The sequence below is a fragment of the Spinacia oleracea genome, chromosome 6 (assembly GCF_020520425.1).
Source record: "Spinacia oleracea cultivar Varoflay chromosome 6, BTI_SOV_V1, whole genome shotgun sequence".
NCBI lineage: Eukaryota > Viridiplantae > Streptophyta > Magnoliopsida > Caryophyllales > Amaranthaceae > Spinacia > Spinacia oleracea.
In genome coordinates, this window is record NC_079492.1 from 21,193,340 (window position 1) to 21,265,428 (window position 72,089).

Genomic DNA, 72,089 nt, shown 5'->3' on the forward strand with positions numbered 1-72,089 from the left:
GCATATTCTTGGTTGAAGCCAAATAGTCACAAGCAAACACGATCTTCTGAACATACGTGCGAGGAGTCTCATTATCCATCTTCTCTAAGTATCCTAGACTGGTGAACTTAGAAGGTAGCATCCTTAATTCCTGAAAATTCACAACTCAAGAGTCTTACTAACGCGTTTCCATAGAAATTCCAACCCCAAAAGGATACAATAAATAGTTCGTGGAGCCATACAATTTCGATGCACAATTACATGCTCAACATGAAATATGATGCAATTAATCACATAAAGCAAGATAAAACATGGTTAGAACATATACATGGCACTTAATAAATCACATTGTCACATAATATGCATTCTTAGACTAATATGCCCTTTCTTAATCTACCCATTTCTCACTTGAAAATAATATTAATTTTCGAAATTAATTAAGAAATAACTCCTAACTTTGTTGAAATTATTTAAATTAAAATCGAAAACTAATAAGAATTATTGATTGATTAAATAAAAAAATAAAAAAAATTCGGATAAATTAAAAAAAGAAATCCAAAAAAATTTTAAACATAAATTCGAAATAATATTCGAATAAAAATAAATAAATAAATAATTAAAATAATTCGGATAATTAAATAAAATAATTTCCGAAATTATTAAAAAAAAATCGAATTTAATTCGAAAATTTCGAATAAAATAAAAAAATTCGAAAAATTTAATTAATATTAAATAATAATCCGACTTTTCAACTAATTTCAAACGACCTAAAATAATTGATATTTGACCTTTAAAATATTGAGTACTCAAAATAATACGTTTTGACTTTAGGAAAATAATTTTCGAAAATCCTAAAGTTCCGCAATCGTAGTTTAAGGATTTACCACTTTGCACTATTAGTTAATGCAAAGCAGCTTTCAAACTAGAGCTCTGCAAATACCACTTTGTAACACCCTAACAATTCCTTTCTTTTATAAAACCATTTTCCAACTTAAAATAAAGGAATTACTAAAGTATTAACGCCACCGTGATAACGGTTAAGGCTAGTACCAGAATTACGCAGCGGAATTAAATGTCAACTAACTTTTAAAAACCATAATTAATGAAATATTGAGGCCTCCTACAATTTGGAACCATAATGGCCCAAGACCCAAAGTATAAATAATTCGTGTGGCTTGCATTTTGAATTTGGGCGATAAGTAGTGCAATATGCCTTACTATCTCTCTTTTAGACTTGTACCGTGGGATGGTTGAATTTATGGTGCGACGTAGGCTTGTGTGGCCTAACAACGTGTCTTAGAACATTCCTCCAGGTGTTGGGATATCATTATTATTTTTTGCATTGGAGTACCTCATCACGCCTCGTTCAGGTGCTCGAACAAGTGTAGCACCTTCTGCGTGGGTGTGCACGGCTTATTACTTCGTTCGATGCGAGGATTTATAGATGTTTTTTTTTTTAATCCTTGATTTTTCTTTCGCTTTTGCTTTGGAACGGGCGCTTGTAGGGCGAGCGTTATGTGCAGTAGTTTGATCGGAGTTTTGGTGACTCGCGATTTTCAGTTACCCTTGTTAGTGGGGTGACTTTATATATTCTAAGTAGCGCTTAGAACTTGGGAGGGGTTGTAGCCATTCTAAGGTACGTTTTACACGATCAAACCTTAGGATTGTGCCCCTATGACGTGTGTATAGCATTAGCGTCGAGAATTTGCGATAAAATCGTCATTTCGAGCATTTTTAGAGTGTTTTTCTCAAGCCCCCAATTGTAGCTACGGGATTGGCCTGGTGCTATAATGCTTGGCATACTTTTTTATGCATTCATGGTGACATGGATCATGAATAGTTTGAACCAGACTCGTTTAGTGCGAGGTACGTTCGAGTAGTGATTTGCTACTTCTCTTGTAAATGTCGTATTGTGCGACATTGCCAAGGTCAAGGTAGTCACATGTTGAAGTGTGCCTTGACCAAAAGCTAGGTGCCTTTCTTTACCCATAATCATATTTAGAAATCTTTTTAACTCACTTGCAACATCTAGATAAACGCATACTTAGCTTAAACCAACGACACTTTATTATGTTCGAAGAAGTCTTTGAAAATTATTTGAAATCCGAGTCCTACTGTGTACTGTAACACCCTAATAATTCCTTGCTGTTATAAAACCATTTTCCAACTTAAAATAAAGGAATTACTAAAGTATTACCGCCACCGTGATAACGGTTAAGGCTAGTACCAGAATTACGCAGCGGAATTAAATGTTAACTAACTTTTAAAAACTATAATTAATGAAATATTGAGGCCTCCTATAATTTGGAACCATAATGGGCCAAGACCCAAAGTATAAATAATTCAAACGTTTCAAACATAATTAAAGTAAAGTTAAATAGTTCAAAATACGAAAACATGCAACTCTCTCGATCATCCCAAGCCACATGATTCCGATCTACCAACCTGCTATTTTATTCTACTCCCCATCAATGCAAGTGCAAATGATAGATCATCATAGGGTCATTAGGGCAAAGGCCATGACCAAAACACACAAAGAACGTAATCAGCAAAAGCGGAGTACTTACACGCATAGGGTGAATGAAACTAAAACATGCATCACTCACTAAGTGTTAATCAACATGCGAAAGCCATATAATAATTAACAATCAATCATGAATACAAGACTCGACTCTTGACTCGACTCTTGACTCACAATTTAATTAGAATAAGCTTCGAACGGGCCAAAGAAATATTCCATAAAGGAAAGGTGATGGGAGCCAACCATACACCAAATATAATAATAATAAAATCGGGCCATACCGAGTGTCGGGCCATACCGACGAAATTCCTGCGCATAATATAAATGAAACAACGTCTTGTATCATTAGTAGTAGTACGAGCTTTCCGGCAAGACTCCCCCCATTGTTCATACTCAAGGTATATACGTTCCAAGAGTTCGGGTTGCACTTTACGTTTAATAATATTTTATTAAAGGCGAACTCAAGGCTCGACAATGTACACACATACAATTAATAAACAACAACCAAAACAATCTTATTTTAATCCTTTAAGACTTGTGATCAACCAAGCAAGACACTTGTGATATTATTACCATGTTCCTCCTCACCAAAGTGAGACTCCACATCATGCATATTAACATGAGGGTTGTGCCCTTGCACGACAAATCCTAATTCATTTCAAACATAACATTCCAACTGAACCCTACATGTGCGGTGGCTTATGTGAGCTAACCCTCCACATGTGGTAAAATAAATAGTACAACGAGGTACGAATAATTGGCTCAAAGTATGCTAGACATCCTGTACAATAGCATACAAATAAATAATCCATCCCTTGCATGTGAAATAAACCATACATGCATAAATATTGAACAACATGATTGACAATGAAATCCATACTCATAATAATTTCAACATGCTTGTTCAACAATTAATCCAATAAATCCAACATCACAAATCACATGCCCGTTCACCAAAATAAACATGATTCCACATAATGTAATTCACATCATCAACAATCATGTAATGTCATTGACAAAAGGTACGCTCGCCCTAGACTTGTACGTACCTTGAATACCTAAGCATAGGGGCCACTTTGCAATAACGAGCACTCAACTAGAAATCACCTCCTATCATCAAAATAATGAAACTTAAATTATTTCCATGTTCATTAAATTTCCAGCAACTTTATAAAATTTAAAACCTCCTTTAAACTTTAGAATTCAATCGTTTTTCAATAATAAAATCGTCTCAATTTGCAAAATCAATCCCTAGTACGAAAACATACTTTTTCCGCCTTTAAAATCAATAAAAATCGACACTTTAAACCTTTATTCAAATCTGAAAATATAATTGATCATCATAATTAAAATCATCACCTAATTATGCTAATCAATTGACTCATTAGGTCTAGGTTAAAACCCTAACTTGAAAATCCCAATAACACTAGTTTATTATCATAAAAATCAATGCTTTATTCAATAAACAAATCTGAAAATTCATCCTTTAATAATTAAAACAAGCCTAATGAATCACAACACGCAAATCCTCAAACCACGGTATTCATAACCGGTTCCCAGCATTTTAATTACTCAAAACAATACTAATATAATAATTTAAAATTCGGAATTTAAATAGAATAGGTAAGGAAGAAGAGAATTATACCAATCCGGCCTATAGCACGGAACAACCACGAATTAATGTGATTGGGCGAAAAGAGATTGGAAAAACGAACACGAACAACACACACACACACACACGTCCGTGTGTGTGCGCGCAGCAAGGGGCGACGAGCAGCGACAGGCGCGAGCGAGAGAGGGGCGCGCGCGTGCTGGGCGCAAAGGAGAGAGAGAGGGCGAGCGAGGGTGTGGGTGTGCGATGCACACGAAGCAACAACACAGCAGCACAGCACCAGCAGCTATGCGCGCTGGCTAGGCGGGCTGCGAGAGAATAAGGGGCGAGAGTGTGTGTGGGCGAGAGGCGGGCACGAGGCCGTGCGGGCGTGCGGGTGCAGCACGAGGGCACGAGCCTTGAGGGCGTGCGGGTGCCGAGCAAAGAGAGAGAAGGGGAGAGATGGAGTGAGGGGCAAGAAAAACAAAAGAGGCCGGGTTTATGAATTTTAGGGGCTCATTTAATGATGGGGGAGTCCTATTTATAGGCTCCCTAATCCCTTGATGGGCTAGGCTTAGGATATTTGAGTTGGGCTTAGGAATTAAATGAATTCGGCTAGCTTAGGATTTAAATTAAATACTATTGATTGGGCTCGTTTAGTAAAACGAATTGGACTTTTATTTAAAACCCGAAGCTTTAAAAATCATTTGCAACTCATTTAATTTCCGGACTCAAGAATTAAATTCGTTTCGGAATTAATTAAAATAATAAATATTCTAATTAATTAAAATACATTAAATAAACTGCATTTAAATATTATTTAAATGTTAATAAATCGTAAAATGCTTTATAAATATAATAAAATATACTTATAAATATTATAAAAATACGAGGTATTACATGTACAATCTGAGGTTTCCTGAGTAAGTTGACTTATAGAAGGGTTTGTACAGGATTACATGAGTGAATCAAAATACTGTTACGATTTTTGGAATGCTGTCTAAGGATTTGCTGGAAGCCAGGGTGCAGGCGTCAAGATATTACTTGTGCCCGTGTGGCACATGCTTTAGGCTTTTAGGGCCATATTTTCCAGAATTGCGGGAATATAAACCGCTTTCAAATTGACTTAGATTTACTTGGCGTATGTCTGCACAAAAGGTCAAGGTATACTTAGTTCTTTCCCTAGCTCTTTCATTTCAATTTTTAGCCCCCAGTTGCTATTATGTCTTCTCATTAATGATGCTTTCAGATTTCGATTTTAGATGCCCGTGTGATATGTCTGAGTAGGGTGAGCCTTGGTTAAGTGCCAAGTCCTATTGACAATGTCTTATTTTTTCAAAAGGGATTCACAAGCATTTTAATTACCATGAACGGTGCCCTGAGTTCGAAGGAACGATGGGGTGATGCCGTAGAACAATCCTCTTTATTGCAAGCTTACTGCCTTTACTACTTGTCGCGCAATTATGACTGTGTCTAGTGGTGAAAGAAGATCTTTAAGTGAGTTACTTTTCTTTAGGGAGGGTCAAGTCGAGTACTTTAGAGGTCATGGACGCTCGCGCTAGCCCCCATTCAATTGAGGCAAAGCGATCCTTTGAGTATTGGCTAAGTGCCTAGGAGTGTGAGTGCTCCTTCTGGCAAGGGTACGTGCCCTTATTATTTTTCGATGTGTGCTTATTTTGGCATCTTGATGACTTGGATTCTTCCTTTGACTTAATTTTTTCTTTCGACTTGGATTGCAAGTATTTAAATTTCAATAAGGGACTCTATTTTTTATTCTTGTTATTCTATAGGCTTTAACATTTTTGCAAATTGGTTGGACCGAATCATGGATTGCCTACGTATCCGCCTTAAATAGATTTAATTTGGAATCAGGTCTTGCGTAGTTCTTAGCCAGAAAATGGTTTCTTAGAATGCCGATTTTATACAAGTACGTTCGAGTGGAATCGTAATGTTTGAAATAGGGTGAAATAAGTGTACGAAAATTTTGGAGCGCGCGTATTTTGCGTATTTTATATGATCTTCTACCCCCAAGTGTTCGTTATTCTTCCGCATGTATATAGGAAAACATACGAACACTTTTAGGAATTGGGAGTCGAGAAGTGATAAGCAAGAACGGCGCCCAGGGCTGGGCGTTATTATTTTTGGCGCCCAGGTCTGAGAGCTGAAAATGTGTTCTGGGCTGCCTTTTTGTGCTGCTCCTTTTCGTTTTGTGCCAAATATTTGCGAATCTTTTTTGTGGGCTAAATGATTCTTTTTCTTTTTAGACGAACTTTAAAGGCGCTTTGCAAAGTTTCTTTTTTATTATTATATTTTTTTTACGTTAAGCGTAGAATGTACTTTTCATTTGTCTTTTTTTTTTATTCGTGACTCAAAACGGCTTGAAAGATGGTTTGAATGAGATAGGATAATTTGTATAGGTATTAGTCAAGCATGAGGATTGGAAAGGGTAGAAGATCGTAGAACTTTATGTAATTTTTGTGGTATGATTTGGATTGGTTGACTCTGTTCTTTTCCTTCGTTTACTTGGGTAAATTTCGCACTTTGGGAGGTACGGGCCAAGTATTTCATGGCTCGCTCTTTTCGCTCTCCCTTTTCTCTTTCTCTTTTTTCTTTTTTGCTTGGGATTTCTCCCCCTTTTTATTTGGGCTAACTGTAGATGGTTGTGGTCTTTGAGTCATGAGGCGTGACTGAGTGAGCCTCGTTTGGTAGGCCTATAGTGGACCTTTAATTTTAGTAGGTCTAGGGTGGACCTTTAAATTGTCTTACTTTGCAAGCGTATTTAGTCGTTTCTTACAATGTGCAAATAGCGTAGATTCAAAATGTTATTTTTACTTTATTGAAATTTAACGAAAGAATTACATCGAAAATAATTTTTTTGCTTCTTTTCAGATTCTAGTTTCCAGGATTTAATTGGAAGTTGTGATTTAGGCTCGAACTTTCATTAATTTTTCTGATTATAACCCGTGTATGAATACAAGGAGGTGGCCTAGACTCAAAATAATGACATGGCGTAAGCCTATAATACTTGACCAAGCGACTCTCAGACTTAGGCTAATAGGACCATAACTTTCGTTGGTTGACACTTTAGATTTTAACCCTTGGGTGTTCATTTGTCATGCGCCATTTTGCTTAATGTTGGCAAGGTCGTTAGTTGGGGAGATCGAATTTTCATTTTTGCAAGACTAGAATCATTAGTGCGGCTTCTCTCTTAGTGTGTATTGCTTTACCCCAATGGTAGCCTTATGGCATGCCGATTTGGGTATTTTTATGGTTCGTCATGTTGCATTCATGGAAAAATTTTTGGCCCGTACTTAGGAGTACTTCAAGGAGCGAGTGGCTCGAGAGGACTATGATAGTCGTGACCCAATGTGATCACAAGCCTTGAGGCCATTAATTTTTTTTTTGCCAATGGTATTGACACCTTAGGTTCACTTTGGGGGTTGTGCGACTATGGAGGAATGATTTTCCGAATGTGACTGTTTCCATTTTGCAAATACTTGAATTACATAATATATTCTTTTTATTGGTGAGAGAGAGTATTGAGGCCGTAGATTCTTAGCAAGGGATGACAATTACATATGGGTGCTTATTGATTTCTTTTAAATGTTAGGAAGGGAGACTCAATATGGTTTAACCTTTTAACTTGCAGAACGACACCAAGCATTAGGACCGATTCTATGTATAAGACAACTAAGACTTAGGATTTAGTTTGTACTTTGGCATAGCCTAGTCTAGACCCGGATTTATTTATTTTTTATTCAAACATTATTTTTCCTTGAAAAATTTATTTGAACATCATTTTTTTTGAATACTTTGCCCATGTGACATTCAAGGTCATTTAATCAGCGTGCTCGGTTTTGGTGCTGAACATTGTCGTCATAGGAGGCCTAATGACAACACAAGGAGTTGTTTATTTTATAAGTCGTTCTTAGAATCGAGTGCCTTTTTTCATACGTGCTTCCAATAGAATTTGTTACGAATTTTTTATTGCTACGTATACTTTATGCGCGGGTACCGAGGCTGCTGTGCCTGACCAAAAGGCCAGGCAGCAACTTCAGTGCCCAGCAGGGGCGTTGAAAATGATTGGCGCCCAGCCAGGGGCGCTGAAAATGCGTCCCTGACTGGTACTCGTATTCTGTTCGCGTATCCTTTTTTTTTTGTATATACGACTTAATTTTGCGTGCTTGCCTAATAACGTCCTTTACGCGTTGTGCAGCGTTGTGGAATCCGTTACAGGTTGTCCTGGGCGTCGCTTATTTTTGTGGCGATCGCCCGGGGCTGCGGAACACGTATTTTGGTATAACTCTTTGGCCAACTGGTGTTTATGAATGTTTGGGCAATTTTTAGGGTCGTTGGTTTTCTAGTATTATTTGTCACACACAATCACATAATTCGCTACACGTAACTAACATTACAACATGAAGCAAAATAATATGTCACGTAGTTTATGATAGGCTTCTATGGGTAATATTTGCGCCGGCTTGGTACCTCTTCTATCGTCGATCCAACACATGCCCCGGTCGAGGTAGTGCATTCACGAGCGAATTTCGTCCCAAGAGGCCAATTACGATGTAAGCCAAGGGGGCATGCACCAATGAGAGGGACCTAGTGGGCGAGCGATTGGGTTTGGGATAGGTGTACTTGAAGGAAATAATGCCCTTGGTCCAAGTATGCATTCTATGTTAAGTCTAATAAATGCGGTTCAGTATTAATTAACAAGTTAATAATTCAGTGAGATCAAGTGAGCTGAATGCCTAGCTAGAGGCCGCTTTAGTTCAAGTGGAATTAATGATATTAATCCACAGCTTACTCTTGACTGAACCCGTAGGGTCACACAAATAGTACGTAAACGGATCAAGTATTTAATAGCATTAAATACTCCATCTATGAATATTCGGAACCGACGGATCTTGGTTTCAGTGGGAGCTAAGATCGTCACAGGCAAGGAATGAATACTCCGGAAACGATGATATTGCCGGAAACGGAAATATGGATCGTATCGGAAATATTATCCAAGTCGTAGATGTTGCCGGAAACGGAAACATGGTACGTGTCGGAAAATATTATCGGAAATGGAAATATTGCCAGAATCGGAAATATTGCCGGAAACGGAAATATTGTCAGAATCGGAAATATTACCGGAATCGGAAAATAATTCCGGAAACGGAAATATTAAATATTTGTTCGAAACGGAAATATTAAATATTGTTCGTATCGGAAATGAATTCCGGAATCGGAAAATTTAATCGGAAGCGCATCGTACGAATAAGCATCGGACGAGGCCTGCCGGACGAGGCCCAGCACGAAGCCAGGCCATCGCCCAGCAAGCCAAGCGCGCCGCACAAACAGCCACGCCAGGCCCAGCGCATGTAAAAGGCATTCTAAAATTTTGTGTCAATTCCGCATGTAAAAGGCATTCTAAAATTTTGACAAAAATAGTAATTTTCTGCCGAACCCAGAATTCTCAAATTCGAGGCCTAACTATGACTTTTCGAAGGTTTTAGTTTTTCGAATGCAAAATTTCGTAAATTTAAGATGTTAAATTAAATATTTGCGATTCTTGTTGATAAATCTTGAATTTTTGATTGACCTACTGCATATGTTTAACAAGTTTGAATGCCTAGTCTTGTTAATTATGCAATCTAATTATTAATTATGATTAATTTGTTGAAAATTAGAATAATTTAGAATTAATTTGATTTTCATAATTAATTGTAATTTAATTAGAAACCTATGATTAAAAAACCACCATAAAAATTGTAAATTTACGATAAATTTTAAATTTTTATGACCTAGACTTGAATCCATAACAATCGGAAATCAATTGGATAATAAATTTTCGATTTTTCGCCCTAAAATTATGAAATTAATATTATTTATTAATTTGTCATTAATTTTAAATATAAATTTTAAATTTTTATGCGTTTCGTTCATATAACTTGCACGCACGAAGCAATGGACGCTTCGTGTTACCCTTAAGGGGTGTTGTATAATGCGGGCATGCGACGACGAGCAAGGGAGCTCGTCGCCCGTGCGGCACGAATGCAATGAGCAAGGGCGTAGTGCACGAGCACAAGGCAGCAGCCCTGCCTTGTGTCGTGTGCCACGACCAATGGACGAATGGGCATGGGCGTAGGGCGAGCCAAGGCAGTCGCGTGTGGGCAGCAAGCGAGCTGCGCCACAACGCGCGCTGCCTCGCACAAGAGCGCGCAGCCTCGCGCGCAGCGAGCGCAAGCTCGCGTGCCACGAGCGCTGCGCCTAGCATTGCTCGCGCGCACAGCGAGCGATGTCGCCCGCCCAGCGAGCGATGTCGCGCGCCCAGCGAGCGATGGCTCGCGCGCCCAGCGAGCGATGTCGCGCGCCCAGCGAGCGATGGCTCGCGCGCCCAGCGAGCGATGTCGCGCGCCCAGCGAGCGATGTCGCACGCCCAGCGAGCGATGTCGCGCGCGCACTGCGAGCGATAGCCCGCGTGCGATGAGCGCTGGCGCGCGCAGCGAGCACCAATGCGTGCGGAGGCTTGCGATAGGGATGCAGCAGCTATGCGACGAGCGCATGGGCTGCGCGCGCATGGCCAGCGATGGCTGTGTGCGTGCGGCCCATGGGCGTGCTACGCGTAGGGTGTTTGCGTTACGATTAGATCGTTTTGAATGTTTAATTTGAAAATTTCAGTTCACGTAATTTTAATTTTAAAATTAATAATTTAAATTATTTTCTTGGATTTTAATTTTGAATATTATAATTATAATAAATGTTATTTATTCTAATTATTTTACTAAAATTAAAATCATGAATTAATTTAAATGCGACTGAAATTAAATTAAACTTTTTGGATTCAATTATAAATTTATATGAGCTTTAAATTTTAATTAAATTTGTATGTTTCCGGTTAGACTAGAAATACATTTTTATGTTTAAAATTGGTAAAGCATATGAATTTATTGGTTTAAGTGGGAGCGCTTTTTAGTCATAAACTCTTGATTAGGTCTACAAATCCTTAAGGTTAAAACAACTTGATTAGAATTAATAAGGACTGAATAATTGGTAGATTATTGGTGCCCTTGATTAATTGCTGCAAATGTTTACGTGATGCATAATGTGTTTTACTAACCAGCTATGTGGGCCATTCATGATAATGAATGGGTGAATGGTATATATTGTATATGTACTGTTTTGCAGGTTATAAAGTGACTACTATGGCCAAATAGGATAGAAAATATGGTCTGCGTACCATTAATTTGAATGTAATTGGTCTAAAGTACCAAAGTTATTTTTCAATTCAAATATGGTCTGCGAACCATCAAATAGTTGTAATTAGTTATAGCTTATCCTATTTGAAGAAAATGGTGCCTCCCACGGAGATTTTCAAGACGGACTTTGAAGTCAAAGCTTCAAGATGAAGTCGGGCCATACTAGATCACAAATATCTTATGCATGTTTTAAGTTATTTATTGTTTTAAATATGTCTTAAAATGCATGAGATCAAAAGCTTGATTATGTTGCATGATTAAGGATTTTAGTTCACTTAAAATCTAACCAACATAGTAAGAGCCTTAAGTTCCAAACTTAAAAATTGAGTTAAAAGGTGCCATGCCAAAATATACACTTGCTTGGATATCCTTTACATCAATCTAGTAATAGTTTTCGCTCAGCGAGGTGTTACTTATTGGTCCTAAAGGGGCAAGGTACACAAATAATTGTGAGTACATGTTAGTTTTGGTGAAACTCAACGATATAAGTAAGGAGTCCTTTTATGTCGTGGCAAATTCGATAGGTTTACCTAATAAGTTCTTAGACGTACCTATCAACCAAGAATAGTTTCTAGACTATTAGCAAAAGGCTTTTGCTTACCTAAGATGTTCTAGGATTAAGTCGACAAACTGTGCTTAGTTCTTCAATGATTTTAGGATCTTGGAATCATTTTATTCACACCTGCCGGAACACATAATTTGAATAAAATGCTTAATAAAATTTGAATTATGCATGTATGCTAGAATTTAAAGTTTATTAAGAGAAAATGTGAATGGTTATTTATTTGTTTATTCTTTTCAATTGTAGTTTTTAATATGGCAAACAACAATTCATTCAACATTCGATCAATTCTCGAAAAGGAGAAGTTGAACGGAAAAAACTTCCTTGACTGGCAAAGGAACTTGCAAATAGTTCTTATGCAGGAAGAAAAGGAGTATGTCCTAGATGAGGCGATGCCCGAAGCTGCAGGCGACGGGGTCACTCAGGCAGCCCTCAATCGTTGGATTGATGCCAACAAGGATGTGAAATGTCTAATGCTCGCCACCATGAGTGCGGATCTGCAGAAAACGTTCATCAACTCAGATGCTTTCACAATCATTAGTGAGTTGAAGAACATGTTCCAAGATCTGGCTCGAGTCGAAAGATTCGAGACTCATAGGCAAATTCTTGAGACCAAGCTTAAGAAAGGCGAGCCCGTAAGTCCACATGTTCTCAAAATGATTGGACTCATTGAGAATATGAGTCGGCTGGATCAGCAATTTTCTCAGGAAATGGCTATAGACACCATCCTCCATTCTCTTCATAGCGGGTATGATCAGTTCAAACTGAACTACAGTATGAATAGTCTGGACAAAACGCTCACTGAGCTTCACGGTATGCTGAAGACCGCTGAAAAGACGCTCAAAAGTGATAAGCAGGATGTGCTTATGGTGCGTGGGGGCAAGTTCAAGAAATCTGGAAAGAAGAGGAATGCTAAGAAAGGTGGCAACAAAGCCAGCCCAACTAAGCAAACTGGCGCCAAATCTGCAAAGAGAAAGGTCAGTCAACCCACTTCTGAATCCGAATGCTTCTACTGCAAGAAGAAGGGGCATTGGAAGAGAGATTGCTTGAAGCTAAAGGAAGATCAGAAGAACGGAACAGTCGTTCCATCTTCAGGTATTTTCGTTATAGACTGTATACTTGCTAATTCAACTTCTTGGGTATTAGATACAGGTTGTGGCTCACACTTATGTTCCAATCCACAGGGACTAAGAAGAAGTAGAAAGTTAAGCAAGGGTGAAGTCGACCTACGAGTGGGAAATGGAGCACGGATTGCTGCATTAGCTGTAGGAACTTACTATTTGTCGTTGCCCTCCGGGCTAGTTTTGGAACTTGAAGAATGTTTTCATGTTCCAAGTCTTACTAAAAACATCATTTCAGTTTCTTGCTTAGATGCTAAGGGATTTTCCTTTATAATAAAAGACAATAGTTGTTCGTTTTATTTTAAAGAGATGTTTTATGGATCTGCTAGATTAGTCAATGGACTTTATTTATTAGATCACGACAAACAAGTATATAACATAAATACCAAAAAGGCCAAAAAGGATGATTCAGATCTCACCTATCTGTGGCATTGTCGATTAGGCCATATAAACTTGAAACGCTTAGAAAGACTTCAAAGGGAAGGAATTCTAGAACCATTTGACTTAGAGGATTATGGTAAATGCGAATCATGTTTACTTGGCAAAATGACAAAGCAACCTTTCTCTAAAGTTGGAGAAAGAGCAAATGAACTATTGGGTTTAATCCATACAGATGTATGTGGACCAATGAGTACAAATGCTAGAGGTGGTTTCAGCTACTTTATCACTTTCACTGATGACTTCAGTAGGTATGGTTATGTCTACCTAATGAAGCATAAGTCTGAATCCTTTGACAAATTCAAGGAATTTCAGAGTGAAGTAGAGAATCAATTAGGCAAGAAGATTAAGGCACTGCGGTCTGATAGAGGCGGTGAATATCCGAGCTATGAATTTGATGACCATCTGAAAGAATGTGGAATTCTATCAGAATTGACTCCTCCTGGAACACCACAATGGAACGGTGTGTCAGAACGGAGGAACAGAACCTTGCTAGACATGGTCAGGTCAATGATGGGTCAGGCCGAACTTCCATTAGAATTTTGGGGACATGCACTAAATACAGCTGCACTCACTATAAATAGAGCTCCGTCTAAAGCTGTCGAAAAGACTCCATACGAATTATGGTTTGGAAAGCCTCCAAATGTGTCTTTTCTTAAGATTTGGGGATGTGAAGTATACGTCAAACGATTAATTTCAGACAAACTTCATCCAAAATCTGACAAATGTATCCTTGTGGGCTATCCAAAGGAAACAAAGGGGTATTACTTCTACAATACATCTGAGAACAAAGTGTTTGTTGCTCGAGATGGTGTCTTTTTGGAGAAGGAACACATTTCCAAAATGACAAGTGGGAGAAAAGTAGACCTCGAAGAAATTCGAGTCGAACAACAAACTCTAGAGAATGCTCAAGATGACATTCAGGATGAAACTCAGAGATCTTTAGAAGAATCTGGTGAGAATCATGGTCAATCTAGAAATGTTACCCCGCGTAGATCGCAAAGATATAGATCTCAACCGGAAAGGTACTTAGGTATTTTGACGAACGAGAGCTATGACGTTCTATTACTTGAAAGTGATGAACCTGCGACTTACAAGCAAGCTATGACGAGCCCTAGCTCCAAGCAATGGCAAGAAGCCATGCAATCTGAATTAGACTCCATGTCTGAAAACCAAGTATGGGATTTGGTCGATTTGCCAGATGGCTACCAAGCCATTGGAAGCAAATGGGTTTTCAAACTGAAAAAGGACAAGGATGGGAAACTTGAAGTTTTCAAAGCTAGATTGGTTGCAAAAGGTTACAGGCAAGTCCACGGTGTGGATTACGATGAAACCTTTTCACCAGTTGCAATGCTAAAGTCTATTCGAATAATGTTAGCAATCGCTGCATATTACGATTACGAAATATGGCAGATGGATGTCAAAACTGCTTTCTTAAACGGCGTTTTAACAGAAACTGTGTTTATGACACAGCCTGAAGGTTTTGAGGATCCAAAGAATGCTAAAAAGGTATGCAAGCTAAAGAAGTCAATCTACGGATTGAAGCAGGCATCCAGGAGCTGGAATATACGTTTCTATGAAGCAGTCAGTGACTTTGGTTTCATCAAGAACGCGGACGAATCTTGTGTATACAAGAAGGTCAGTGGGAGCAAAATTGCTTTCCTAGTATTATATGTCGACGACATATTGCTTATCGGAAATGACATTCCTATGTTGAACTCTGTCAAGATTTGGCTTGGGAAATGTTTTTCGATGAAGGATCTAGGAGAAGCATAGTACATATTGGGCATCAAGATTTACAGAGATAGATCTAAAAAGATGATTGGACTTAGTCAAAGCACTTATATCAATAAGGTGCTTGATAGGTTCAAGATGGCGGACTCCAAGCGAGGCTACCTACCCATGTCTCATGGAATGACTCTAAGCAAGACTCAGTGCCCAAAAACACTTGATGAGCGTAGACGAATGAATGGGATTCCATATGCATCATTGATTGGTTCAATAATGTATGCTATGATATGTACACGCCCGGATGTTGCGTAAGCCCTCAGTGCTACGAGCAGATACCAGTCAGACCCAGGAGAGGCGCATTGGACTGCTGCCAAGAATATTCTGAAGTACCTGAAAAGGCGCAAAGATGACTTCCTGGTCTATGGTGGAGATGATGAATTAATTGTTAAAGGCTATACGGACGCAAGTTTCCAAACCGACAAAGATGATTTCAGATCACAGTCTGGGTTTGTCTTCTGCCTCAACGGAGGAGCAGTAAGCTGGAAAAGTGCTAAGCAAAGCACCATTGCGGATTCTACAACTGAAGCGGAGTACATTGCTGCACATGAAGCAGCAAAGGAAGCTATATGGCTAAGGAAGTTCATAGGAGAACTTGGTGTAGTCCCCTCCATTAAAGGACCAATAGCCCTGTATTGTGATAATAACGGAGCTATTGCACAGGCAAAAGAGCCTAGACACCACCAGAGAGTCAAGCATGTACTTCGTAGATTTCACCTTCTACGAGAGTTCGTTGAAAGAAAAGAAGTCGAGATAAGAAAAATTGGAACTGATGACAACATATCAGATCCATTAACTAAACCTCTGCCGCAGGCAAAGCACAACTCGCACACTGCAGCTATGGGAATCAAGCATATTGGAGAATGGCTTTGATGTCTCTGTTTAATGTTTTAAAGTTTTAGAGTTTAAATCTTTGTAAAACATTATCGGTTAATCATTCACAATAAATGAAAAGAATTCATTTTTCCATTTAATTTGTGGTTTATTAAATGATGAGTCCCTTCAATTTGACGATATATTCAAGATAGACTGTCAGGACCAGTCCTGTGACTAAGAAATGTCTATCAAGTGAACTTGAATGTCAAAGGTTGAAAATGGTCCCTAATCGGAGTTTTCTATAAAATTGGACGCATAGAAAACGTTAGACGATTAGAATGCAAGATGACTAGTAGTTCTGTTTCTTGAACTATGTGGACATGGCAATGTCATAATCATTTGCATAGATACTTACTTTGGGAAGACTAGTATCGGACGAGACCTATGAAACTTTACTGTAAGAGATGAAAGTCTGTCATAAGTAAATTTCATTAAATTATTAGACACTAAATCCTCAATACCTGAGTGATTTGAAGATTACTTGTTTGAGAACTGGTTGCTTTGACGTTGACCAACCGTCGCACCGTAAAAGGAGCCTATAAAGGCAACGCTCAGGTAATCACCTATCAAACGAAGTCTAATCTCAAGATCGCAAGATTGGGATTGTCCTCCCATAAATCGGGATGAGATGCTTAAAAGTTGTACAAGGCCACTCGGAGAGCTAGAAACTGTGAAATGCATGGCCGTGCTCGGATGAATCATAGGCTATGATTATCTGTTTATTTGATCAGTTGAACTCTGAAACCGAGGAACACCTCTGGACATAATAAGGATGACAACTCTTACCTTATGTTCAAGAGCAAGCATCGAGCGACAAAGGAATTAGGAAATGCACACTTGTCCCTAAGGACAAGTGGGAGACTGAAGGAAATAATGCCCTTGGTCCAAGTATGCATTCTATGTTAAGTCTAATAAATGCGGTTCAGTATTAATTAACAAGTTAATAATTCAGTGAGATCAAGTGAGCTGAATGCCTAGCTAGAGGCCGCTTTAGTTCAAGTGGAATTAATGATATTAATCCACAGCTTACTCTTGACTGAACCCGTAGGGTCACACAAATAGTACGTAAACGGATCAAGTATTTAATAGCATTAAATACTCCATCTATGAATATTCGGAACCGACGGATCTTGGTTTCAGTGGGAGCTAAGATCGTCACAGGCAAGGAATGAATACTCCGGAAACGATGATATTGCCGGAAACGGAAATATGGATCGTATCGGAAATATTATCCAAGTCGTAGATGTTGCCGGAAACGGAAACATGGTACGTGTCGGAAAATATTATCGGAAATGGAAATATTGCCAGAATCGGAAATATTGCCGGAAACGGAAATATTGTCAGAATCGGAAATATTACCGGAATCGGAAAATAATTCCGGAAACGGAAATATTAAATATTTGTTCGAAACGGAAATATTAAATATTGTTCGTATCGGAAATGAATTCCGGAATCGGAAAATTTAATCGGAAGCGCATCGTACGAATAAGCATCGGACGAGGCCTGCCGGACGAGGCCCAGCACGAAGCCAGGCCATCGCCCAGCAAGCCAAGCGCGCCGCACAAACAGCCACGCCAGGCCCAGCGCAAGGCCAGGCCCAGCAGGCTGCGCGCAGCGCGCACAGCGCGCACAGCACGCGCAGCGCGCAGCGCGCGCAGGCGTTGAGTGGGCTGCTGCTCGCGCGCACGCATGGGGCCCATCGTGGCTGCCGTGCGTGTGTGTGCAAGTGTTTGTGTTCGTGCACGTTTCCTAAAACATGCAGAGTTCGGTTAATGATTAAATTCCTAATTCTATTTGATAAATTAATTAAATTAGAGTTCTTGTAGGATTCTAGGTTTAATTAATTTGTATCTGAATAGGATTTCGATTCCCTTTCCATACCGCTATAAATATGAGGCTAGGGCTCACAATTTATAACACAAGTTTCAAAGTATTCAAAGTGAGTTTTTGAGAGAAAAATTCAGTCACACATTTGCCTATAAAGTGCCGAAAATAATAGTACCTTAAGGGCGATTCTAGTTGGTCAATCTTAAGGCGGATCCGGACGTGCTGTGGACTATCTACGGAGGGACGACACTTGGAGTCCTAAAGACTTGTTCTTGTTCGGTTCGGGCGCAGCTAGGGAAGGCACGCAACAAAGAGTATGCATCTAATCTATGCTAAATGATTATGTGTAAATAATATATTTTCCTGGGTTTATGGTTTTTCCGCATGATTTATGAATTGTCATATGTATCATAACCTAACAGTACTACTAGCGAAAGTGCCGAGTGGACAACATTCGAAGCGTATGCACCCCCCGGGTGGCGATGGGTATCCTTATTCCCAACTCCCGAGATGAAACATGCCAAGGGAGCCAAGATTCGTTATGCGGTTCTGTCCGTTCACATTAATATGTTGATTTTCAGGTCGTCCCAACTTGATAGGGAAATAAACGCGGGGTAGGATTGTTTCACCCTTCGGCTATTTTGATTATCTACGATCACGAGTATTTCATTAACATCCCCAGTGGAGCCGCAGGCTGTGAAGGGGTCGAAAAAGCACGAGGCTAATGCGTAACGTCGCCCCTCGTGGGCGTGACGTTGTCAGATCAAGTGTATTTGGATTTCCTGTGAGTTTACACCCAATCGACTAGTAATATAGGAGTCGCCATTCAGTTTTTAACGACAATGAGAAAAACTGACAAAACTCGGTTATCGTGACATAAAGGGACTGCAATTATGTTCGACCACGACGGCCATAGGTTCCCTTGTGATCCCTGGTGTGGGGATCGCTCAACGTACACCCGCAGGGCAGAGATTGAGAGTTCGGGGAACTGTAGCTACCGAGAGGAGTGCTCATCGATAATACTCCAGAGGCAGGTTATCCTTACTAGCTCAGCATAAATAATTGAAGGGACATGCGTTAAAATATTAAACTATTCTGAATTGATTTTAGCAATATGCAACACATAATACTAAATCGATCGTGATTATCTCATTTAGATTGATTTAAGGTACCTAGCATGATAATTCAATTGTCCAAGGTATTATCTTATTAGGCGTGATAGATCAATCAAATTAATAGTTTGACAATTTTATAAAAGGGTGATGAAAGCGATTAAATCATATGAGGGACACATTACAACGCACCCTTGAGAGGTGCGTTGTGGTTCTCAGAAAACTAACCACTTGGCTTTGCTATTTCTCCTTTTATTTAACGAATCTCGGGTTTCTAAGCAATGTTCCAGTATTTAGGCTTAATTCATCAAGCTACAAGGGGCAGGATGCGTTCTGTTCGACTTTTGGGTCGATTGCGACAGAACGCTGGATCAATTTCGCAGCGTGAGGCTTAGGCTTAAGGCTATAGTCAATACTCAGATTATGGAATTGTCTGTTATTTTCACGTCGGTTTTAGGCTGTATTTATAGGAAAAGGGTGTGTGGAAAGATAGATTTTTAAGATACGAATCTAAAAAGAATCCGGAGGTAAAACGGCCCTAGGCATTTTCAGCGCCCAGATTCAGGCGTTGAAAATGGGATCTGGGCCGAGTTCTTTGTCAGATTTGGACTCTTAGAATACGGAGCTTTTGAGATTTATCCGAGTCTTTTAGTGCGTATTAACTTATGACGGAATGCGTCTGGGCCCGTAACGAACTCTAGGTTCGTTAGGAATTTAATTAATACGTAACTCTTATTTTCGAATTATACCAGGAATGCAAATTCTATCTCTTTTAGGATTTATGTTGGAGTGCAACACCTAATTCTGACAGGTTTCTATCTTTTATGACTTTGCCACTTTTAACAACTACCTTTTACGGCGGTTACTATTCTTAGCAGGTTTCTATAAATAGCAGTTTTAACTGAAATGAAAGGGTGATTGAGATTCGTTATTTTATAGGAGATGCGTTGCCAAGTGGAGATTTATGTTCTCATCATCGAACTTTCCCTTTCGGGAATGGGGACAAAAGTAGGCGTCTACACAGGCGAAGGTGTCACTCAGGCAGCCCTCAATCGTTGGATTGATGCCAACAAGGATGTAAAATGTCTAATTCTTGCAACCATGGGTGCAGATCTACAGAAAACGTTCATCAACTCAGATGCTTTCACGATCATCAGTGAGTTAAAGAACATGTTCCAAGATCTGGCTCGAGTCGAAAGATTCGAGACTCATATGCAAATTCTTGAGACCAAGCTTAAGAAAGGCGAGCCCGTAAGTCCACATGTTCCCAAAATGATTGGACTCATTGAGAATATGAGTCGACTGGATCAGCGGTTCTCTGAGGAAATGGTTGTAGACACCATCCTCCATTCTCTTCATAGCGGGTATGATCAGTTCAAACTGTACTACAGTATGAATAGTCTGGACAAAACTCTCACTGAGCTTCACGGTATGCTGAAGACCGCTGAAAAAGACGCTCAAAAGTGATAAGCAAGATGTGATTATGGTTCGTGGGGGAAAGTTCAAGAAATCTGGAAAGAAGAGGAATGCTAAGAAAGGTGGAAACAAGGCCAGCCAGACTAAGCAACCAGGCGGCACCAAATCTGAAAAGAAGAAGGTGAGCCAACCCACTTCTGAATCTGAATGCTTCTACTGCAAGAAGAAGGGGCATGGGAAGAGAGATTGCTTAAGGAAGATCAGAAGAACGGAACAGTCGTTCCATCTTCAGGTATTTTCGTTATAGACTTTATACTTGCTAATTCAACTTCTTGGGTATTAGATACAGGTTTTGGCTCACACTTATGTTCCAATCCACAGGGACTAAGAAGAAGTAGAAAGTTAAGCAAGGGTGAAGTCGACCTACGAGTAGGAAATGGAACACAGATTGCTGTATTAGCTGTAGAAACTTATTATTTGTCGTTGCCCTCTGGGCTAGTTTTGGAACTGGAAGACTGTTTCCATGTTCTAAGTCTTACTAAAAACATCATTTCTGTTTCTTGCTTAGATGCTAAGGGATTTTCCTTTTTAATAAAAGACAATAGTTGTTCGTTTTATTTTAAAGAGATGTTATATGGATCTGCTAGATTAGTCAATGCACTTTATTTATTAGATCACGACAAACAAGTTTATAACATAAATACCAAAAAGGCCAAAAAGGATGATTCAGATCTCACCTATCTATTGCATTGTCGATTAGGCCATATTAACTTGAAACGCATAGAAAGACTTCAAAAGGAAGGAATTCTAGAACCATTTGACTTAGAAGATTATGGTAAGTGCGAATCATGTTTACTTGGCAAAATGACAAAGCAACCTTTCTCTAAAGTTGGAGAAAGAGCAACTGAACTATTGGGTTTAATCCATACAGATGTATGTGGACCAATGAGTACAAATGCTAGAGGTGGTTTCAGCTACTTTATCACTTTCACTGATGACTTCAGTAGATATGGTTATGTCTTCCTAATGAAGCATAAGTCTGAATCCTTGGAAAAATTCAAGGAATTTCAGAGTGAAGTAGAGAATCAATTAGGCAAGAAGATTAAGGCACTGCGGTCTGACAGAGGCGGTGAATATCTGAGCTATGAATTTGATAACCATCTGAAAGAATGTGGAATTTTATCAGAATTGACTCCTTCTGGAACACCACAATGGAACGGTGTGTCGGAACGGAGGAATAGAACCTTGCTAGACATGGTTAGATCAATGATGGGTCAGGCCGAACTTCCAATAGAATTTTGGGGACATGCACTAAATACAGCTGCACTCACTATAAATAGAGCTCCGTCTAAAGCTGTTGAAAAGACTCTATATGAGTTATGGTTTGGAAAGCCTCCAAAAGTGTCTTTTCTTAAGATTTGGGGATGTGAAGTATACGTCAAACGATTAATTTCAGACAAACTTCATCCAAAATCTGACAAATGTATCCTTGTGGGCTATCCAAAGGAAACAAAGGGGTATAATTTCTACAATACATCTGAGAACAAGGTGTTTTTTGCTCGAGATGGTATCTTTTTGGAAAGAGATCACATTTCCGAAATGACAAGTGGGAGAAAAGTAGACCTCGAAGAAATTCGAGTCGAACAACAAACTCTAGAGAATGCTCAAGATGACATTCAGGATGAAACTCAGAGATCTTTAGAAGTATCTGGTGAGAATCAAGGACCATCTAGAAATGTAACCCCGCGTAGATAACAGAGATATAGATCTCAACCGGAAAGGTACTTAGGTATTTTGACGAACGAGAGCTATGAAGTTCTATTACTTGAAAGTGATGAACCTGCAACTTACAAACAAGCTATGACGAGCCCTAGCTCCATGCAATGGCAAAAAGCCATACAATCTGAATTAGACTCCATGTCTGAAAACCAAGTTTGGTATTTGGTCGATTTGCCAGATGGCTACCAAGCCATAGGAAGCAAATGGCAAGTCCACAGTGTGGATTACAATGAAACCTTTTCGCCAGTTGCAATGCTAAAGTCTCTTCGAATAATATTAGCAGCTGCAAATTACGATTACGAAATATGGCAGATGAAAGTCAAAACCGCTTTCTTAAAAACGGCGTTTTAACAGAAACTGTGTTTATGACGCAGCCTGAGGGTTTTGAGGATCCGAAGAATGCTAAAAAGGTATGCAAGCTTAAGAAATCAATCTACGGATTGAAGCAAGCATCAAGGAGCTGGAATATACGTTTTGATGAAGCAGTAAGTGATTATGGTTTCATCAAGAACGCAGACGAATCTTGTGTATACAAGAAGGTCAGTGGGAGCAAAACTGCTTTTCTAGTATTATATGTCGACGGCATATTACTTATCGGAAATGACATTCCTATGTTGAACTCTGTCAAGATTTGGCTTGGGAAATGTTTTTCGATGAAGGATCTAGGAGAAGCACAGTACATACTGGGCATCAAGATTTACAGAGATAGATCTAAGAAGATGATTGGACTCAGTCAAAGCACTTATATCAATAAGGTGCTTGAAAGGTTAAATATGGCAGACTCCAAGCGAGGCTACCTATCCACCTCTCATGGAATGACTCTAAGCAAGACTCAGTGCCAAAACACTAGATGAGCGCAGACGAATGAGTGGAATTCATATGCATCATTGATTGGTTCAATAATGTATTCTATGGTATATACACGCCTGGATGTTGCGTATGCACTCAGTGCTACGAGCAGATACCAGTCAGACCTAGGAGAGGCACATTGGACTGCTGCCAAGAACATTCTGAAGTACCTGAAAAGGCACAAAGATGACTTCCTAGTCTATGGTGGAGATGATGAATTAATTGTTAAAGGCTATACGGACGCAAGTTTCCAAACCAACAAAGATGATTTCAGATCACAGACTGGGTTTGTCTTCTTCCTCAACGGAGGTGCAGTAAGCTGGAAAAGTGTTAAGCAAAGCACCATTGTGGATTCTACAACTGAAGCGGAGTACATTGCTGCACATGAAGCAGCAAAGGAAGCTATATGGCTAAGGAAGTTCATAGGTGAACTTGGTGTAGTCCCCTCCATTAAAGGACCAATAGCTCTGTATTGTGATAATAATGGAGCTATTGCACAGGCAAAGGAGCCTAGACACCACCAGAGAGTCAAGCATGTACTTCGTAGATTTCACCTTCTACGAGAGTTCGTTGAAAGAAAAGAAGTCGAGATAAGAAAGATTGGAACTGATGACAACATCTCAGATCCATTGACTAAACCTCTGCCGCAGGCGAAGCACAACTCGCACACTGCAGCTATGGGAATCAAGCATATTGGAGAATGGCATTGATGTCCTTATTTAATGTTTTAAAGTTTTAGATTTTAATACTTTGTAAAATATTATTAGTTAATCATTCACATTAAATGAATAGAATTCATTTTTGCATTTAATTTGTGGTTTATTAAATGAGGAGTCCCTTCAATTTGACGATATATTCAAGATAGACTGTCAAGACCAGTCCTGTGACTAAGAAATGTCTATCAAGTGAACTTGACTGTCAAAAGTTGAAAATGGTCCCTGGTCGGAGTTTTCTATAAAGATGGACGCATAGAAAACGTTAGACGGCTAGAATGCAAGATGACTAGTAGTTCTGTTTCTTGAACTATGTGGACATGGCAATGTCGTAATCATTTGCATATATAGATACTTACTTTGGGAAGACTAGTATCGGAAAGACCTATGAAACTTTACTATAAGAGATGAAAATCTGTCATAAGTAAATTTCATTAAAATTATTAGACACTAATCCTCAATACCTGAGGGATTTTAGATTACTTGTTTGAGAACTGCTTACTTTGACGTTGTCAACCGTCGCACCGTAAAAGGAGGATATAAAGGCAACGCTCAGGTAATCACCTATCAAACGAAGTCTAATCTCAAGATCGCAAGGTTGGGATTGTCCTCCCATAAATCGGGATGAGATCCTAAAAGTTGTACAAGGCCACTCGGAGAGCTAGAAACTGTAAAATTCATGGCCGTGCTCAGATGAATCATAGGCTATGATTATCTGTTTATTTGATCAGTTGAACTTTAAAACCGAGGAACACCTCTGGACATAATAAGGATGACAACTCTTACCTTATGTTCAAGAGCAAGCATCGAGTGACAAAGGAATTAGGAAATGCACACTTGTCCCTAAGGACAAGTGGGAGACTGAAGGAAATAATGCCCTTGGTCCAAGTATGCATTTAATGGTAAGTCTAATAAATGCGGTTCAGTATTAATTATGCAAGTTAATAATTCAGTGAGATCAAGTGAACTGTATGCCTAGCTAGAGGCCACTTCAGTTAAAGTGGATTAATGATATTAATCCACAGCTTACTCTTGACTGAACCCGTAGGGTCACATAAATAGTACGTAAACGGATCAAGTATTTAATGGCATTAAATACTCTATCTAATGGATATTCAAAATCGACGGATCTTGGTTTCAGTGGGAGCTGAGATCGTCAAAGGCAAGTAAATGAATACTCCGGAAACGATGATATTGCCGGAAACGGAAATATGGATCGTATCGAAAATATAAATATTATCCAAGTCGTAGATGTTGCCGGAAATGGAAACATGGTACGTATTGGAAAATATTATCGGAAATGGAAATATTGCCGGAATCGGAAATATTGCCGGAAACGGAAATATTGTCAGAATCTGAAATATTATCGGAATCGGAAAATAATTCCAGAAACGGAAATATTAAATATTTGTTCGATACGGAAATGAATTCCGGAATCGGAAATGTTAAATATTCTTCGTATCGGAAATGAATTCCGGAATCGGGAAATTAATCGGAAGCGCATCGTACGAATTAGCATCGGACGAGCTTGCTAGACGAAGGCCCAGCACGAAGCCAGGCCCGCGTCCAGCAAGCAATGGCGCGCCACACACAAACAGCCCAAGGTTGCGCCAGGCCCACCGCAAGGCAGGCCCAGCGCGCGCCCAAGGCTGCGGTAGCTCGCATTGGCTTCGTGGCCACGTGGGCTGCGTCGCTTGGGCTCAAGGCGCGCGCGCGCATGGCGCCCCTCGTGTGCTGTTGTGCGTGCGTGTGTGTTTGTGTTCACATACGAAACCTAAAGCGTATAGGATTCGTTTGATGATTAAATTCCTAATCCTAAAAGATAAATAAATTAAATAACAGTTCTGCTAGGATTCTAACTTAATTAATTCGTATCCTAGTAGGATTCGATTGCTTATTCCATAGCCTATAAATATGAGATCAATGCTCATAATTTAGAACGAGTTTGAAGCATTAAAAGGTAAGAATTTTGAGCAAAAATTCAGTCATACACCTTGCCCATATAGTCGAATATATTAGTACCTTAAGGGCGATTCTAGTTAGTCAATCTTAAGGCGGATCCGGACGTGCTGTGGACTTTCTACGGATGGACGACACTTGGAGTCCTAAAGACTTGTTCTTGTTCGGTTCGGGCGCAGGAAGGGAGGGCACGCTACAAAGAGTATGCATCCTAATTATGCTAATTGTTATGTGGCAATTAATTTGGATTCCTGGCTTTAATGGTTTTTCCGCATGATTTATATTCAGTTATATGTATCATAACCTAACGATAGTCACCCTTTTTTGAATTATAGTAGCCATATTTATGAAGTCGGGTTTTTGGTGAAATAAGTGTCCTTAAAACTGAAAAAATGGTTTCAAACTTTACATTTTCAGAATAGTAATGCAATCAGTGGAGATGACATTCGGCGCCTCTGCATCCCCTCTGCATTACTATGATATCAGCCTTGTTGATGGGTTCAACTTGTCGGTTTCTATGAAGCCGGTAAGGGGAGGGGTCGGGTGTGGTTAAATGTGATGCAGATCTGAATGTATGTTGTCCTTCAGCATTGGAAGTAAAGAAGGGGAATAAAGGTTGTAAGAGTGCTTGCCTAACTATGGAATCTGCTAAGTACTACTCTATAGGCGAGTTCTTAGACCCTAAAACCTGCAAGCCAATCATCTTTGCAATCTGTTGAAGGCCATTTTCCCAAAGGCATACACCTATGCGTTTGATGATTCTTCTAGTCTTAACAGATGCAGAGCTCCCATATATGTTGTTACATTCTGTCACCCAACATAACGTAGTTCATTATACGGATATAAAATACCAAGTATTAAAGATACAACTGCTCTACTGCTTCTGCAAGAGGAGGGGTTTAGTCGCGTAGATTGTGTTTTTAGTTTTGTAATTTCAAGGAGCTTTACTTAAAAGTGAGAGCGTCTGTCTCTAAAATAAATAATTCTCTAAGCATTTACTTTGCAAAATTCGGTTTTACCGGCTATATGAAGGCCTCAGATTCAAGCATGTAGATTTTACACATAATAGACCAAAATATGATGACTATAAACTTTAAAAACTTAAGCTTATGCATAATAAATACCCCAGAATATCACTCTACTACATAGACCATTATAGATGGTATAGTTACCCTTATTATTATTAAGAGTTACAAATTCCATCAATTCTACACATGGAGACTAAATGGTAATATAATGACCTTTAAATTGCGAATAGTGACTACAACTAACATGACTAACTATTATCTGACCAACACTCCGCAAAATCGCAAAATCACAAAATCATACATAATAAAATACAGTAAAATAACATCAAAGTTATTATTATAAATTCAAATCCTAATTTTGTAAATCAGTAAATCAACCCTAAATGTTGACCAAAAAACTTGAAATTAAACAAAAAATGCAATAAAAAAACCCTATTAAAAGCAACTAAAAACATCAATTGCGAATATATCACTACAAAATAAAGTCATTTTAGCAACACTTCAAATTTGTTGCTATTTTGAAGAAATCCGTTTCTAAGTCTAGTTAGCAACGGATTGGAAACGAAAAATAATGGTTACTAAAACGCTGGTTGCCATATGATATTAGCAACTAAATCCCAAACTATTTTGTTGCCATTTTGCATCCATGGAATATGGTTTCCATATTGGTTACCATGGCCAGGAATACGTTGCCATCCCTAGCAACGGATTCTTTACTTTGGTTGCTAGAAATAGCAACGAACTATTAAAAAACCGTTGCCACATCTAGCAACAACTTATTAATATTGGTTGCTAAAAATAACAACAAATTAACAACATTAGTTTCTAAAAAAAGGGCAACGAATATTTGTTTTAGTTTCTAATAGGAGAAACAAATTATTTATTTGGTTGCTAATAGTAGAAACAAATAATTTTTTTGTGGTTGCTAACAATGGAAACAAATTTATTTATTTGGTTGCTAACATTAGCTACAGATTATTTATTTATGTTGTTAATAATGGCAACAAATTATATATTTGGTTGCTAACATTAGCTACAGATTTTTTATTTATGTTGTAAATAATGGCAACGGATTGAAAACTTTAAGTTCCTAATAATTGCTATTAAAATAGCAACAGAATTTGCACTGGATATTTTTTTGGTTGCCAAACCTAGCAACAAAATATTTTTCTATTGCTTTATTTACAGCTCTATTTTCAAATTCTGAAATAAATTTAAATCAAATTTATTGATGCAATATTTATAACAACGAATAAATAATAAAAACTTTCATTAAAAAATCAATTCAAACCCTACAAAAGAAGTTTCATCCCAACAAAATTGCATATATATGCAATATATAACCTGTAATCCCCTAAATATAAGAGTTGTTTACCTGCTTTCACTAGAAAAAAAAAAAAACTCTACGCTAAACTAATTGTACAAATGCATTTCAATCAACAAGCGAAAAATAACACAAAGCAAAGAAATTTCTTCTGATAATCAGCATTCAAGATTAGCGCAAAATGACATTTTCAGTTAGGAAAAGAATCTGAGCTTGCATAGCCTTCATAGCATATGTTGTTTCTTTAAGCTATTTTGTTGTTTCGTCAAGCTTTTTTTCTGTTTCACTGAGCTTCGTTGTTGTTTCAACTAGGACTACCTTTGTTTCTTCAATCTCCTTTCCTTGTTCCAAATTTTTCGAAGAGAGTTATTCAACATTACTTGTCAAATTAGTCACTAGCTCATTCCGCACTTTCTTCAAACTTGGGTCGTTGTTTGGTTTCACATAAAAGTTGTCAGTTGTATTTCCAAGACCATACACTCTGCTATTCTTCCATCCACCTAAGGCTTCCAAAAACAACTCGTTCTTTGTTTTAGGATTCTCGTCCTCCAAGTTGGTAGATTTCTTGCTTTGAAAATCAGCCTGCCAAAAAGGTGAAAATATGTAATTTAGACTTATCATTTTCTGTTACAAAGGCATATGTGCATTAAATTAAATAAGTAGGAACTCACCCAAAATTTTCGTGACGTCTCGTCCACGAATTCACCATTCTCTTTAGCATGGCCTTTGTAATACACCTCATATGGAGTAGGCGGACGCAACAACTTTTGCTCCTGGTCATTTCAAGAAAATCATATAAATATACACGTTTTCAGGAAGTTGATCTACCAATTTGACAATCATCTCAAATTGTAGTCAGATATTTTATAAGAAACAGGAAAGAAAAGAATTTATATAACACACTAGGATAACTCCATGGTATTTTATTTGGTTTCAGGCTGAGCAGCTAAGGATAAGTTAAAGGCAGAACAAAATTATATGAATACAATTAAGTATACACAAGCCTACTGATAGGCTTGCTACTTCAAATTCATAGCCTAGCCTATCTGCCTCATAGCTCTAGCACTTCAGATTCATAGCTCGTATCATAACTGATTGCAGGGGACACTCGTTTAAGGGATGAAAACAAACAAACTTGCTGATCTAATGGCTATAAATGCGAGAGTAGAGAATACAGAGCAGAATGTAACAATTATATATCAGCAGCCACGTTTTTGTTGTATAACACTTTATCGTAGATCTGAGGATTAAGCGAATTGTGAGCAGTTCTTAGACATTAAGCATTCCCCAGATGACAAAGAATAATAACACATTCATGATGAGGAAAAAGATTAGAGAAAGTTTGTCCATTTGTCATCAGTTTGGCAGTTATTTTCTGGATGCACAGATTTGATGGAGACATACAATTTACAGCAGTGATGATACCAACAATGAATTAAAATAAATTTCAAAGAGGCCTCGGTTCTTAGCCTCGCGAGGAATTCCAAAGGGATCAATGAGCTCATCATTTACAACCTAGTCTTAGAGGATAAGGTATGAACCCAACCATATTCGCAGAAAGAAGAGATTGTAATTAACAATATGTATATGCATTAACATTTACTTGCACTTTGTATTTAGAGTACAGTATGCTGATAAAATGAGTGATCCACACCAAAGCTACTATTAACATGAAAAGATAGAAATTCAGTAGGCATGACAAAATAGGATAAGCTGAAATGTGGAGCACTAAAGAGTTCTCCTGGTCTAATATCCCATGTATAGAAAATCTAATCATAGATGGCATGTTGTCAGCAAATGTAGTTGCCTTCTGTCGCTGCTTTTAGAAGACTCTTCAATGATTTTCCTGATATATCCTGATCTGTAGGAAGTTTCTCCAAGTCTGAGATTTACATGGGTGGTACTGATCTTAACACTAATGAGATTTACATGAGTGGTATTAATCTTGACACTAATGATCATCTTCACAATCTTATTAGTTATATTAAGGAGATTTGCATGTGTTTTCAGCCATTTTCTTCCAGATCCCTAAAGCTGTTTTGCACCAGATAAATTGTTACAGTCTGGTCGCTGGTTCTACTCATACTTAAAAGTTAGTTCCCTATTAGCTAGGTCAGGTCACTCAACCAATCAAATATAGTGGCCTTAATTTTAAGAGATTACCCGCGTGGAACAACGTGTACTCTTTCCTAGCTCATATGGTTACTGTGGCCCTGTGGATGTAAACCAGCTTTGAAAGCACTTGGTGCAAAGGCAAGTATCTTGATCTGTTTGGCAACTCAAAGTGTCAACATTCCACCATGGAACTAGGGATCTATTATAACCTAGAGATGAACTAATTCCTGCAGGGAGGGTGACTTGCAATTGCGGAGAAGGTGAATCTAGAATAAGGTGGTCCCGGAACATTTCTTACGCCCAGACTATAATCTCATACAGTGTTCCAACCGGTGTTTTTCTGCTTACTCTTAAGAAGATGGTAAAAACCCAATCACTCCATACCCACCACCACTCCCGCCCCCCTCCCCCCAAAAAACTAGCAGTTCAAGTATCAACTTCACCTTGGAGCACATATAATCTCAATCTGATCACCTAGGCTAAGCTGAACTTCAACATATATCGGGACCATTTCTGGAATTAGAGGAACCCTTCTTCGACGTCCTCAGGCCTACCCACTCTTCAAACCTAAATATTCTGTTTGTAAGGAAAGTTAGGATGAAAGGAAACTGTTTATAAGGAAAGTTAGGATGAAAGGAAAAGTGTAATATAACAATAAAAAAAAAAGTAATAGATTTACTTTGAAAAAGATTAAAGAAAGTAGCTAGTTGCTGTTAGTATTACAGTTAGATTATAACAATTATATATTAGTCCTCTCAGTGTTGGACGTATGTTACTTCTATCACTCAGAGTTTCAGAAAGTTTTTTGATAAATCCTCGATAAAACAATATAAATGGGGGTTTTCCATCTATGCATCTGTTTAAAACTGATTCTACATAATAAACATTTCCTGTTGCTAAAATTTGATGAACACATAAACCTGAAGAGAATAGTCTCTTGAGTTCATAACCATGGAATAAACAGATCACAGTTAGAGGAGTTATAGCAAGTGCAATCATTAGAGTGATTTACAGCATCATTGCAATGAAGCTGAATCTTACAACAGGGCTTAGTCCTATTCTTAATGTTTCTGCTGCTCTCTTGGCCTTTGTTTTTATCAGAACTTGGAACAAAATCCTTAAGAAAGCTGGTTATTTCTGTTCCTTTCACTAAACAGGAGAACACCATGATTCAGACTTGTGCACTTGCTTGCTATAGCATTGCCATTGGAGGTTGTTAACACTTTATTTTTCAAGGTTTATTGCTGTAATTAATAACATGAATTCAAATTTATATATGATCATGTTTTTTCTTTGATGTAACAGGTGGATTTGGGTCTTCTCTTTTGGGATTGAACAAGAAGACTTATGAGTTAGCAGGAGTTAACATGGAAGGGAATTCTGCAGCAAGTTATAAGGATTTGAAAGTTGGAGATATCTAATTTTCCTGGATGTACTCTCAAGGGATAGACTCTAATATAGTTTTAATAGCTAAGCCATGTCTAAAGACAACATCCCCAACATATTTGAAGACCAAAAAGTTCCCCTTTTGAAAAACCACCAAAAGAATTATTTAGATAGTAATTATGATGATTATGATGAACACAACAACAATAACAGTACTAGTAGTCTTGTGAGGCGGGTACGACAGTACAGAGGCAAACAACGTAGAAAAATAAAAGACCAGAAAGCAGCAGCACATCCAGCATGGGTCAACTTTGGCCTTAACACACAAGTCTACATTTCAGGTTGTAACCAGTAGAACATTACAGAACACAGCAACAAACAGAACTAGATCAACAAACTGAGGTTCAGAACTTAGCAGACCAGGAATATTAGAACTTAGCAGACCAGAAATATGCGAACTCAGCAGACCGGGAATATCAAAACTTAGCAGACCCGATTTCAAGCAGCTTTGTAGAATTATGGTAGTCCATCATTAACCTAAATTGTGATGAACCCACCTCTAATTAACTATACTGATTTCCCATTTGTTTGTTGCTTTTGTTTATGCCTTTCAGATACCTATCACACTGACACACCCAAAAAGAAAGAGAGAAAAAGAGAAATCAAGAGTAATGGACTCACAAATTCCACAACAAGAACATACACAATTATGGGAAGGTTGGATACTTTGATTAACTCAAGGGCCACGTACAAAAGAACTCTTACAAAAACAAGCAACTTGAGGCTGCTAATCTCAAAAGGAATGACTTCAGGTCACAAGTCTCTAGTGCTCAATACAAAATAACACAATACCCCTTCTACAATTCACTCCCCTTCATTTAAACACGTACACTACCAAACCTACTGACAAAAGTTGCAACTGCTTCCCAGTTTACTGTTGTTGCTTCTTAATTTTTTTGGCCTTATTCTCCTTGTCTCTTTTGTTACTTCTGGTGTAGGTAATGGTGGCCGGTTGCTTCTGCCAGGTCATCACACTATCACACTGACACACCCAAAAAGAAAGAGAGAAGAAGAGAAATCAAGAGAGTCAACTTTAGACTTAGTGGTATCCTACTTATTTTCTGTTACCAATGCCCCATCTTGTTAACAACTGATTCAGATTCCAGCACTCCCAAGAACATGCTCGAAAAAAGTTAACAACTGACCAACCAGCAATCCTAGCTCCAATGAACTTGTTACTTGCTACTCTATGGACTGTCTAATGCAAGTCTAACACACTAAACTTACAAATCCAGCAAGAATCTAAGCTCCAACATATTGGCAAGGAAAATTCGAATCCTAACAAAGTGCAACGATTTTCAGAGTACTTTTCTGCTAGGTAGCACCGATACGGATACGGGAACGGATACGGGGACGGGTACGGGGACGGAAAACGACAAAACCAAAATTTCTAAAAACGGGTACGGCTTGAATTCGGCAAAAAAAATATATATATATTACAAATACGTTTTGAGTAATTTTAAAATCCGATTTTCGATAACATAATACAAATTCATTTAAATTGAGAAAAAAAGGTACATATTTAAGCTTTAATCAAAACTCAAAAAAAAAAAAAAGTGTCCTGCAGAGTAAAAGAGTGGACAAATTAATGTTGACAACTAATCTTTTATAAGAAATTCAAAAAAAAAGAAATAAATAATACTTGGTACTATAAAGTGGACAAAGGTTGACATCTAGACTCTTAGTAATACAACACCAAAACCACGACAGGTACAAATCAAGAGAACAAAGAATTAATCCATATTTGTGGTGGATCCCAAATTCCCAAGTATTATCGCACTTCCTCGTCGTTGTTCGCTCCTTCGCTGAATCGTTGTCGCACACTCGCACTTCACTGTAGGTGACTCCGCACCAGAAGTTCGCCGCCGCCTGGCCGGCAAGGATGAACACCGGCGGCGAGGGAACAAGAAGAAGACCAGCGTCGAAGAACGGAAGAAGAGTCAAAAGAGAGGTGAGAGAAATTTGGGATTTGCGAAAAAACCCTAAAAATTCGAATTTGGGTCTTAATGGCTGTTGGGTACTTGGTTTTTGTCCAAATACGTACCCACCTGCGTACCCACCCCGTACCCAGCCGTACCCATTTTCGGCCCACGTACCCAGAATTCGGATTCGTTTTGGGGACGTTTCCTGGGCGTACCCGTCCCGTACCCGTACCGTACCCGTACCCGGTACGGGAAACGGGTGTACCCAGCCGTTCCCGTGATTCATAGCTTCTCAGCCAACTAAACACTTATTACAATTTCGCTTCTGAAAATCTACTATTGAAACTAGCAACTGTAGAGTAAAACCCAACTCAAATATCAAAAAAACAAACTATTGAACTAATTCTTTACTAAAACAAAGTTCTAACATCGCCCCACTTACCTGATTGTGCTAGTATATTTGATACTAAAACATAGTTCTCTACTCTATTTGGATCTAGTTGTAGCAGTTTCTCAGCTGCCATTCTTCCTAAATACTTATTGCCATGAGTCCTACAAGAGCTAACCAAAGAAGTCCAAATTTTAGCGTCAGCTTCCATGGGCATGTCTTTCACAAACTCCATTGCTTCATACAGGTATGTCATTGATTTTTCTGGAAATCTGGAGAAAGCTGTCTCTCTATTCTCTCCTCTTCTTGCCCCCTTAACTAGCAACCTTTTAGTTGACCCGAAATACTGTCATGTACAGGATGCTATGACACCGCTGTCACACCCCAGCCTCCTACCAAATCCCAGCCAGTAAAAAAGCTGCCCCCACAGACCTCTTTAGGCAGGCTAAAGCTTGGAACCTACTCAGATTAAGGGTAGTGATATCATCAGGTTTCCATTTGGCAGGGTATCAACTATGGCCTGGCTGTAACTGCAAGGAGAAAACTACCGAAGCAATGTATCAACTATGGCATAGTTGCTAGCTACTTCTATGCGTAAGGATGGCTTTCTCATCAACTAAAACTAACCAAATACTCATCAACACTAAAGCCAACCACATCTATTTTTTGAAAATTATGCATTTCTCATTGAAAACCTTTTATGATATTCAATTACCAAAATTTTATCATTTATTTAACCCACCCATTAACACTAATTCACCCACTCAATTTAGAAAATCAATTGGAAAAAAAACAGAGGAACACTCTAAATAACTGAACTTAAATAAATATAAATAAATAAAGATAACTGACTCAATTTTAATAATTAAGGACAATAATAAATACCTGGAAACCCACGATTAGCAAAGCAAGACTGGTCGGAATCCCGTATCGATGCCACCCGACGATGACAAGGAAAAACGGGAAAATTAGTTGTTTAGAATTGAGATAAATTAAACTCGTTTACAGGTTTCTATCCAAAATCATTTGAGTTTAATCAATTCAGATAGAATATTCAGTAAAGAATCAATTCGTTCATCATTTGAAACCTAACATTTAATATTTAAAAACATATTAAACAGAGTAGATGAGGAAGAAGGAGAAGAGTTACGTTCCGGCACCGGTTCCGGAAGTGTGCACGGCGTGACAGAACGAGATGAGGAAGGAGAAGGCGGGGAGGAGCAGAAGGTGAGTTTTTTTTTTGGTGAACTGTAGACGGTGGTGAGAAAAAGGGATTTCTAGGGCTTTGGGCCAGTTAGTTATTTCATCTCCTTTTTTTTGGAGTTAATTTTTTTAATAACTTAATGTTTTAGGCTGCAAAATTTTTGGAAACTCCGCCAAAATTAAAACTAGCCAAAAAATTACGTTTTTAAAATTTGTTTAAAAATAGATGGTAAAATAATTTATTTTCAATTACAATAATAAAAGGATGGTAATAATTATAAGTTATACAAGTAAATTAGTTTTCAACCACTAAAAATTAGTTTTAATAATAAAAAAGAATCTAGTCAAAATTAATAATTTCATAAAGGGCTACCCAAGTTCAAAGTATAATTAAAAACAAGTTCAAATAAGTTCGCATAAATTCAAGTGAGTAATCGTTTGAAAAGATATATAAGACTAAGTTTCACTAATAATATTTGAATTTCCATGTTTGAGATATTTGAATTTCATTTGTAAATATTGGTCACTATGAAAAACTAAGGACCCTAGATCAATCAGATGAATCATAATATTTTACATATAATTACTACGGTTTTATAAAGATAGTGTTTTGTTCATCTTACTAGGTAAGTCATATGGAGTAATTGCACAACATATATAATTTTATTTGTTTATTGCTAAAATTATAGTTATTACTCGGTTAACGTGCACGTGTATAAATTTGATGTAAGGATGGTCTGTTTTAGTTATAGTTATAGATGATTACTTATTTCATGAAAAGTAAGTTGAGATCGATAAGCTCTAATAATTTCAGATAAGTCTGATTAAGATAATTAATAAGGTGTGTTATATTCACCTTTTAACGTATCTGATTTTAAATGGACCTAATTAACATGCATAACCTATTAATCATAACTTATTAAGTTGTGATTTGTACTTGGTCGAATATTAATCAAGCTCGAGAAGAATTTACAATTTAACTACTCGATCAAAATAGAAACTGGCACTATCGCACGGTAATTACAATAAGTAATTATATTTACTCCTTACACTCATAGGTTCAATTCTCTACCGTTAAAAAAAGTTAATACACTAAATCCAGATTTTCTACTTTGTTATCGTTTTTCCCCTACAACTATTTATGTTCGCTATCCGTATATTTTTCTATAATGCTGCATAGTATGGAATATAAAATATGTATAATTTATCTTTCCACATGACTATAGACTTTATTTAACCTTTATTCATACAATTAAGAATTATTTAACCTTTATTTTATCTATTTTTATGATGACAAAAGAATATTACAATCACCAAGATCATTTACACACGTTGACCTTTGAATTCTTGCAGATAAGGCTAGTCAAACTTAATGAAATGAACACCTCCTACTTTTAGGTAATTATCATAAAAATATATTTAATCACCAATTTTCAATAGTAAAAAAACAAGTTTGATGTCATTCTAACAAAATTGTAAGACCACTTGTTTCCCGTGACGATAAATCATATTGTCTATATATGTACGTTATTTTGCATGTTGCTAAAACTGTTCGAATAACTTTTTAATTTTATCAACGAATTGACAACCAATATATAAAATTAAGATTTAAGGTCATTATAGAAGCAAACAATAAAGCATAAACTTGTTTCTAATGACAACAAAACAAAAATTACTTGCCATGGGTTGTTGAAAAAGGATTCAACGAACTTTTTGACCGTAACAAAACCTCCATATAATTTAGCAAAGAATTTTAAAATAAATTGTTTCTAATGGAAACAAATTAAAAATCTTATGTCATGTTAGCGCCGGATAATAATACAGCTTATTTTCAATGGCAATAAATCAAATCAAACGTTTGTTTTCACATTGTATTGCTAAAACTATTTATTTTTTTATCTTTTTTAAAAAATAAATCCGATTCCATGTTTTAGCAACAATAGTTAAGTGGTTGGTTTCTAATGACAACAAATCAAGTACCCGTTGGCATGTTTTGTTACTAAATGGAAACAAATAAAAATTATGATGCCATCTAGAAACAAATAATAAAAATATTGTGTTTCCATTTGCAACAAAACAAATACATGTTTCCATAGTTGGTTGCTAAAATTGATTAAACGACGTCCGACGTCTGGGGAAATAACGTAGTAACAAATTTCAACATAACTTGTTTCTAATGGAAACAAAATAAAAATTTGATGCCATGTTAGCAACAAATAGTAAAACAACTTATTTTCAAATGGCAACAAATCAAACATTTGTTTCCACATTGTGTTGCTAAAACTAATTTTTTTAAAATCTATTTTTAAAAAAATATAATTCCATATTTTAGCAACAAATAGCAATATGACTTGTTTCTAATGGCAACAAATCAAGTACTTGTTGCCATGTTTTGTTACTAAATGGATACAAATCAAAACTATGATGCTATCTAGCAACAAATATTAAAAATAATTTGTTTCCATTTGCAACAAATCAAATATATGATGCTATCTAGCAATAAATAGTAAGGAAATTGGTTTCCAATGGCAACAAGTAAAAATGTCGTTGCTAACATTTGAACTTGGCAACCAAAAAAAAAAGGGGGGTTTCTATTTAGCAACAGTACAAAACTCAGTTGCCAAACTTTGTTTCTAAAAGGCTCTCATTTTTGTAGTGTATAAACACAAATACATTGATATCAACAACATGCATTTGAAATTTGAACGGAAATTAGCGAATTTAACTAAAGCGAATTCAAAAAATAAGAAAAATTAGGATGAAAATCGATCTCGACCAACTTACCTTGCGAACGTCTGAAGTATGGTTGCCTCTTCGAGCTCCAAGTATAGCGCCTCCTTTAGTTTTCGAAGAGAAATTGTAGAAGGAAGAGTTGTGAAGAGAGACAAATCGCAGTGGATCGTGAAGAGAGGAGAGGATGAAGAAGGAAACGCTTTTGTGAAATCAGAAAGGAGGAACTTTTGATGAGCTTCACACGTGCGATATGAAAAGAAAAGTAGGTATGCTTCCACTTTTGGGCTTGATCCACAATAACTTTATGTGGACCAGGTTTATTTAAGAGTTTACCTTTGGTTTGTTGCGGAAGCGAAGAACGTAAATAAATTTGAGTAAAACAAAAACAAATAACTGAACTTTTAAATCAATTATCAATTTTATGGGTTTGACTATATATTTCCAACTGATTTTGGCTCACGGAAATCAAATTCTGGAGCTTTGATAAAGAAAACGGCGAGTAAAATCGCGAAGGGAAAAAAATTATTTGGTTTTTGGATCTAAAGGAAAACCTACGTTCTTGATACCATGTGAATATAATGATACGGTTTGCCTTAATACGGGTGTCTGTGACTCATATATATAATAATATTGTACAATAGTAAAATTACGAGTATACCTTTAGTATCCTCTGTTACTTTATATTTATTCAAATAATACAGAGTACATTCAATTCATTGTAATACAAAGTGTTCATTTATAAGAATCACGACTTATTAATTAGCATATGAGAATATATAAGTAAACAAGTACTTAACTGAGCTTAATTTACTTATAAGCTACAAGGAAAGCGCGCAATAGTAGTAGAAGCTTATAAGTCTTCCAATAATTAACTTCATTGATACCGAATTATTATATCTTAAATGCTCGCAAAATCGATCGTGGCCTTTCCATCATGAGGTTTACTTAAAAAGTACTTCATATAATCCAAGAAAGAAACATCTTTGTAAATTGGCTTATCTCCTCTATCAACAATCTCTTGTAATGGACCAATAATATCATTAAAAGTCGGATGCACAAAAATTGGGACCGAAACCCTAGATTTGTTTCCATTCGGGATCACAAGGTGTTCAGCGCTCTTGTACTTGCCATTGCTAAATATTTGTAGAACATCACCTACATTGACCACGAGAGCACCACTGATAGGAGGCACATGAATCCAACTCTCGTCGTCTAATCGTCGAACATAGAGCCCTCCCACCTCGTCTTGAAGAAGTATAGTGAGGGTTGATGCATCTGAATGAGGACCGGTTCCGAAAGTTAACTCAGGGTTTGGACACTTTGGATAATAAGTTAGGTTTATTCTCTTACAACCCGTCAAGAGAGACTCTTTTCTTTCATCAATCTCATGGATGTTTAATCCCTTCATAAGTATCTTACAAAGATTACTTATCACATTTTTCGTACTCTTCAAGTATTCCAATGCTTCATCCCTATATATGTAACAAAGAGTCATGAATCGTGATTATATGACATTTAAAAATTATAAACAAAGGAAAGTTTCTGGTATTAACTGAGTTTTTCCAGCCATTGACTTACATGTGTGGCTTCATTTACATGTTAATTAACTTGTGAAAACGAGTATGTTTAGTGGAAACAAAACAATTTCTTTTAAACACGACACAATATATTCAAATTGAGAACTACCAAAATAAACCGCTTTAACAATATGTTTTGTTGAAAATGTAGCAAAATGAAGCCACACGTGTTGCTCAACGTGCAACTCAATGGCCGAAAACTTCCCTAAGGTTGTCTTACGCAAAAAAAATTTACATTAAGGTGTGATTTCACAAAAAAATTAAATAAGGTCATTTCTCGCAAAATTTTGGTTATAAAATGTCATTTTTGACAAATTTGCCTTTAAATACAAAGTGAGTATTATTTTTATTTTCTATGCATTTTTTATTTATTTATTGTTTATTTATAGAAAAATATCATATTTATTTATAGATTATGAAAATAATATTTCCTCCGTCTTTTAATACTCGCAACGTTTGGACTTTTGCCACTATTCATATAATCTACTTTGACTATTCTTAGTGCTTTTTATATAAGATAAAACATAGTCATGTGGGATCTTGTTAGATTCGTCTCAATGTGTATTTTCAAAATATTAACTTTTTATAATTTTGCATAAAATGAATTTAAGATATAAATGATCAAAGTTGTGCATTGACATGCGTGAAACTAACAAACGTTGCGAGTATTAAAAGACGGAGGAAGTATATGCCAACCACAGGATAATAATTTGCTAAATAAGATTAATTACCTGCATGGAAGAGGCCAATAAGCTAAGGCTTCTTCTTCATAATCCTCAGAAACAACAAAGAGGCTAAGGTGATCTTTCCACTCAAACACCTTCTCAAAATCAGGGGCAAAGCTAGTCCCATACCTCACATTTTTGCAGGGTGAATTCTTCGCCAAATACTTCGCCTTCTCCTCAACCGGCATCTCGAAAAAACGATAAGTTGCAGCTTTGACATCCTCCAACACTTTAAGAGGCACCCCATGGTTAACAAGTTGGAAAAACCCCCATTTCTCGGCAGCATTACAAATGAGTTTTTCCGTTGCATCGGTGTCTGAATTCGACATGTCGATGATGGGGATCGAGTGATCTTCACCATTATCTTTGGTAAGGGAGATTTTTTGTTTGTTTAACCTCTCATCATCTGGTTTGATGTATTGGGTAGGCAAAGATGTAATACCAATATCAGCTAGACCCTTAACACCATGTCCTTGAATTTGGACAAATTCTTTGATATTTTTTGGAGAAATTGGCATTATTAATTATTGGAGTTAAGAAATCAAGAAAATGAATAGGAAAAAAAAGAGCTAATGATCTTGACAAACTTGCTTGTATATGCTTAGACTAGTACACTGATAGTTCATTTTATACTAAAAGAGTGATCCACTTTTGTGGACTTTTGGTTCTTCAATTCTTAGTTTCTAAATCGACGCCTCTTTTGTGGACTTGTTGGCAAGAATTTTTAAGATATGGTTACAGTCTTTTTACTAACTCCGTTATTATTTTTACAATTACTATTTGAAAATATAAATACGGATTATATACAAAAACTTATATAAGCCGTCTTATGTAAAAGAACAAAAACTCTTGCAAATAATTATACTTTTAATCGAATAATTATTCAATGTGATCAAATATTTTTATTCTAATACTAATATTATTAATTATGCTCTCAAACAAATAGTTATAATTTCTAGTCAAATATTCAATTTTTTTAATAATTATATCATCGAACTTACGTACATGACGGTATCAAGGGAAACATACTCGTTAACTCATAAATATATCTCATGTAGGTTGTATATATGTATCATTTCCTCATGTGGGTTGTATATATATGTGTATCATTTTCCTAATGGTATAAAATTGGTAGTGCGAAAAATCATTAGGAATCGTTGAGGAAATTATTATTACAATCACTACAAAAATTTGTATCTTTTATGACAACCTAATAACGACGGGTAAAAATTCCGTCGCAAAACTTTCGCGATGGGGATAACAACCCAACAAAGACGGGAACAACCGTCGCAAATGTCTTTAAAGACGGGTTAACGACGGAATTTTCCATTAACATTACGACCCTCTTTTATGACGGGTTCGCGAAAGAAAATCATGTTGTTAATCAACAATTATTGGCCTTTAGCGACGGAATTTCCCATTGTTAATAATATAGTTTTTGTAGTTAATCCATGTACTCCTTCCGTCCCGAAAAACTCGTATCGTTTGACTTGACATGTTTGAGAATGCACAACTTTAACCATCAATATCTTAAACTACATATTATAAAAATTTATATAATATTAATATTTTGAAAATATATATTAAGATAAAACCAACAATATATTATATAATAATATTTGTTTGAATGTACTAGAATTAAAATCGATTAAAATGAATTATATGAATAAGACGGAGTACCAATAAAAGAGTGTTTTTTGTTTTTTTTTTGGAAATTTGGTAGTATGCTTCACTATTTCACCAACCCCTTATGCGCCTATATTAGACCCGCACAACCAATGAATGATCAAAACCACCAAAACAATGGAAGTAATTATCCAAGAAACTACCACCCTATACCCTTCCAACCCTCCCTTCAACCACCCCCACACCCTCCCTCTCTCTCACCTCGACACCGATCTCAACCTCCATGTCACCTTCCGCTACTTCCGTGTCTATGCTAATCAATCTCAACACCAACCCGACCCATTTAACGTTATAACTGCCGCAATAGGGACCACCCTTGGTCCCTACTACCCTCTCACAGGCACCATTCGACCTGTCATTGGTGGCCGGTTCGAGTTGCATTGCACCCCGGGAAAAGGCCTTCCTATCATAAGGGCCTCCATGGACTGCTCCCTGGAGTCCCTTAATTACTTGGAGGACCCCGATGACACGCTTGCCGAACATCTTGTTCCGAACCCGGATTCGGCTGAAGCAATGGAGCATCCCATGATTTTACAAATTACTTTGTTTAAGTGTGGAGGGTATGTTCTTGGGTCAGCGGTCCATAACATGTTGTGTGATGGGTTAGGGGCCTCCGAGTTCTTTAATGGGGTGGCTGAGTTGGCTCGTGGGGCAACTGTTGGAACATATAGATGCATAAAGCGGAATTTCAGGAAACAATTTCCTAACATCTATCACAGGATCTCATGCACAACAATAGTATAGATCAGATTAAGTCGAAAGAATAATCACCTTTGAAGCGTGTTCTCCCGTTCGTATGCAAGCTTCGAAGATCTTAGAGCCCCACTTGTTGCTCCTCTACTCAGTCCACAAGCACGAATTGAATCCCACGTATGCTAGTACGGAAGAGAACGATCACAATCTGTCTCTTGCTTTGTTTGGGATGTATGGCGTTTAGAGAATTAGAATTAGGGTTTTTGTGTTTTCCTTTTGTCAAATATTGGATGAACGTGATTTCTAAATCCCTGACATTATAACTATTATAATGTGAGAGTTTTAGGTTAACACAAAACCAAAGCCCAACATTCTTCCCTTAACAGACCGGTTGCCATCGGGCCTTTTGGGCCCATTCCAATTAATGCTTATATGTGTGACCTTATAGGATTAATATATTTTAGTTGTAGGTCCAATCAATATTGCATGTCCTGCTAATCACATTTATTCTCTAGCAAGCAAATTTGATTACTAAAATAATTAACTTATTATCTTCATAATTAATTCCTATTTATATTTAGTAATTGCCGGAAATGTCTAAGGACATAATTCCTTCAATCTCCCACTTGTCCGAAGACAAGAACGCAATGCTAAATTCCTTAAGTCTCTTAATGCCAAAATTTGATAACACACTGTTATTCTCAAATTCTAGTTTCTTGATCGCCGAGTTCGAACTGTTCAAATAAAGATTAACTTTTAATCCCATTCCGCATGGCCATGCAATTTTCAGTTCTCGCTCATCAAGAGGCCCAGACACCATTCCTATCAAATAGGAGGACTTATTCACTCTTGTATGACCATAACTCCCACTCAATTCTTAGCCCACCTGATCACTGCCTTTATAACCTCCTTTTACGGCGCGGCGGTTAACAGCGTCAAAGTTAAACTAATTGTCTCGTGGTTATTAAGACATACTCATGTCTAAGGAATTCACTAAATATAGAAGTTTGATTCTACTTTTAGAATCTAGTTAGGTCAAGTCACAATGCATCAAGTATACATCCATATAATCAATTAGACATCCCTATGTCTCCATAGCCCATGGAACTGCACTATCAATTAATTACATGCTAGTCTTCACATAAATCACTTATGTCCAATTTAGTGATTTAGACTAGGGACTTAATAAGTTGTGATTTCAGTTCACTTTATAGGGTTCCATTATCAAAACGTTTTCGATAATCCTATTTGAAAACACAAGTTATTTGGACATTTTATTTAATACTAAACCAAACAATTAAATAAGAATGAACTTTTATTGATAAACATTCAAAGCATAATAAATGTCTTTACAATTGTAAACATAAAGTAAACAAACTAAAGCCATTCTCCCATATGCCTAAGCCCCATAGACCTAGTATGACTCTCATGCTTAGGTTGAGCAAGCGGTTTAGTCAGAGGATCAGCCACGTTATCCTCAGTATGAACCTTGCTTACTTTCACATCCCCTCTTTCAACGATCTCTCGAATAAGATGGAATCTCCTGAGCACATGTTTGGATTTTTGGTGCGATCTGGGTTCCTTGGACTGGGAAATGGCACCATTGTTGTCACAATACAACTCAATGCCATTTTCAATGCTAGGAACTACACCAAGTTCACTAATGAACTTTTTGATCCAAACAGCTTCTTTTGCTGCATCACTTGCTGCAATATACTCAGCCTCTGTTGTAGAATCTGCGATGGTACTCTGCTTAGAACTCTTCCAGCTCACAGCCCCTCCATTGAGACAAAATATGAAACCAGATTGTGATCGGAAATCATCTTTGTCACTTTGGAAGCTTGCATCGGTGTATCCAGTGGCAACTAACTCATTATCTCCACCATAGACCAAGAAATCATCCTTAGTCCTTCTTAAGTACTTAAGGATATTCTTTGCTGCCATCCAGTGCGCCTCTCCTGGGTTTGACTGGTATCTGCTGCACATACTCAAAGCATATGCAACATCCGGTCGAGTGCATACCATGGCATACATAATGGACCCTACTGCAGAGGCACAAGGAACATTACTCATGCGATTGACCTCATCAGGTGTCGAAGGACACTGAGTCTTGCCAAGCGAAATGCCATGTTGCATGGGAATGAAACCTCTTTTGGAGTTTTCCAGCTTGAACCTTGCAAGAACCTTATCAATATAAGTCTCTTGGCTAAGTCCAATCAGCCTTTTGGATCTATCTCTATGGATCCTTATTCCCAAGATGTATTCAGCTTCTCCTAGGTCTTTCATGGAAAAACAACTTTTAAGCCATTCCTTGACTGACTCAAGCATGGTCTTGTCGTTTCCTATGAGAAGTATGTCATCCACATACAAGACTAGGAAAGCAATACTACTCCCACTCAACTTCTTGTATATACAAGATTCCTCTTCATTTCTGAGGAAGCCAAAAGATTTGACTGCCTCATCAAATCTGAGGTTCCAACTCCGGGATGCTTGCTTAAGCCCATAAATGGACTTCTTAAGCTTGCAAACTTTTCTTGGACTGTTTGGATCTTCAAAACCTTGTGGTTGTGTCATGTACACATCCTCTTTCAAGAACCAATTCAAGAAAGCGGTTTTGACGTCCATCTGCCAGATCTCATAGTCATGAAAGGCAGCAATCGCAAGAATTATCCTAATGGATTTCAGCATGGCTACTGGTGAGAAGGTTTCATCATAGTCAATACCATGAATTTGTCTAAAACCTTTTACCACTAGTCTTGCCTTAAAGACATCAATGTTTCCATCTTTGTCCTTTTTCAGTTTGAAAATCCATTTGCAACCTATGGGTTTAACCCCATCAGGCAAAGCAACCAAGTCCCATACTTGATTTTCAAACATCGAATCCATTTCGGATCTCATGGCTTCAAGCCATTTCTCGGAGTCTTGACTCATCAAAGCATTTGTGTAGCTAATAGGTTCCTCATGTTCTAAAATCTCTATTTCAGAACTTTCAGTCAAAAGGAAATCAATATATCTCTTTGACGGAATGACAGTCCTACTAGACCTACGTTGGGGAACAACAGGAGAAGTTTCCACCTCATTAGGTTGAGGGACTTCGCATGGATTATCTCCAAGTGGGACGGTAGAAGGCGCATGAATGGAATGCACCGCCTCCTGAGCATTTTCATGCTGGGTCGTCTCTGACGAGGTGTGAACCTCATCCATTTGTTGCTCATCTCGAATTTCTTCGAGATATACATTACTCCCACTTGTTTTTCTGGAAATAAACTCCTTTTCCAGAAAGACACCATCGCGAGCAACAAACACTTTGTTTTCGCTTTGGTTGTAGAAGTAGTATCCCTTAGTCTGTTTTGGGTAACCCACAAAAAGACACTTATCGGACTTGGGTGAAAGCTTATCAGAAAGTAAACGTTTTACATAAACTTCACAACCCCATGTCCTTAGAAAAGACAATTTTGGAACTTTTCCAGTCCACATCTCATATGGCGTCTTTTCTACTGCTTTGGACGGAGCTCTGTTGAGTGTGAATGCCGCTGTTTCAAGCGCAAATCCCCAAAATGAGGCAGGAAGGTTAGCAAGACTCATCATGGACCGAACCATATCTAATAAAGTTCGATTCCTTCTTTCGGAAACCCCATTCAACTGTGGTGTCCCTGGTGGAGTCAATTGCGAAAGTATTCCACAATCTTTCAAATGATCACCAAACTCTTGAGATAAATATTCACCACCACGATCGGATCACAATGCTTTAATTTTCTTTCCAAGTTGGTTTTGTACTTCATTTTGGAATTCCTTGAACTTTTCAAAGGATTCCGACTTATGTCGCATGAGGTAAACATATCCAAATCTGCTCACATCATCAGTAAAAGTAATGAAATACCCGTACCCTCCCCTAGCCAAAGTACTCATAGGTCCGCAAACATCAGTATGTATGAGGGCTAAAAGATCATTGGCCCTTTCACTTGAGCCTGTGAAAGGAGACTTTGTCATTTTTCCCATTAAGCAAAATTCACATACTTCAAATGATTCAAAATCAAATGATTTGAGAATTCCATCCTTATGAAGTTTCTCTATGCGCTTTGAGCTTATATGGCCTAATCGACAATGCCATAGGTAAGTAGGGTTCAAATCATTTGGTTTGTGTTTCTTGTTTTCTATGTGATAGATATGGTTTTGTAAGTCTAGTACATATAAACCATTTGATAATTTAGCAGAGACATAGAACATACCATTCAAATATGCTGAACAACAATTATTCATAATTTGAAATGAAAAACCTTCCGAATCCAAAATCGGAATAGAAATTATGTTCTTGGTAATAACTGGAACGTAATAACAATTATAAAGTTCTAATATTAAACCAGAAGGCAAGCGTAAACTATAATCTCCTACAGCTAAAGCAGCAACTCTTGCTCCATTGCCTACTCGGAGATCTACTTCGCCTTTGCTCAAGCTTCTACTTCTTTTTAGTCCTTGCACATTACCAATAATGTGCGACCCACAAGCGGTATCAAATACCCAAGAAGTAGTTGTAGCTAAATTAACTTCTATGACATTGATACTCTTGAACTGCTTACCTCTCTTGACCATTAGAACATCCTTATGTTCAGGTTCACCAGGTAAGTTCCCCTCGTCCTGAACCATCATACTATGCAACCTCCCTAATCTAGCATTCTTCTGAAACAAAGTTTTCAGTTGCTGGATTATTGTGTAGGCATCCAGACCATCAAAACGCTTTTGATACTCTGGTTCCATGCAAGCAAGCATCAAACATGTTACTTGCAGAGAGTTATCCTGGAGAGTTTGTTTAGCTCGACATTGAGCTTCAGTAGCATTTTGTGGCAGGGGTTCAAGAGGGAGTGGATTTTCAAGAACACTTTCTTTTCCTTCCGCTCTGAGAACAATTCTCATAGCCTTTTCCCATTGTAGGAAGCTGTGTGCATTCAGTTTGTTTTCAATTAGAGGGCGCAAGTTAAAAGTAGAGTTGTTTGCACCAGACATGATAACTACAATAAAAAGTAAAGCAAGATTCAATATAATGTTTATCAAAAGTAGCAATTAAACAAATTCAATTCACTACTACCCTTTATTCAAAATTAGAAGTCCCCATTGAATAAAGAATTAACCAAGATCCCCTCCCACTACAATCAAACGGACTTTGGCCCTGCTACTTTAATTTATAGTATTCGAGGTAAGTAAACATTTTACTAATTATAACTGATTATAACTCTTGGTAGACAGGTTAACAACTCTTTGTATCTTCCTATCTCTTAGCTTCAAAACCCAAAACTTTGTCTTTTGATAGTTTTGTTGAGTTAAACCAAACATTAACATGTAAGTTTCAAAAACCTACCCTACTATCCCCGGAATTATAAGCAACACCCTGCTTTGGCAGAACCTATTACTCATGATCTAAGGCTTTATAGGTGTTGTATGGAAAAGCACTTAAACTCAATATTATTTTGGGACCTAAGTTTACTATGTTGGTTAATTAAAAGTGAACACATTGCTTTAAATAACCACATACATAAACTCAATAAGCATTTTAAGGCAATATAAAATGCATAAAAATAAATGTGATCCTAGTATGGCCCCTAAAAAATAAGCTCAAATCTTCTTGGGTTCCTGTTCATCTTTCTTGGATCTCCATCCTTGAATTTTTGATTGAACCTTCTTACTTCATCGAACTCATAATACGAACTTTATAATCTAATTTAAACTTTTAAATTAAATTACAACAATACAGAACGATGCGCAGATCGTATTTCAAAATTTACAAGAATACAAAACGATACGCAGATCGTATTTTCTATCCTATTTTGGGCCATACTAGTCACTTGCCTGTAACAAAATATCATAATATTCCATACACGCATATAATATTAAAATATATTAGACAAAAATTATTTACTTATTAACTATTAATAAGCAAATAACATTTCCAAAATAATACTAAAAACTTAAACAATTTAAGTTTAACATTATTTTAATTCAATTACTATTTAAATATGGCTAGAATAATCTCATTAATCTAGAATTTGCATTCATTTGAAAATTACGAATTATGCTCAAAACGAAGATCTGATTTTCCAATTTTTAAAAAAAAACAAATTACTCAAACTTTTTGGAAATTAATTGTATGAAAAATCCCCTTTCTTCTTTTCCCTTTTTTTTTTTTTTTTTTTTTTTTTTTTAATTGATTTAAAGCAAGAGAACAGCAGGCAGGCATGACACCCGCCCCTGCCTCGCCGGAACGCCGCCCTAATTATCCCTCCACCGTGGCTCCACCGTCGCGGGTGGTGGCCACCCAGCCATGGAGGTTGTTATTTTAATTTGGTAACAATTACCTAAATTAAATTAATCTTTATTCAACTTTTGTTAAAGATTAACAATTTAATTAGGGTTTAATTATCCGAAAATAATGGCAAAAAAATTTGAATAAATTAACAATCCTTAAACTGAATTTTAGGGTTGTTAGAAGTTAGATTTCAATTTAAACTCTTTATTAAAATTAAATCTAACAAGAATTCAAAATTTAAGGCATAATTATCTCATTTTATTCAAATAATTCAAGAAAATAACAATTATAATCCGAAAAATTCGAATTAAATTACCAGGAAGATCTATTGAATTTTCTTAACAAATAAAATCAAAAATTTTAATTGTTATCCTTAAATTTTATGATTAATCGAATTAAACATAAAAATTAACCAAATTCAATAATTAATATACAAAAATTCCGAAAATTAGTTAAAAAATTACCAAAAAATTTCGGCTATTGTATAAAAATTAGTGGATAATCAGTAGATTTATTTAACAAATTAAAAATCAAATCTTTAATTGTTAACAAATTATTTCCATGATTAATCTTATTAACCATTAAATAATTTAAAATCTGACGAATTTAATTTTAAAAAATCCGAAAATTTTATGAGATATTAACTGTTAATTTCGAACCTGTGATAAAATTTTCGGAATTTTATAAATTTATTTTGAGCAAAAATTAATTAAATCACGATTTAATGATTCCAATCAATTAATATCATATATTAATTTTGCAAATTCAAGCCATAAATAAATCTTCCCTTAATTGAATCAAAATAATAATGTTGCATACAATCATGATCATAAAATATTATGCAAGAGGCTAAAACTGATACCACTGTTGGAACATATAGATGCATAAAGCGGAATTTCAGGAAACAATTTCCTAACATCTATCACAGGATCTCATGCATAACAATAGTATAGATCAGATTAAGTCGAAAGAATAATCACCTTTGAAGCGTGTTCTCCCGTTCGTATGCAAGCTTCGAAGATCTTAGAGCCCCACTTGTTGCTCCTCTACTCAGTCCACAAGCACGAATTGAATCCCACGTATGCTAGTACGGAAGAGAACGATCACAATCTGTCTCTTGCTTTGTTTGGGATGTATGGCGTTTAGAGAATTAGAATTAGGGTTTTTGTGTTTTCCTTTTGTCAAATATTGGATGAACGTGATTTCTAAATCCCTGACATTATAACTATTATAATGTGAGAGTTTTAGGTTAACACAAAACCAAAGCCCAACATTCTTCCCTTAACAGACCGGTTGCCATCGGGCCTTTTGGGCCCATTCCAATTAATGCTTATATGTGTGACCTTATAGGATTAATATATTTTAGTTGTAGGTCCAATCAATATTGCATGTCCTGCTAATCACATTTATTCTCTAGCAAGCAAATTTGATTACTAAAATAATTAACTTATTATCTTCATAATTAATTCCTATTTATATTTAGTAATTGCCGGAAATGTCTAAGGACATAATTCCTTCAGCAACTCGGCTAACGGTTGAACCAGTTTGGGATCGAGCTACTTTGCTTGGTACAAGAGAACCATCGCGTGTCGAGTTTCCGTTCGAAGAGTTTTTGAGTTTGGATAAGGGGTTTTCACCTTATTTGCAAAATGTTGGACCGACCATTAGGGTATGTTTCCCGGTGTTGGAGAAGTGGTTGGACGGGTTTAAGGAGTACTTATTCGAGCGGTCGGGTTCGCGGTTTACCACTTTTGAAGCCCTGGGTGCTTTCATATGGAGAGCAAGGTTTGTATTCGATCTTAACGTACAATTTGTGATGTATTCTATTCACTCGATTTTGGCTCATTTTAACTTATTTAAAATTTTCCAAATCTATTTAAAATTTATCAAAATATTTTAAAATGAGTTTGATCCTGAACTAAATTAAACCACTTTTATTTTTTTAAACTTATCTTATCCGGACTTAATTAAAGTAGGTTAAACTTATTTTTTCAAAAACACTGAAAATCTATACGGAGTAGTTGACTAATCTACATAGTACATGTATTAAAGCCTCACAAGTACTTCTTATGCAACATGCTTTTGTCTTTTGCGTATAATTTTCTAGGGTGATGATAAAGGTCGCAAGTTGCAACAACATTTAGTTGTCGCAATCTTACGTGTTGGAGTTTAATTGGTACATGTATGCGCCACGTAGGCTATGCATCGTCATAATATTTTTACTATCAAATTATGTAAATAGTGTAATCAATATAAAGAAGGAAACTAATTAGAATATTTAAAACATGTATAATAGAATATATAAGTTAAATATTTAAATTTCCTATTTAAATCACGACACATAAGCATGTCATGTCATCATTGTGACACGGCTTAAAGGTCGCATGTTGCGACCTTTATCATTTTCGAATTTTCTAAGTTCATGTTTTATTAGACTTATTTTGTGGGACATTAATTACCTAAAATTTATATAAACTTATTTTATCTGAAAATTAAAACTTAGTATTTTATAAGAAATAAATTTATTTGTGTGTGAAAATTTCAGTCATTTATTTTAAACTTATCTAAACTCATTTTGCCAAAATAAACCAAAATATATTAAACATAACCGATGCTAACACTATAATTCAAAACTGACTAGTCTTTTATTTTTGGACAAAATAGGGTGAAAGCATCAAATATTCCAAAGGACAAAAAAGTGAAGTTTGCATACTTGATGAACATAAGAAAGCTAGTGAATCCACCTCTACCTAGGGGATATTGGGGCAATGGCTGCATACAAATGTACGTTCAACTCACTGCCGGAGAACTAACCCAACGGCCCATTTGGGAGACGGCCACCTTAATAAAAAATAGCAAATTCAACGCGACAGACGAATACGTGAAATCGTACATCGACTTCCAGAACGAGAACTACGAGAAGGGTATAACAGCGGGAGAGGGGGTGAGTGGGTTCACTGATTGGAGACACCTTGGTCATTCTAAGGTTGATTTCGGCTCGGGCGGTCCAGTTACGGTGTACCCTCTCTCCAAGCATTTCCTAGGGAGTGTTGAGCCATGCTACTTCTTGCCTTATTCTTCGTCTGATAAGGAGAAGAAAGATGGACATGGGTTTAAGGTTTTGGTTTGCTTGAGAGAATCTGCTAAAGATGGGTTTACAGCTGAAATGGATAAGTTTAGTAGATTAGAGTTTGATTATTTTTGCTGATTATTGTAAGGTTATACTTGATCGATCCGTTTCCAAATAGTTGCAGCTTTTTGACCTTCATGTTTATCAACGCATAATTTCGACCATCAATATTAATAATTACTACTATTTTGTATGTATTAGTAAACGTTATAAAAAAAAAAAGGATATATTTAAAATATACATAGAGACAAACCCATTAAGATTTTACATAATAATATTTATTTTAATTTACCAGTATAAAATTATGGTCAAATTGAAATAACTGAATAGTGTTAAAAGTCAAAACTACACGACTATTTAGAAAAGGAGGTAGTAGGATATTGGCATTAGTTTGAGGGTAATTTTGATTACACAACTATTTATACCTTGTATGAGCCCTTAATGCGTAGGTGTTTGTCCAAATTTATATACTTTCTTCATTCTGGAAATATCGCACCATGGTTGACTTTTACTCCTCTAACAATTACTTTGACTCTTAATATTTCAAATCTTGTGCAAATAAAAATGATAAAAAAATAATATTTAGAAAATATATATTGATAAGAATCTAACATTACCCAACATGACTAAAATTTTCTTACATACGAATCACAAAAAACGGTCAAAGTCGTAGTGTGAATAGTGTTTAAAAACAAATGGTGCGATATTTCCGGAACGGAGAAAGTATATCCTTTAAACAAACGCATTGTTGATGTCTGCCCTTAAATTTCCTGTTCAGTTCACTCAATTGGTGATGCAGTGTGTGAGGTCTCCTAAATTCTCTTTGTCCATTAATGGCTCTTTGCATGGTTTCTTTGAAGGGAAAAGAGGGCTCAGGCAGGGTGATCCTCTTTCTCCCTTACTTTTTGTTCTGTGTATTGAATATCTATCCAGAATTCTGGTGTTGGTTGGTGAGAAGAAGGAGTTCAAATTTCATCCCAGATGTACTGAGATCAAACTGAATCACCTGTGTTTTGCAGATGACATCATTCTGTGTTGCAAGGGGAATTTTAACTCAGTACACATGTTGATGCAAGGCTTTCAGCTGTTTTCTCTCTCCATTGGTTTAAAAGCAAGCCCTTCTAAAACTTCAGTATATGGTTCAGGTGTGAGTGATTCCACAATGCAGAGAATTCTGGACATGACTGGATTTGCTAAGGGTTCTTTTCCTTTTAGATACCTAGGCATTCCAATTTGTTCAAAGAAGATTTGTATTGGAGATTGTGAAAAAATTGTGGAAAAAATGTGTATCAAAATCAAAGCATGGAGTTCTAAAAATCTGTCTTTTGCTGGCAGGCTTACCTTGGTGCAATCTGTTTTGATGACTATTCAAACATATTGGGCTCAGATTATGATTCTTCCCAAGAGTATCTTCAAATCTGTTAATAGCATTTGTAGATGTTTTCTTTGGAAGGGTGCTGCTGATTCTAGTAGCCCTGGTAAGGTAGCTTGGAAACAGCTGTGCAGACCAAAGAATGAAGGTGGGTTGGGGCTTATTAACTTAAAACTTTGGAACATAGCTGCCATGGGAAAACATGTTTGGATGATTGCTACTCAGAAGGATAATATCTGGGTTAGGTGGATTCTCTCTGTATACATCAAAGGGGAGCAGTGTTGGGATTATTCTCCCAAGAACACAGATAGCTGGTACTAGAAGTCTATCTGTTATGTTAGAGATTTGATGAAAGCTCATCTGTCTGAGGCTCAGTTATGTTCTATTCAGAAATACTCAATCAAAAAAGCATATGGTAAGTTGATTCTTCCTACTGCTGCAAAAGTTTACTGGGCTGATGCTGTTTGGTGTCGTTTAGGCCAAGCTAAACATAGATTCATCACCTGGCTAGCTGTTTTAGAAAGATTGAACACTAAAGACAGATTAAGACAGTTTGGGCTGTCTATGGATGATTTTTGTCTTCTGTGTGGTGCTGCTACTGAGAACCATAACCATCTGTTCTTTGGCTGTCATTTTAGCTATCTGTGTTGGTCTCACATTGCCTGTTTTCTGCACATCAGTCTCACTAATTGCAGTTTGCCTCAGTTGATTAGATGGATTCACAGGAGGCACATCTCCAAGTTCAGAAAAGGGGTGTATTACACCTTTGTCTGGTGTACTGTCTATCATATATGGAAAGAAAGGAACAATTCTTTGTGGAACAATCAGATTAGCTGCATAGACAAAGTGTGTAGCATGATTAAGAGTAATGCTTGTCATAGGTTACATTCGGTGTTGCCTAAAGCTCTTAGCACTAAGGACAGCAGTTGGTTTTGCACCCTTGTTGAAGGGTAGTTTGCTTGGCTTGTTGCCTGTTCTTCTTGTTTCAGTGGAGGATTGTTCCACTTGATTCCATTCTGTAATTGTTGTGCATAATATATACAAATACTTGCTTACCCAAAAAAAAAAAAAACAAACGCATTGTTTTCTTTTGGTTGAAGCTGATCTGGTCATAAATTAAAAAAGCGATGTAACGAGATTCGATCACTAAACATGATTTACAACTATTAACTTTCACCATTTAAAATAGTTACAAAGTATTATTATCTCTAAAAAGAAATGGTTTGTTAATTGTAAGTGTACCTTGGCATATACTCCCTCATCCCCTTTTGTTTAACCCATAGTTAAAATTCACTTTAATTTATTAAGAATTAATGTAAAATTTGCACATCAATTGATAAAGTAGGTATATGACTATATAAGGAGAGAGAGAGAAAGAGATAGAGAAAGAGAAAGGAAAGAATTTACCAATTAAGAGATTGAGAAATCTCAAAGGAACACCCTAAACAAAAAATAGGGCAATAAAAAAGGGGACAGAGGGAGTAATAAATAGAATATCTTTTGGAAAGAAGGAGGAGAAAGTATAATACTAGCTCTTGCATGCTTAAATGTGAAAGTCGGTCATTATAGTATGTGTATCGTTATTCAACACCGCGTTAGCTAAAATCGTCCTCACTTGTTACGTGAAAGCACGAATTTTCTCTTTATAAAAGATAATCCCCCTATTTTCACGTACCCCTTCTTTTGTTTCCCCCCTTCCCCTCCGACAGCTTGTACCTTCCCCTACCTCCGCCAACCATTAGCTTCGGCAATGACAACCATTAACTTTTTGGTGTATTACACATAACACATTATTCTAATATACCGCCTTAATTTGTGATTATAACAACAATCACAACTACAATGAGTTAATCTAGTCCAAAATTGAACTTTAATGCCAACACTCAAACAAATTAGTATCAAATTAATAAAACAATGACCAATCAACATAAATACAAAATTAAAACTAAAATTTTCATTTTACACAAGTGATCAAAATTTTAAAAAATTGCTAATACAAATTCATCAGAAATTAAAATACAAAACAAAATAATTTCATAATAAACAAGAAAGTAAAAAAATCAAAATGTGAAATAGTCGATGCATGCCGCACATTTTCACGGCTTCCGCGCACAAAACATGCGTCGGCGACACGACGGCCATGCAAATCTTGCGCGGTACCATCGTGTTGCGGGCGCAAGGGTTGTGCGCTGCCGTCGTTTTGGCAGCGTAATTTATGTGCGGTGTCGGTAATTCACATAAATAAAAAATACATAAATCAAAACTAACATTTCTCGACATCGAAGGCGGCGCCTTCTCCCTTCCTCTGCTCCTCTTTTTCAACGTTTTTCGGCAATGCTTTGCTTGAGATGCTCTTCTTCTCGTGGTGGTCTGCTCCTCTTCTCCCTTACCGACTGTGATTTGCTTGCGTTGCTATGGATGTGGCTATGAAAATGAAGGATGGTGAGAAGGTAGGCGCGCAATGAAGATGAAGGATGATGCATGAGATGCGAAGGGAAGAAGATGCAGTAGGTAAAAGGATGACGGGTGGGAAGAGGATGATGGTGAGATGTGGTTGCCGGAGGATCAGATGGGATGAGGGGTGGTTGAGAGATAGGGTAAGAGGGTTTATTGTAAAAGGGAAAATTGGTCTCTTATGAAAGAGTTTTAAGAAAATGTGTGCGTCCACTAGTGGAAAATTTTTCATTTGCCTCGCCATATTTGGGTCGCACATATAAACATGTGACGCAAATGTTAAATTTTATCCTAAAAACTTGTTATCGGCGTCGCAGTTTTAGTTTGATTGACGCAAATGAGGGTTTGTCTTGAAAAAAAATTGATTACAACTCCTTTGCGTCGCTGGTTTATAATACTGTGACGCAAGAGTTTCTGAAATTTAATTATTACCTTTCCCTTTTTTTAATTTGGTGCGACGCAGTCACCTATTGACCTACCTGCTCCTATTCCCTTTCTCTCTCATACATTTCCTACCTCCCCTGTACAACTCTTTCTCTCTCGTATTTTACGGATCTCCATTGTTGAAGCTCTAAATCTTTTCTGTCTCTCCTCCAGAATCAGTATCGAGCTTGCCCTTCAAAGTCTCCTCTCACCAAATCATCCCAATCTCTCAATTTTGTTTAAAATTCAAGCTTAGTGAATATGATAGAGGCAAAACCCTAGATTCCAGAGGCGCGATGAAGAGTTAATTCATCCAATAACACCTTGGGCGTCGTTTGGGTAGCTGATTCACTCTCCTCTTCTCGCTCTTTCTTTTGCACTGCTCCATTTTCTGATTTCGGCAGGTATTTTTTCCCTTTTCCCGTATATCTTGTTAAATTCACTTCAATATTCGTTAGTAATCGCACAACTTTATGTAGATTATGTAATTAAGATGCTTAATTTGAGTTTAATTTCAGTTAGTACAAGAATCTGATTATTCGCTATAGTTCGTCAGTATTTGAAGTGTTTTGCAATTGATTTAGAGTGTTTAGAATCTTAATCTTGGTTGGTATCTAGTGTTTTGCCATTGATTTCCATGTTTAATTAATTTGCTCTGAATTTTTTTAAATATGAATTTAGGGTTTAGTTATGTTGGTTAGTTTGTGAATTCAAGTATTTTTTTCATTTTTTTATATGAGTTTCGCTGTGCATTTGAGGATAAATTAAGTCATTGATTTGAATTTGATGATAAATTAAGTGTTGAATTGAATTTGATGTACTGTGACCTTTTTTTTTTATTGATGTTGAATTGCTAGATTTGTTAATTTTACATTTAATTAAAAGAAAATAATTACATATTCTAATTTTCTACTCTACAGATTTATCGTGCTCCTGAACTTTTATGACTTTGCAAATGTCACTACAGTATATACTAGGGCTTTTGGAGGCGCCTGTGCCAACCACTTCTCCTTCTCTGCTGCTGCTATTCTCGGTAATTATCTACAAGTATTTTGTATCGATTTTTCTGTTGATTTACATTTCTATTGATTTCCTGGATTGTTTGTTAGCTTTGTTTTGATATGATTCTCATAAGCTTGATCAGGATCTCGGATTCGATTTTTCTGATATGATAGGTTTCACATTGTTAAATACATTGTTGTTGGGTTTGTGTTGGTATTTTTCATGAGAAATTCTAGTTGCAATTAGTATAATCCTTTTTAATATGATTGGATTTTTCTGATATATAATCACTATTCATCTCTTCAGCCCAGGGCGGGCGCCCCTCCTGCACTGCCTCAGGGACGGGCGTGGTTGGTAGTTGTAGGCAAAAATGATCAACACGTCACTTGCACTGACCTATCTCTACTTATTGATATACATTCTACTTTCATCTGGAGTTATAGTTTACAATAAGGTAATCTTTCTCATTTCCATTTAGTTTTCAGGGAATTCTTACTTTATTATTGTTAACTTCTTTTCCAGCGAAGCAATGTTTTATTAGTAACTTATATCCAATTTCAATACCCGTTGTGTGTTATTATGCATGAGATACTGGCCGTGGAATCGGTTTTGTTTAGACGATTTTGTTCTAGTGTTCTGGCTGATCCCCGTGTCACTGTTGTAAAATTTCTAGGATGTAGATGACTCGGCTCTTCCGATAAATGTGCACATCTTAAGTTCCAAGTTCATCCATCTTTTAAGTTCCTGATGTGATTTGACAGTACACTGAGTACAGTATGCTTGATCAAGAATAGGTGCTTCCAGAATTAGAAGTCAGATGAGTTAAACCAGGAAATAACATGTTTTCCTACTCTCAAACCACTAAGGTCTAATTTTTTAATAAAATGTGGTGGCTCATCATACTGGGTAATAATCCATGGGAGAGTAGATAGTGGTTATTGCTTTACATAAAATCCTAGATTTATTTCCCAAGACTTAGGTTCAATGACTTCAATCTTTTCATTTCCTGGGAACATGTCTTGTCAAAAGTGAATCTATAGTTTTTGGTTGTGGCAAATTTATTTAATTAGGGATTTTGCCCCTTTCTTATGTCGATTTTAATGAATCTAGAGTTTTGGTTGTTTGCTATGGTTTTATTTAAAGCTTGATTAATGCTGGTTGATCATGGATTGTTTGAATTTGAGATTTTGATTCCTATGTTTTTTCCCGATGATTTTAATTCTGGTTTTTGTTGGGATTTTATTTGCGTTTTTTGGAGATATGGAACTGCCAGCCTGAGCCTCCGCTCCGTAATGGATTCAGGTAAAACCTGTTGTAGATTTTCTAATATTGCAAGTTAAATTCTTTACTAGATGATGTCTTCAGCACTTGAAGTTATTTCATATGTACGTGTACATAGCTCATGTTGTAGACTTGTAGTATGTGATTATCTGATTTACTTTCTAGTTAAGCCAGAAAATTGGAAAAAGGAAGTTATAGATGATGATAAAATAAAGGTTTGCTCTTTGAATCTTGTCAACAGGTCCTTGATTGTACATACAAGGATTCTTGGGATTTGCTTACCAATTCGTTTAGTTTCTTTTTTACTATATATAGAATAGGATTATTGTCATATCTTTTGGCTTCTAATTTTATGTTTAGTTTTACTTATATAATTTCCTGGTAGTAGTTTTTTTTTGTAATGCTATTTTGAGTTTATGCTGAACAGGTTTGGTTTTCTTCAGGTGGTGTGCACAGAAGGGCCAGAGAGAATTAGAGAATTGATTGCAATGGGTGCATCCTTTGATCATGGCGATGATGGAAATTGCACTTAGCAAGGGAGGGTGGCCACTGTCATCACATAATTGTACATGCGGCTGATAAGACTGGTAGGGAGATAGAGAGGGAATTATTAGAAGCAGCTATCAGGGATCCTAACATGTTTCGACATCATTTTGCAATCGATCTATTGACTTCCCAGGTTTAATTTCTTCAAGTCATTTTTCTGTTGCCGCTCTTTGGCTCACATTATATGGTTTAGCATCCTAAACAAAAGAACCATATTGAGTTATTGTCAATTAGATTGTTTTTTTATTTGGGTCCTATATCATTCTGGTGGCAGTTTTAGAAATTTCACTAAGGTGTTAAATGAACAGATATATGCTTACAGGTAGTTTCAGAAAGGCACCAACTTAAGGGTGAAACTGTTCCCAAGATGTCGGTAGTTTGGATACACACTGCGAGACACGTATGACACATATCAGACAGTCACCGCGAATCATTACTTGGGCGAGTTGTTACTCTCAGACAGTCACCGTGAATTCGTGGGAAAAATAACTTGTCCGAGGATGATTATTTAGCTTTAGATGAGTTCTGATTTTTTCTAGGGATCATATGAATATTCTGAGAACTTTCAAGTAGGGTGGGTTAGTGGGTTACTGCAGGTGTTTTTTTTATTTTTGTTGCTTGTTCTGCGAATATTCAGTGTTGTTTCATTATTTGTTCTGCATATTGTTAAACAAATGTTGTGAGATGCATGGTGTTGTGGGGTTTTTCCGGTGAGATACCTTGGAGGTTTTCCGGTAACTTTTAAGGATTTAACAAGATTGTATTTTTATAGAGAGAGAAAGTAGAGAGAAGGCAGAGCAGCAATTGCTCTTGAATGTATTGATTGTGACCCCTTTTTCTAGGGAAGTGGGACTATTTATAGTACTACGTTTTTGTGGGAATGACCTAATATTCCCTTTACATGATTGGCTGGGGAATGGGAGGAGGACATGTGTCCTTTCTCCTTACAATTCTTTGGCCCCTTTTGGCAATAGTGGGCTATTTGGGCCTATTGTGCTTAGTCATTCACTTGGGATACATACTAATTAAGCCCCTTTCCAGGTATAGGTATTATACATACATTTATACACACTTAAATACATACATTGTAGATACCTAGATTAATACTCATGCTCCGGAGTAGACTTCGTATGATTTCTGCTTAGGGGGCGTAATACGTGCTATGTGTCACATCCTCATTGGTACACGAAGGCATGGTAATGTTGCCCACAACATTTGCCCCTCAAGAAGGGCATTTCTGGAAGTACTTTCCGGGTATCGCTTCTTGACCTTTGATTTGCATCTTCATCTTTGGGTCAGGTGTTGAGGTGGTGACACGTGTCACCTTTCTCCATTTTGCCCCTCCCTATATATAGAGGGGGTAAATTTCATTTTTTACATTTCGTTTTCACAGAGCTGTCTCATAGGCGATTTCCGGCGTATTCCCACCACCATCAGGCGATTTCCGGCCACCGCGAGACTTAACCTTTTCTTCGTCAAACTCATCCTGTTCTTCGCGAAACTCATCCTGTTCTTCACCGAGTACTTCGCAGATCTTTCAAGGTTAGTTTTCGCCTTTCTTTCTTGTTTTTGTTATCCTCTCGTCATTTTTCTCTTTGTTAGCGGCCGACCTCTTAGTACTAGGTAAGGGTTTGAAGGTTTTATTTAAGATTTTTCCGCCGTTCATCTTTTGTCGGGGCGGACGTCCAATCGCGTCTTTTTCTTCATTGTTGGTCACTCCTAAGCCGTGCTTCGTTCACTATGCAGAAGGCATGGCTAGAACCAAGAAAACGGCAGATCCTACGCGCCTGCGCTTGCGGGAAGAAGCATCGACACCCCCTAGGGAGAGATATTCTTCCACCGCCCCGGCAGCCGACGAAGAATATGCCGAACTCTTTCAAGAGATTGACGAATATGTCGAGGTGGGGGAGCAAGCGGCAAGCTCGTCAGAGGGTACAGCGAGCCAGGCAGTGGGGGAGTCAAACGTCGCTCCATTGTCATCGGCCGCCGAGGAGCAAGAGGCTGCTCCCCAGCCTATTAGGCCCAGAGGACGGGAGGAGGCCCAATTGCTTCCGTCTGAGATTCACCCAGACGTAGGCTGGATGCGGTGGCTAGACAGGCACGGGGCCAAGATGAGGGATGACCTCTGCGTGGGGGAAGGGTACCATATGCGCGTGTCGGCCGGTCTGGACTCGACCGTCAGCCTGCTTGCCGAGGGAGAATTCCCCGTGTATGCCGCATCCATCAAACTCGGCATGAGATTCCCTCCACACCCCTTCGGTGTGGAAGTGTTAGATGGTTTTAACATTGGGGTGGCCCAGCTGACCCCCAACTCATGGGCTGATATCTTTGGCTATATTGCCAAATGTGCGCTGAACGACGTGGAGCCGTCTTTCAACGCTTTTCTGCATCTGGTCTCCCTCTCTCGTTCCCCCAGTGCCGCCAAAGGGTGGTTTAATCTGAGCAGCCGTGGTACCTACTAGACAGTGGTCGGCAAGCTCAGCAAGTGGCATATGTGGAGGAAAAGGTGGGTCGTGTTTTACACGGACGACCAGGAGATGTATGAGAGGATGAGCCGCTGGAACTGCAACGCCAACTATATGGACCGTGACGAGCCCCTTCCACCCCTTACTGCCGAAGAGTGGGATCAGATAATGGTCCTGTTCAAGGCCAACACTTACCACTTAACAGTGGACAAGAGTTTCCATGTGCCGGCCGAGTGGTTGCCGCACATTAGCCAGTTTCGGAACGAGGCCTTTCTAGCGGCCGTAGGCTTAGGATATTCTATGACTCGAGGTTGTATGCCAATTTATGTGCCGTTCCGCGTTGGTCTATTCATTTTTTCTAACTTTGTATTTCTTTGGTTCACAGAGGAAGGAATGAGCAAGTTATCGGCGGCGGATATTGGGAAGGGCGATATGACCGATTGGATGGCGGACATCTATGAGGCCACGATGCAGAAAGCCAAGGCCGAGTTGGAGGAGAAGGTGAGTATTCTCTTAGGTTGTTGTTTTTGCAAGTTAAGCTTTTCCCGTCCAGTGTCTACAGTGGACGTCTTTTTAGTGACGAGCCGATATCCTGACATGTGACCCGTGTTTGCTAAGGTAGGCCTCGTCACTTTTTAATGACGGGCCCCTTAGTTAGTGTTTTTCCTGCGGTTGCCAAGGTGCGCCTCGTCACCTTTTAAGACGGGCGTCCCCCCCTTTTTTTTCTTTTTTTTTTTTTTCCACAAGTGACTCGTGATTGATAGGGTACGCCTCGTCATTTTTGAGACGGGCGTCCTTTTTAATGACGAGCCACTATTCTGTGAGTGACTTGTGATTGATAAGGTACGCCTCGTCATTTTTGAGACGGGCGTCCTTTTTAATGACGAGCCACTATCTTGTGAGTGACTTGTGATTGATAGGGTACGCCTCGTCATTTTTGAGACGGGCGTTCTTTTTAATGACGAGCCACTATCTTGTGAGTGACTTGTGATTGATAGGGTACGCCTCGTCATTTTTGAGACGGGCGTCCTTTTTAATGACGAGCCACTATCTTGTGAGTGACTTGTGATTGATAAGGTACGCCTCGTCATTTTTGAGACGGGCGTCCTTTTTAATGACGAGCCACTATCTTGTGAGTGACTTGTGATTGATAAGGTACGCCTCGTCATTTTTAAGACGGGCGTCCTTTTTAATGACGAGCCACTTGTTAGGTTATGATACATATGACAATTCATAAATCATGCGGAAAAAACCATAAACCCAGGAAAACATATTATTTACACATAATCATTTAGCATAGAATGGATGCATACTCTTTGTTGCGTGCCTTCCCTAGCTGCGCCCGAACCGAACAAGAACAAGTCTTTAGGACTCCAAGTGTCGTCCCTCCGTAGATAGTCCACAGCACGTCCGGATCCGCCTTAAGATTGACCAACTAGAATCGCCCTTAAGGTACTAGAAAATTTCGGCAATTTGAGCAAGATGTGTGTTTGATTTTTCTCTCAAAAAACTCACTTTGAATACTTTGAAAACTTGTGTTATAAATTGTGAGCCCTAGCCTCATATTTATAGCTGTATGGAAAGGGAATCGAAATCCTATTCAGATACAAATTAATCAAACCTAGAATCCTACAAGAACTCTAATTTAATTAATTTATCAAATAGAATTAGGAATTTAATCATCAACCGAACTCTGCATGTTTTAGGAAACGTGCACGAACACAAACACTTGCACACACACGCACGACAGCCACGATGGGCCTCATGCGTGCGCGCGAGCAGCAGCCCACTCAGCGCCCGCGCGCGCTGCGCGCTGCGCGCGCTGTGCGCGCTGTGCGCTGCGCGTGCTGTGCGCGCTGCGCGCTGCGCGCAGCCTGCTGGGCCTGGCCTTGCTGTTTGTGCGGTGCGCTTGGCTTGCTGGGCGATGGCCTGGCTTCGTGCTGGGCCTCGTCCGGCAGGCCTCGTCCGATGCTTATTCGTACGATGTGCTTCCGATTAAATTTTCCGATTCCGGAATTCATTTACGATACGAACAATATTTAATATTTCCGATTCCGGAATTAATTTCCGTTTCGAACAAATATTTAATATTTCCGTTTCCGGAATTATTTTCCGATTCCGGTAATATTTCCGATTCTGACAATATTTCCGTTTCCGGCAATATTTCCAATTCTGGCAATATTTCCATTTCCGATAATATTTTCCGACACGTACCATGTTTCCGTTTCCGGCAACATCTACGACTTGGATAATATTTATATTTCCGATACGATCCATATTTCCGTTTCCGGCAATATCATCGTTTCCGGAGTATTCATTTCTTGCCTGTGACGATCTTAGCTCCCACTGAAACCAAGATCCGTCGGTTCCGAATATTCATAGATAGAGTATCTAATGTCATTAGATACTTGATCCGTTTACGTACTATTTGTGTGACCCTACAGGTTCAGTCAAGAGTAAGCTGTGGATTAATATCATTAATTCCACTTGAACTGAAGCGGCCTCTAGCTAGGCATTCAGCTCACTTGATCTCACTGAATTATTAACTTGTCAATTAATACTGAACCGCATTTATTAGACTTAACATAGAATGCATACTTGGACCAAGGGCATTATTTCCTTCAGTCTCCCACTTGTCCTTAGGGACAAGTGTGCATTTCCTAATTCCTTTGTCGCTCGATGCTTGCTCTTGAACATAAGGTAAGAGTTGTCATCCTTATTATGTCCAGAGGTGTTCCTCGGTTTCAGAGTTCAACTGATCAAATAAACAGATAATCATAGCCTATGATTCATCCGAGCACGACCATGCATTTCACAGTTTCTAGCTCTCCGAGTGGCCTTGTACAACTTTTAAGCATCTCATCCCGATTTATGGGAGGACAATCCCAATCTTGCGATCTTGAGATTAGACTTCGTTTGATAGGTGATTACCTGAGCGTTGCCTTTATAGCCTCCTTTTACGGTGCGACGGTTGGTCAACGTCAAAGCAACCAGTTTTCAAACAAGTAATCTCAAATCACTCAGGTATTGAGGATTTAGTGTCTAATAATTTAATGAAATTTACTTATGACAGACTTTCATTTCTTACAGTAAAGTTTCATAGGTCTTGTCCGATACTAGTCTTCCCAAAGTAAGTATCTATGCAAATGATTATGACATTGCCATGTCCACATAGTTCAAGAAACAGAACTACTAGTCATCTTGCATTCTAATCGTCTAACGTTTTCTATGCGTCCAATTTTATAGAAAACTCCGATTAGGGACCATTTTCAACCTTTGACATTCAAGTTCACTTGATAGACATTTCTTAGTCACAGGACTGGTCCTGACAGTCTATCTTGAATATATCGTCAAATTGAAGGGACTCATCATTTAATAAACCACAAATTAAATGGAAAAATGAATTCCTTTCATTTATTGTGAATGATTAACCAATAATGTTTTACAAAGATTTAAACTCTAAAACTTTAAAACATTAAACAGAGACATCAAAGCCATTCTCCAATATGCTTGATTCCCATAGCTGCAGTGTGCGAGTTGTGCTTCGCTTGCGGCAGAGGTTTAGTTAATGGATCTGATATGTTGTCATCAGTTCCAATTTTGCTTATCTCGACTTCTTTTCTTTCAACGAACTCTCGTAGAAGGTGAAATCTACGAAGTACATGCTTGACTCTCTGGTGGTGTCTAGGCTCTTTTGCCTGTGCAATAGCTCCGTTATTATCACAATACAGGGCTATTGGTCCTTTAATGGAGGGGACTACACCAAGTTCTCCTATGAACTTCCTTAGCCATATAGCTTCCTTTGCTGCTTCATGTGCAGCAATGTACTCCGCTTCAGTTGTAGAATCCGCAATGGTGCTTTGCTTAGCACTTTTCCAGCTTACTGCTCCTCCGTTGAGGCAGAAGACAAACCCAGACTGTGATCTGAAATCATCTTTGTCGGTTTGGAAACTTGCGTCCGTATAGCCTTTAACAATTAATTCATCATCTCCACCATAGACCAGGAAGTCATCTTTGTGCCTTTTCAGGTACTTCAGAATATTCTTGGCAGCAGTCCAATGCGCCTCTCCTGGGTCTGACTGGTATCTGCTCGTAGCACTGAGTGCGTACGCAACATCCGGGCGTGTACATATCATAGCATACATTATTGAACCAATCAATGATGCATATGGAATCCCATTCATTCGTCTACGCTCATCAAGTGTTTTTGGGCACTGAGTCTTGCTTAGAGTCATTCCATGAGACATGGGTAGGTAGCCTCGCTTGGAGTCCGCCATCTTGAACCTATCAAGCACCTTATTGATATAAGTGCTTTGACTAAGTCCAATCATCTTTTTAGATCTATCTCTGTAAATCTTGATGCCCAATATGTACTGTGCTTCTCCTAGATCCTTCATCGAAAAACATTTCCCAAGCCAAATCTTGACAGAGTTCAACATAGGAATGTCATTTCCGATAAGCAATATGTCGTCGACATATAATACTAGGAAAGCAATTTTGCTCCCACTGACCTTCTTGTATACACAAGATTCGTCCGCGTTCTTGATGAAACCAAAGTCACTGACTGCTTCATCAAAACGTATATTCCAGCTCCTGGATGCCTGCTTCAATCCGTAGATTGATTTCTTTAGCTTGCATACCTTTTTAGCATTCTTTGGATCCTCAAAACCTTCAGGTTGTGTCATAAACACAGTTTCTGTTAAAACGCCGTTTAAGAAAGCAGTTTTGACATCCATCTGCCATATTTCGTAATCGTAATATGCAGCGATTGCTAACATTATTCGAATAGACTTTAGCATTGCAACTGGTGAAAAGGTTTCATCGTAATCCACACCGTGGACTTGCCTGTAACCTTTTGCAACCAATCTAGCTTTGAAAACTTCAAGTTTCCCATCCTTGTCCTTTTTCAGTTTGAAAACCCATTTGCTTCCAATGGCTTGGTAGCCATCTGGCAAATCGACCAAATCCCATACTTGGTTTTCAGACATGGAGTCTAATTCAGATTGCATGGCTTCTTGCCATTGCTTGGAGCTAGGGCTCGTCATAGCTTGCTTGTAAGTCGCAGGTTCATCACTTTCAAGTAATAGAACGTCATAGCTCTCGTTCGTCAAAATACCCAAGTACCTTTCCGGTTGAGATCTATATCTTTGCGATCTACGCGGGGTAACATTTCTAGATTGACCATGATTCTCACCAGATTCTTCTAAAGATCTCTGAGTTTCATCTTGAATGTCATCTTGAGCATTCTCTAGAGTTTGTTGTTCGACTCGAATTTCTTCGAGGTCTACTTTTCTCCCACTTGTCATTTTGGAAATGTGATTTTTCTCCAAAAAGACACCATCTCGAGCAACAAACACTTTGTTCTCAGATGTATTGTAGAAGTAATACCCCTTTGTTTCCTTTGGATAGCCCACAAGGATACATTTGTCAGATTTTGGATGAAGTTTGTCTGAAATTAATCGTTTGACGTATACTTCACATCCCCAAATCTTAAGAAAAGACACATTTGGAGGCTTTCCAAACCATAATTCGTATGGAGTCTTTTCGACAGCTTTAGACGGAGCTCTATTTATAGTGAGTGCAGCTGTATTTAGTGCATGTCCCCAAAATTCTAATGGAAGTTCGGCCTGACCCATCATTGACCTGACCATGTCTAGCAAGGTTCTGTTCCTCCGTTCTGACACACCGTTCCATTGTGGTGTTCCAGGAGGAGTCAATTCTGATAGAATTCCACATTCTTTCAGATGGTCATCAAATTCATAGCTCAGATATTCACCGCCTCTATCAGACCGCAGTGCCTTGATCTTCTTGCCTAATTGATTCTCTACTTCACTCTGAAATTTCTGAATTTGTCAAAGGATTCAGACTTATTCTTCATTAGGTAGACATAACCATACCTACTGAAGTCATCAGTGAAAGTGATAAAGTAGCTGAAACCACCTCTAGCATTTGTACTCATTGGTCCACATACATCTGTATGGATTAAACCCAATAGTTCATTTGCTCTTTCTCCAACTTTAGAGAAAGGTTGCTTTGTCATTTTGCCAAGTAAACATGATTCGCATTTACCATAATCCTCTAAGTTAAATGGTTCTAGAATTCCTTCCCTTTGAAGTCTTTCTAAGCGTTTCAAGTTTATATGGCCTAATCGACAATGCCACAGATAGGTGAGATCTGAATCATCCTTTTTGGCCTTTTTGGTATTTATGTTATATACTTGTTTGTCGTGATCTAATAAATAAAGTCCATTGACTAATCTAGCAGATCCATAAAACATCTCTTTAAAATAAAACGAACAACTATTGTCTTTTATTATAAAGGAAAATCCCTTAGCATCTAAGCAAGAAACTGAAATGATGTTTTTAGTAAGACTTGGAACATGGAAACATTCTTCCAGTTCCAAAACTAGCCCGGAGGGCAACGACAAATAGTAAGTTCCTACAGCTAATGCAGCAATCCGTGCTCCATTTCCCACTCGTAGGTCGACTTCACCCTTGCTTAACTTTCTACTTCTTCTTAGTCCCTGTGGATTGGAACATAAGTGTGAGCCACAACCTGTATCTAATACCCAAGAAGTTGAATTAGCAAGTATACAGTCTATAACGAAAATACCTGAAGATGGAACGACTGTTCCGTTCTTCTGATCTTCCTTTAGCTTTGGACATTCTCTTTTGTAATGGCCTATTCCATCACAATAAAGACAGCTTGATGTGGACTTGTCCTGCTTTGATTTAGCATTGCCTTGGACTTTCCACCTTTCTTGAATGGTCTCTTTCTAGCCTTGAGTAAATCTTTGGCTTCACAGTCCAGTACTATTTCAGCCTTTCTGACAAGGTGAATAAATTCTGCAACTGTTTCTTCTCTTGGTTCACTTAGGTATAGTTGCTTGAAGCGACCAAACCCACTGTGTAGTGAATTGAGCAAGACAGAGACTGCCATCCTTTCGCTTATTGGTGTTCCTAGTAGACTTAGGCGATCAAAATATGAACACATAAGATCCACATGGAACCTCAGTGGGACGCCTACCCTTTGTTTAGTGCGAAGGAGCTGAACATGTGTTTCTTGGACCTCCATCCTATAACACCTGTTGGGAGAACTAACCTTTAGACCAGACATTGATTCAATCAACTCATGGACGTTCAGGTCCCTGTCCTCCGTACTTCCACGACAGATATCCCTCAGATTCTTGATGAGCGTAAAAGGTTCATAGGCTACAAACCTTCTAGCCCAATCATCAGGGATATTGTTCAGCATGAGACTCATAACCTTTTTGAGATCCGCATCCCAGGCGTAAGATCTCTCAGGGGTCATGTCTCTGGCATAGTAGCTTGGCATGGGATGTGACAGTACATACTCAAGTCCATTGAGTTTGACTATTTCAACTAGCTTAGCTTCCCATTCAAGAAAATTTGTCAGGTTCAGCTTGACCATAAGCTCAGAACCCATGTTGATGTTTTGATTGTTGTTTGCCATATTAAAACTACAATTGAAAAGAATAAACAAATAAATAACCATTCACAGTTTCTCTTAATAAACTTAAATTCTAGCATACATGCATAATTCAATGTTTATTAAGCATTTTATTCAAATTATGTGTTCCGGCAGGTGTGAATAAAATGATTCCAAGATCCTAAAATCATTGAAGAACTAAGCACAGTTTGTCGACTTAATCCTAGAACATCTTAGGTAAGCAAAAGCCTTTTGCTAATAGTCTAGAAACTATTCTTGGTTGATAGGTACGTCTAAGAACTTATTAGGTAAACCTATCGAATTTGCCACGACATAAAAGGACTCCTTACTTATATCGTTGAGTTTCACCAAAACTAACATGTACTCACAATTATTTGTGTACCTTGCCCCTTTAGGACCAATAAGTAACACCTCGCTGAGCGAAAACTATTACTAGATTGATGTAAAGGATATCCAAGCAAGTGTATATTTTGGCATGGCACCTTTTAACTCAATTTTTAAGTTTGGAACTTAAGGCTCTTACTATGTTGGTTAGATTTTAAGTGAACTAAAATCCTTAATCATGCAACATAATCAAGCTTTTGATCTCATGCATTTTAAGACATATTTAAAACAATAAATAACTTAAAACATGCATAAGATATTTGTGATCTAGTATGGCCCGACTTCATCTTGAAGCTTTGACTTCAAAGTCCGTCTTGAAAATCTCCGTGGGAGGCACCATTTTCTTCAAATAGGATAAGCTATAACTAATTACAACTATTTGATGGTTCGCAGACCATATTTGAATTGAAAAATAACTTTGGTACTTTAGACCAATTACATTCAAATTAATGGTACGCAGACCATATTTTCTATCCTATTTGGGCCATACTAGTCACTTCATAACCTGCAAAACAGTACATATACAATATATACCATTCACCCATTCATTATCATGAATGGCCCACATAGCTGGTTAGTAAAACACATTATGCATCACGTAAACATTTGCAGCAATTAATCAAGGGCACCAATAATCTACCAATTATTCAGTCCTTATTAATTCTAATCAAGTTGTTTTAACCTTAAGGATTTGTAGACCTAATCAAGAGTTTATGACTAAAAAGCGCTCCCACTTAAACCAATAAATTCATATGCTTTACCAATTTTAAACATAAAAATGTATTTCTAGTCCAACCGGAAACATACAAATTTAATTAAAATTTAAAGCTCGTATCAATTTATAATTGAATCCAAAAATTTAATTTAATTTCAGTCGTATTTAAATTAATTCATGATTTTAATTTTAGTAAAATAATTAGAATAAATAACATTTATTATAATTATAATATTCAAAATTAAAATCCAAGAAAATAATTCAAATTATTAATTTTAAAATTAATTAAAATTACGTGAACTGAAATTTTCAAATTAAACATTCAAAAACGATCTAATCGTAAAGCAAACACCCTACGCGTTGCACGCCCATGGGCCGTACGCACACAGCCATTGCTGGCCATGTGCGCGCAGCCCATGCGCTCGTCGCATAGCTGCTGCTTCCCTATCGCAAGCCTCCGCACGCATTGGTGCTCGCTGCGCGCGCCAGCGCTCATCGCACGCGAGCTATCGCTCGCAGTGCGCGCGCGCGACATCGCTCGCTGGGCGCGCGACATCGCTCGCTGGGCGCGCGAGCCATCGCTCGCTGGGCGCGCGACATCGCTCGCTGGGCGCGCGACATCGCTCGCTGGGCGCGCGACATCGCTCGATGTGCGCGCGAGCCATCGCTCGCTGGGGCGCGACATCGCTCGCTGGGCGGGCGACATCGCTCGCTGTGCGCGCGAGTAATGCTGGGCGCAGTGCTCGTGGCACGCGAGTTTGCGCTCGCTGCGCGCGAGGCTGCGCGCTCTTGTGCGAGGCAGCGCGCGTTGTGGCGCAGCTCGCTTGCTGCCCACACGCGACTGCCTTGGCTCGCCCTTCGCCCATGCCCATTCGTCCATTGCTCGTGGCATACGACACAAGGCAGGGCTGCTGCCTTGTGCTCGTGCACTACGCCCTTGCTGATTGCATTCGTGCCGCACGGGCGACGAGCTCCCTTGCTCGTCGTCGCATGCCCGCATTATACAACACCCCTTAAGGGTAACACGAAGCGTCCATTGCTTCGTGCGTGCAAGTTTTATGAACGAATCGCATAAAAATTTAAAATTTATATTTAAAATTAATGACAAATTAATAAATAATATTAATTTCATAATTTTAGGGCGAAAAATCGAAAATTTATTATCCAATTGATTTCCGATTGATATGGATTCAAGTCTAGGTCATAAAAATTTAAAATTTATCGTAAATTTACAATTTTTATGGTGGTTTTTAATCATAGGTTTCTAATTAAATTACAATTAATTATGAAAATCAAATTAATTCTAAATTATTCTAATTTTCAACAAATTAATCATAATTAATAATTAGATTGCATAATTAACAAGACTAGGCATTCAAACTTGTTAAACATATGCAGTAGGTCAATCAAAAATTCAAGATTTATCAACAAGAATCGCAAATATTTAATTTAACATCTTAAATTTACGAAATTTTGCATTCGAAAAACTAAAACCTTCGAAAAGTCATAGTTAGGCTTCGAATTTGAGAATTCTGGGTTCGGCAGAAAAATACTATTTTTGTCAAAATTTTTTAGAATGCCTTTTACATGCGGAATTGACACAAAAATCACTCAATTCGGATGAGTAACGAAGAAACTGCCGAAAAACTGCGTACGTATAATTAAATAAACGCAATTTGCAATTAATTAACAATTACGAAAATTAATCACCCCTTTTAATTCTTGCAAATTTGTAATATTTAACCATGTTCATGCAATTTAGATTATGAAAATAATAAGGGGCTCGTGATACCACTGTTAGGTTATGATACATATGACAATTCATAAATCATGCGGAAAAAACCATAAACCCAGGAAAACATATTATTTACACATAATCATTTAGCATAGAATGGATGCATACTCTTTGTTGCGTGCCTTCCCTAGCTGCG

General features: G+C 37.8%; 3 protein-coding genes and 1 long non-coding RNA gene across 4 annotated transcripts; 2 read left to right on the forward strand and 2 right to left on the reverse strand.

Moving 5' to 3' along the window:
* Positions 1–28,065: 28,065 nt before the first annotated feature.
* On the reverse strand, positions 28,066–35,274 carry LOC110792288 (uncharacterized). Its single transcript, XR_002534339.2, has 4 exons — positions 35,152–35,274; positions 34,887–34,914; positions 28,802–28,903; positions 28,066–28,712 (listed from the first exon to the last, which is right to left on the reverse strand). It is a non-coding gene; the product is annotated as an uncharacterized lncRNA (long non-coding RNA).
* A 3,263-nt stretch (positions 35,275–38,537) lies between these two features.
* Positions 38,538–40,838, reverse strand: LOC110792289 (feruloyl CoA ortho-hydroxylase F6H1-3). The gene is made up of 2 exons (XM_021997107.2): positions 40,246–40,838; positions 38,538–39,409 (listed from the first exon to the last, which is right to left on the reverse strand). Exons 1-2 carry the CDS (start codon positions 40,755–40,757, stop codon positions 38,836–38,838), a joined length of 1,086 nt encoding a protein of 361 aa, XP_021852799.2. The 5' UTR covers positions 40,758–40,838; the 3' UTR covers positions 38,538–38,835.
* A 1,188-nt stretch (positions 40,839–42,026) lies between these two features.
* Positions 42,027–52,145, forward strand: LOC110780333 (spermidine coumaroyl-CoA acyltransferase). Its single transcript, XM_056833620.1, has 3 exons — positions 42,027–42,582; positions 50,421–50,701; positions 51,581–52,145. Exons 1-3 carry the CDS (start codon positions 42,043–42,045, stop codon positions 52,122–52,124), a joined length of 1,365 nt encoding a protein of 454 aa, XP_056689598.1. The 5' UTR covers positions 42,027–42,042; the 3' UTR covers positions 52,125–52,145.
* A 1,621-nt stretch (positions 52,146–53,766) lies between these two features.
* LOC130462996 (uncharacterized) lies at positions 53,767–54,372 on the forward strand. The gene has a single exon (XM_056832007.1). It carries the CDS (start codon positions 53,767–53,769, stop codon positions 54,370–54,372), a length of 606 nt encoding a protein of 201 aa, XP_056687985.1.
* The last annotated feature ends 17,717 nt before the right edge of the window (positions 54,373–72,089 follow it).

What these genes read in the sequence shown, in the direction of transcription:
- LOC110792289 (XM_021997107.2), bottom strand. Translation starts at nt 40,757, where the DNA reads ATGCCAATTTCTCCAAAAAATATCAAAGAATTTGTCCAAATTCAAGGA. An exon ending in TATTGGCCTCTTCCATGCAG is followed by an intron (nt 39,410 to 40,245) that starts GTAATTAATCTT and finishes TTACATATATAG; the next exon opens with GGATGAAGCATTGGAATACT.
- LOC110780333 (XM_056833620.1), top strand. Translation starts at nt 42,043, where the DNA reads ATGGAAGTAATTATCCAAGAAACTACCACCCTATACCCTTCCAACCCT. An exon ending in AGTTGGCTCGTGGGGCAACT is followed by an intron (nt 42,583 to 50,420) that starts GTTGGAACATAT and finishes GAAATGTCTAAG; the next exon opens with GACATAATTCCTTCAGCAAC. An exon ending in GCTTTCATATGGAGAGCAAG is followed by an intron (nt 50,702 to 51,580) that starts GTTTGTATTCGA and finishes TGGACAAAATAG; the next exon opens with GGTGAAAGCATCAAATATTC.
- LOC130462996 (XM_056832007.1), top strand. Translation starts at nt 53,767, where the DNA reads ATGAAAGCTCATCTGTCTGAGGCTCAGTTATGTTCTATTCAGAAATAC.